The sequence below is a fragment of the Columba livia genome, chromosome 1 (genome assembly GCF_036013475.1).
Source record: "Columba livia isolate bColLiv1 breed racing homer chromosome 1, bColLiv1.pat.W.v2, whole genome shotgun sequence".
NCBI lineage: Eukaryota > Metazoa > Chordata > Aves > Columbiformes > Columbidae > Columba > Columba livia.
The window spans coordinates 186,161,763-186,233,851 of NC_088602.1; the positions used below are offsets into that span (position 1 = coordinate 186,161,763).

Sequence of the window (72,089 nt, forward strand, 5' to 3'; positions counted from 1 at the left end):
AATGTAACTTCAAAAAAAAAAATTTTTTCAGTTTCCTTCCAAGAGTTTATATTAAAAAGGACTAGGCTATCACAGAGAAACTGGATATCATAGAACAACAGAATTACAGCATAACAATTTAAGTAGAAAATCCCCTTATAAGTGCAATTAGAAACAGAAATAATTTATTTCTATATCATTCTTAAAGTGAGTGGTTTCTACAAGGGCCAAAACCAAAGCAAATTGAATTCAATGTGAGATTTTCCAATGCATTCAATGGTTCTGGAGTCTGACTCTTTTGAGAACATACAGGTTTTTCTCCTTTATGGTTATATTGGTAGAAAAATATTACTGCTTCTCTCAGCAGCTCAACAAAGAATCAAGGGAAATAATAGGCACTTGACCTAATAGTTATTTTCAAATAGCATTCATTCTTGTGCAATGTACCCAGAGCCTGGAATGCTACAAATCAAAGTTCAGTCGTGCAGTATAAATTTCGAAAGCGTAAAATATTAAAATTAAGAATGACCATTACTTAAAAAGACATTTCTCCACTTAAGAGGACATTTGCTTAAACTAGAGTGATTTTATTATTCTCTTTGTGCAAATAACACTACTCCTTCTATCACTTATACATGATAGATGCAGAGATGATACACTTAGAAAGGTAACAATAAATAAAGGATAGTCCCTGAACCACAGATATCTTACAGTTTATCAGACAAAAATGTGCACTGAGATGCACTGCTGAATAATGTAACTCTTTTCCATATTTAATACTAGCTTGGTTTCAGTGGGATCAGTAGGAGATATATTTTTATCACAAATAAAAGACTGAATTAGTTGCATAAAGTGAGTGGGAAGAAAAATGAGGAAGCAATGACATAGTTTGACATGAGTGGTTTTATTTACACTCTTATCATATCTCATTTCAACTAATTAATTATGGCTAAATGGAAGGTAAGAATCTATTTTCCTAATTTTTTAAAAAAATTTTATCATGGTTTCCCTCAGACACTTACATAGTAGTGCTAACTGTATGTGTCTCTGTTGGTCTTACGCTAATAACTTTTGAATCTGAGTTTATTCAGTCAAATCTGCCAAGGAAGGTTTTGAAAGTGTGGGTTGATTTCAGAGATAACCACATTTCCACTGATTATGTGAGTAAGTAAGGGCTGAATGTCTGTTCAAGTGTTCCAGCACTTTAAGCTACAGCATGAGTTCAGTCCCTTAGAAGACATAGTGGTCTCCACTTTGCAGAGAAATACTATAAATGATCCATCTTTGTCACTGTGAAAAAATCAGTTGGGACTCATTCCTACTTGGCCATCAAAGTCAGGTCATCATAAATCACATAGCATGGAATTTATCACCTACCTGTAAATGTCTACAGTGTGGACGTGTACATCTGAGCTAGTCGTGCTTTTTATAGTCAGTAGGGAGTAAAAGGCACTGCAAGGGCACAATTCATCTGACCTGCTTTAGACATCTATTTTTAGATGAGATAAATTGTGCCCTAGAAATGCCAACTTCTCTCCATTGACCGCAAAGGCAGTCTAAGGCAACTTATTTAAATATAGATGGCTGTTTAAATCCCAGTGAAAATGCATGGGAAAACAAGATACTTATTTCTCAGCTACCTCGTAGACTTTTAACTCTGAAAAAATGCTTCCTGTCTTCATGACTAATCTGAAAAATAATGTCACATTTTGTAATTCACTAAAGTTTTCAAAAAAAGCTGAGTCAACTGTATATTTCTCACATGGGAACAGTTACACTGCTTCCATTATCTGTTTAGATGTTTGTTATATGTGTGCATGTGTACACACATGGACAAAGCACAGTTTTCTAGGTCTCTTACTGCCTTGTGCTTAGGTTGTGTGATGGTCTCGTGGACAATCTCAGTCTAGGATTTGTGCCAGGTAATGGAGCTAAAGTGGGGTACTAAAGACAGTAGCGTGAACTTGCAGGTGAGAGTTATTGCCTTCAGCCGAAATCCTATAAGGCCTGAAAGCTTGCCAGGAGACTAGTCTTCTCTCTGACAACTAGCCTTTCTGGCAATGAGTACTCTCCTGCACAGGCTCAATAGTAGTAGATGAGTCTAGCCTGAGATCAAAGAAAATACGTGATCAACTGCCTGTAGTCAGTCAGGAAAGAATCAGAGAATCATAGAACCACAGAATGTTGGGGATTGGAAGGGACCTTGAAAGATCGTCTAGTCCAATCCCAGTTATTTATACTTGAAAACTGGTCCTTGAATGTAATCCTGATGAGTAAGTGAATGGAGTTAAATCCAGTTGGTGGCCAGTCACTAGTGGTTTTCCCTAGGGCTCAGTTTTGAGTCCAGTTCTGTTTGGTATCAGTGATCTGAATGAGGGGACTGAGAGCACTCTCAGTAAGTTTGCAGACAATATCAAGTTTGGTGGGAGTGTTGACGTGCTGGAGGGAAGGAAGGCTCTGCAGAAGGACCTGGAAAGGCTGGATTGATGGGCTGAGGCCAATTAAGTTGTAACAAGGCCAAGTGTCATGTCATTTGGGTCACAATGACCCCACACAGCACTACAGGCCTGGGGAAGAGAGTCTGGAAAGCTGCCAGGCAGAAAAGGACCTGGGGAGTGTTGATTGACAGCCAGCTGAACATGAGCCAGCAGTGTACCCAAGTGGCCAAGAAGGCCAACAGCATCCTGGCTTGTATCAGGAATAGTGTGGCCAGCAGGACTAGGGAGTCTGCCTGTACTCAACACTGGTGAGGACACACCTCAAATACTGTGTTCAGTTTTGGGACCCTCATTACAAGAAGGGCATTAAGGTGCTGGAGATAGTTCAGAGAAGGGCAACGAGGCTGGTAAAGGGTCTAGAGAACAAGTCTTATGGGCAGTGGCTGAGGGAACTGGGGCTGTTTAGCCTGGAGAAAGGGAGACTGGGGGGAGACCTTATTGCTGTCTACAACTACCGGAAAGGAGGTTGTAGGAAGACTAGTGTCAGGCTCTTCTCCCATGTAACAAGCAATAGGACAAGAGGAAATGGCCTCAAGTTGTGCCAGGGGAAGTTTAGTTTGGATATTAGGAAAAATTTCTTCACAGAAAGGATTGTCAAGTATTGGAACAGGCAGCCCAGGGAAGTGGTTAAGCCAGTATTCCTGGAGGTATTTAAAAGATGTGTAGATGTGGTGCTTAGGGACACGCTTTAGTGGTGGACTTGGCAGTGTTAGGTTAATGGTTGGACTGCATGATCTTAAAGGTCTTTTCCAACCTAAACAATTCTACTATTCTATGATTCTATGAAAGAATGGAAGTGATTTGACTTGTAAACCTATAATAATAGGCTTAGAAGAAATGCATACATAAAATGTTTGCATTTTAAAAACTTCTGCAATCCTGAATTGATCTCTTCATCTACTTTTCTTCATCCTCACCTCAGGTTTTCTTCTGCCCCACTTACCTTCTCATCCCTACCTTATTAACTTCACAATGTTTCCCGTCACATTTCTTTCTTCTTAGCTACATGAGAATTATTTTTTCAAGGATAACAGACTTCAGACTTCAAACTCAGAAGTGTTGTAACCTGACTGCTATAATTCTGTTCTATTTTTACTCATGGTGACTGTCTTGTTCATTTTGATTAGGGAGAATGTACATTATTTGGGGCTCTAACAGTACCTTCTGTAGTTGAATGAAGTTTTTTGTTTGTTTGCTTGTTTGTGGGTTTTTTTTGGTGGGATTTTAGACCCTGAAGTATGACTGATAGTACTAATGGTAATAAAGACACAAACTTCCAGGAGAAAGATGGAAACTCTTGCTCTTCAGGAAAAGAAAAGTAGTCAAAAGGATTTTAAGTGCTATGCCTGAGCAATGTTTCTTCACTGGGATTTGTCTTTATGCATGTCGAACTCCAGGCTTGGCAATTAATTACGTAGTCTCGTTTCCAGCTTTCAGAATATTTATCACCAGGAGCTAAGCAAGGAACTACAGCATTTCAAAGTCAGAAAAAGAGTTTGGGACAGACACATAAAATGTGATTGTGTTAAATGGCCAATGGACTGTTTAGGAAAGTTTCCATGACCTTAGTTAAGTTTCCTTCCTACATCCAAATAAATGTTGTTTGAACATTCACAATTTCTATATAGATTCTTGCAGCAAAATAATGTTTTTTTGATTTATCAGCAAGACAAGAAGAGATAAAATTTGAAATAAGCTGTGATAATGGTATCTGGTGAGTGTATGTTGGCTAGTTCAGGAAATTACAGATGTGAGAAATGTTACTAAGTGGTGGGTTTTGTTATTTTATTGTTTCACATTGTACATGAGAAAGGCTCCTGATTTCAAAATCTAATGGAAACTTTTAAGGACTTAAAATGTTCTGTTTAATCCACAGTGGTTTTTAAATTTAACTTTTAACATTTTTAAAAAAAATGCTTTTAAATATCAGGTAGATTTCAAGACAAAATAATTGAAATTTACCAAGAGTACTGGAAAAAAACAAAACCCAAAACATTTCAGTTACATCTGAGTGTCTTCTTTAGTTCTAAGTGCAAAATGTTGTTGAATAGTTTCAGTGTAACAAAGAGAGACAAGTTTTATGTGAAAGAAGTGGATGGGATGCAAATAATGATTAAACCATGTCACTTGTTATCCGCACGCCTTATTTCCCACATTCATTTCGAACTAAAAATACTTTTCTCGAGGTTTTTGTGAGGAAAAGAGGAGAAGGAAAAGAAATAATACAAAATTTACAAGATTAAAATAAGTTTTTTAAACAATGCTTAGATATTTTATTTACTGTAATAGCCAGTAAACAGCCTGTTTATGGCAGGGAACTGACTCTTTTACAATAAACATAGCTTCTTCTACTACTTTGCTGTACTTTGGGAACAGATGAAATTATGAATACCATTTCTATTAGGCAGAAACCGCAGGAAATTAGTAGTTACAGATTCTAGTAACTAGACTGGTGGAGTGTTAATGATTGGTTACTTTTTACAGTGTATTACTGTGATAAAAACCATTTTTTTCCGGATTAGTGGATAAGGTAATCATGTGTCCTTTTTCATTTTTAAAGTGTTATTGAAATTATAAAACCAAACTCCAGCAGAACTGCAAATTTAGTGACTTTTTGCATTGTAATTATATGTTGTATTTCTCTAGAAAATGCTTGTAGATAATTGCTGCATTCATACTTCTACAGGTGGGCTGAAAATGAAATATAGAGTACTATTGCTGAAGAAAGTATAACAAAAGATATGAGCAATAAATTACTGTGTTCCCTTCAAGCATGTAAATAGCATTGCTTTTTCCAATCATTTTGTTCATTCAGTAGTTTTTCTGTGGATAAAAGACATTTTTACACGGCCAAAAGAATAGTCATTGATCTGTTACACTCAAACTCTGTGGTTATGTGCTATCATGACCCTTACATTCCACAGAATGGAAGTGTTCATTTCATGTAGGAAAAATAGAAGTTTTTCTTATTTTCTTATTTATTTTTGCACAGTATTGTAGTTTTTGAATTTCTGTTTCAGTGCCAGATTCCTGTTTAGGGAATGAGGAATGGCTTGCCATTTCTGCAGCTCAAACTTGCTTCCTCAGCAAGTTCTCAAGCATCCAACAGCAGAATCATATTATCAGAGGTCACTGAAGAGGCTGCTCCTGACAGTATGTATTATAACAGAGAGTCATCATTGTTGCAGCCATAATTTGTATTAACATTACTCATAACCTGTAAATGCCAAGAGTAATTCAGGCCCAAACTCTTCTGTCATTCCCCTCCCCACATCTACTTCTCTAATTTTCCTGCCAGATTGCTTATCTCCAGGATTTCTTTGAAATACTGACCTGTTACAATTAGAACAGCAAATGTAAGTAGATTTATTTAATTTTGAAAGCCTTGTTGGCAGAGTCTTTTCACTTTGTTGTGAAGTAAATTCTGCGCTGGAAGAGCATCTTAATATGACATTATTCTGTTCATTCATTTTTATCACAAGCACAGCTTTCTTTCCCATAAACTCCAGAGCTTTATTTCATTAGTTGTCGATGTGATAACTTACTCTACAGTGTAATGAACATTATCTGAAATGTCTGGTGTGCTTTTCTGCTTGGTGCTCAAAATGTATTACTGTAAGTGCTGAAAAAAATATGGTTTGTATATTAGTATTTTCTTCCAAGTTGCATGAAAAAGTCTTGTTTTTCTAAGTGTATTTACACTGGTCAGGAATGGTGAGGGGAAGACTTTTTACCTCAAAGGAATACTCCCTGGGCATTTTGTTCACTGGCAGCAGCTAGCTCTGGCACCCTATTCCCAGCTCATCACTGTGTGAGAGTCCCAGTTGTCACTGGTCACACCTACATGGGTGCACTGGCTGCATTTCCCCTTCGGGGAAGTTCTGTCCTTCTGGGAAGCAGGTGCGGAACACAGCATATCAGGATGGAACAGGGTTAGGAAGCGTGCTGATACAGACAGTTTATTTACATGGGTAAAGAAGACAAACACAAGGCATTGTATGCACTATGAATTTACTGCAGAAAAATTGGAATCAGTTGGGAGGACATGCAGGTGCACTAATGCACCAGTCTCTAAAGACTTCAGTAGCTTTCATGTGGTGCTGTGAGAATGTGTGACTGAGCTGTCTTGTTCCTGGAAGATCAATCCACAGGTAAGAACAAACATATATCTCTCTGCACCTGTCTGTATAAAAATATCCAATGACATAAGTGGACTTTAAATCAATGACAGACTAAAGCTAAACCCCTCAGGTGAGACAGCAAAGTGTTCAGGATTAGTGGGCACTCAATGACCCTCACAAATGGTGAAGAACTAGATCCTAATTCAAAACGGAAAGTGTGAATAGTTAATCCAAACAAAAACCAGAAGGTTCTGTCAGTACCTTTTACTGTTAAGCTCTTACCTTAACATGACAATACGTGAATTTCAGCATTTTGTTTTCATGCCAGTAAACTTATGTTCACAAGCTCATGTCTGCACTAGAAAGCCTGAATTATCCTTGAGACAAAAGCAGACTGCTGGATTCAATTCTGATAGCTGGTTGCTAACTGAAAGCTTCTACTACAAATAATTATTACTTTAAAACGAAGATATTTTTCCTAACTAACCCGTTTACTCCTACTGCTACAGACACTTCACATGTCCTGTTTTTGGGCACAAATGATTCCACCTTTCATGATGGCACAACTTCAACCTTCATCAGGTGCGTTAAGCTTGTGATGAAGGGGTTTATAAATTACAAATTACAACATAATGCAACTTTTGACCAGAAGGGATTGTAGTAATTAAAGCCTGATCTTTTGACTGCATTATAGCATTAAATTTCCTGTGGCATAAAAATATTTATTGAGGGCATAAAAAACAAGGATAAACACTCAGCCTTTTTGTCATTATTATTTAACTACTTTAGTCACTGAACCTGTCTGGTTCCATTTCTGTAAATACTACACTATATGACCTACCTTGACCAATACCTTTTACAAGCCAGAGTCATCCATTAAACTTGTGAAATGACTTTGCCGATACAGCTTGTACAAAAAGCCAATAAGTAAAAAATGGTTCTCCTATGAGCTGTCTTAGCATTTCTTGCCATGATTAATATAAGCAATTGTCTCAGTTTGACTCTTCAGGGAACCAATAACTAAACAAAAATAATGATGCTAATTGAGGCAAAGATATACTTCTATTTTATGCTATTGCCTGCAGTTCACTTGTAAAATATATTTAATATGTGCCAGATTTACTGCCTTAAAGGACAAGGGAAGGTGATAGTGGGGATACAAATATTAATGTCACCTACTGAAAGTGCCAAATGCAGAGTATGCTTGTAGTGCATGATACAGCAATGATTAATTTTCTTTGCGAAATATAATAAATAATGTTAGCCTAGCCTTTTTAGTTTTCTATTCCAGCGGCTGTGTCTTTATATATGAGGAGTAGCTCAGACTAATAAAAAAACAACTTGTCTCCAGAATTAGCTTAACCATGACAATATTCACTAATGATACATAACAAGCCAATATGGGTATCACAAAGTCTATTGCCTAAAATTGTCCAAGCAATTGTATTCCCTTTTACTCTGCATTTTGAAAAGTCTTCCACTAGTCTTTCACAGACTCAAAACTTTTTGAAAGGAGAATTTTCGTTAGTATTCAGATGACGTGGTGTTTGTAGGATGCTGCTGGCCAGCATCTTGCTTCATTTAGGTCTGTTATTACAGAGAGATTACTTCTTTTTAAAAAAGTTGAGGATCATGGGAGAGAAAAGGAGTCTAATAATTAAAACAGTCTCCAACAGAACATCATGCCTATTCTCTGATAAAAATGGTCTTCCTATTATTAAATACAAACTATTCTGTCCTTCTAATTTAGAATTAATTTGTGCAATGTTTCTATTATTTATAATTTTCTGTGTCATAAGCTGCTCAGCAGATTAACAATACTTCTTTTCTTTCTGAGAGTAATTATAATGGGAGAGCTTTTGTATTCATCAGACTTTTTAATGAGGTTATTAATACTTACATCTCATTACGTCTGTTGAATCATAATTTAATTTTTAATTACTACATGCATTTGTGTGTTTTGTATATCTGTATATGTACATGCTGATTATTGATATTGTTTATATCACAGAGGCTAAGAATAATTCATTTTAGACAAGAAAACAGTTATTGTGCCATTGTCTTCGGTAGAAATAATATATTATAGGCATTCTGATCTTCTGGCTATTGATGAAAGAATTATTTGATTGCTGTTCCTTAAATTTAACATTTTAGAACCCAATTCAAAACCTGGTGAAGTCAATAGGGAAACACCCATTTATTTCAATGGCTGTTATGTCAGGTCGCTATCATGTTTTATTACTACATCTCTTTATTTCTTAAGAAGAAGAAAATGTGTTTTAATACTATGGGAAATGAAGGACAAAAAGGAAGACTGGACAGTAAGAAGGATCTGTAGATACTTCAAGTGACCTACTCTTAGAAGATGCAGAATGTATATTTAGTGAAGAATGTGACCTTCTCCCTCCCCCCCAAAACCTTAAAGTCCATTCAGGAAAGCTGGAATAAAGACAAAGAAGCCACCAGGAAACCTGGAGAATGCTTTGGCCTTGATCCAACAAAGCACTCAGACAAGTGCTTATCTTTAAGCATGTGAATACTCCAACTAGAGCCAATGAACAATTCCACCTCATATGTCTGGCTGTTTGCTGCCTGGGAAAATGAAGGGGGTAGGAATTTAATAGTGAGTTCATTATTACAGTCATGATTAGTGTCATGATTAAGGACAACCTCTGGTCACAGATACAGCCTAATTTATAACATATCAATTCTGTATTTCCACTGTCTAAACTTGAAGAACTTTATTTGACAGTTCACTTCTGACAACACCGTGTTTAGCCACTGAAGAAACAGAATTGAAGAAACTGAAGAGATGACTTAAGATGTGATTTATTTTCACTAACTTCAGCCTTTTGGCTTCTAGCCTATGACTCTTCTAGGGGCATCTGTATCACCTGTAATAATTTTATTTTTGAGTGGGATGAATCATCCTTTCGGATTTCCTAATTCTCTCCAGATGTTACAAAGGGGGATTAGAAGACTATCTTACTATGGTATCACCATTTTTTAGATATCTAAAATTAATGGAGATGATGATGCTGAACTTAAATGTATACCTTTAACAGGTGTTCCACTGGCCTAGCTGCACCTATACTGAACTAAAAGTGTATTAAGCAATTAATTAGCTGCTATGGGTATTTAATGAATCCCATTTATCCATATTTACATGCACATGACCTCAAATAATTGTTGAATTAAAAGCTTTCATTTGCACTACATGTACAGAACTCTTCTGTCTTCTCCCCACTAAAACCACATATCAATGAATGCACAAATACCCAATGCATTGATGTGCAAAAATGGTATTTAACTCATGTGTAAATTGGTACAATTTAAAAAACGTGGAGCTAGATAATAAATCACTTCTTCAATGGCAGGGGAAAACACATTGAAGTTGATGTTTACAGGTTTGTGATAACTTAAATGGCCATGAACGAACACAACCTGAAGACACACAAAGCCTCTTGTTGAAATCAATACCATGAGAAAGCACGAAGAAGCAGAACAATAAACAAGATAAATTTGAATAAAAATTCATCAGTTGCAAATGAATTGTAGGTAATACCAAGATAAGCTCCTTGATAAAGAATGTAAAAATGCAGTAATAAGTAATAGTACCTCTATTCAAAATACATAGCTTAAACTACATCCCAGATAGCAAAACCACATTATATATATGTGTAGTCATTAAATAAAACTTTATAAATTACTAAATTTTCCCTTTATAAACAGTTTCCTTGGTTGTAACGTAGGTTATGCCCCTTTTTTAAAGGTTATAATCTCTTACTCTAGGTTTTATAATTGATAGAATTATCAACCAACAGTCCTCCCTCCCAACCTCTTGCTCACCTCCAGCCTACTCGCTGAGGGAGCAGAGTGACAAATAGAGAAGATATTGATACTGTGCAAGCACAGATACTCTTCAGACAGAGATAAAATATTGCTGTGTTATCAACACTATTTCAGTCACAGATGCAAAACACAGCACTTCCTAAGCAGACCCAGTATAGTGTCCACATTTAAAACAAAGTTGCTTTTGACAGCTAGATGTCCTATGTTTGCTCGGCTCTCATGGTAAGTCTTATAAAAATCAAAATTGTGATTACAAAGTAAGATTATCTAATGTCTCTCTTCTGAAAATTTAATGTAGTAGGTTAGCTGTCTGAGAAGACAAGATTTAGAAGGGTATAGAAATGAGAAATTAAGTAAAAGGGAATGTCTATGAGCAGGAAATATAGAAGATATTCATATTTTAATTAGAGCAAGAGTAACCAGAAAATAAATATATTTTTTAGTGCACTGTCTTGTAAGTAATCTTATAAATTTATCTTTAAATAATGTCAGCTCAAGTTAGACCATCTCCCAGACAATATAGTCTAAAGGAAAATGGCACTTTAAAGTGAATGGAAAACAAAGTCCCAAATAATTAATCTGGTAGTACTGTAACCAATGCTAGGATCAAATAACTGTCAGATAAGCTTTTAAACTATAATGTGCATTAGTGATTGCTCTAGTTTTTAATTACAATATTATGCAAAATGGAAATAAATTAACAACCAGAGGAAAAGCCACAACCAACTTAGGAAGCAGAAGGCACTGAGGTTTCAACCCTCAACCCTTGGATGTGTCTAAGGCTAATTAAAGCTTCCTAATCCACAGTTAACTCATGTATTCATAGTATCTAGGAACGTTATTTTCCCATGGTAGTGCTTTTTAATTAGTTTAAAGATAAACCAGGTGGATAAAATTGTGTGGCTTCTATTTAGAGTGACACATTTATGAAGAATTTCAGTGCTTGCCCAGCTGGTGTTATTTTTCTGTAACTGTGTGTAAAGATCTCCTGTCTTTTCTGGGTTATGTTCTACAGCATTTATGAACACATAACTTGATTTCCCAGGTGAAGAATATGTAACATAAAATCCAAGTAAGTGTATCATAAACTCTCTGAAACCACAGTGCAGCATAGTTCCTTTTTCCCCCCTTCCCCCGCCCCCAAATGGAAAGTAATTAAAAGGGTCTTTCTTGTTTTATATTATATCTTTTGTTCTTTGAACAAGTGTTATCCCCATATTGTTTGGATCCTGATTTCTTTTGTAAATTTGTCCAAAAAGACAGATTTGGAACTATCTTCTGAGCTGCCTCAGGTTAGCTGCCTTTCTTCATCAGCTAAGACCAGTAGTATGCTTAACTCCCAGAGACAGGAACGTTTATATGGAGAGAAATATATTTTCTTCTGTGAGAAAGTTTTGGAGAGATTTAACACAGATTCTGCAAGAATTAGCAGGGGGTACCGGAAACCCCTTCATTCTGGTCTATTCTCCTTATTATATTCTGGTTTAGTATCTACAGTTGCCTATTTATGGAAGAGTTGCTCCCAAAGGTGAAATTCACCTCACCAGTCACAACAATTGAAAGATAAGGTAGGTGGGTTTTAGACACCATTTTCCAGGGTTACTCCCAAGACAGGACAGAGCGGTAGACAATACTAGATTTGCCCCCATCCCATCAGCCTTTAAATGTGATTAATTTCCTCCCATGAACTGTAGAGGGCACATAACACCACTACCTCGGAGTAAATGTAGAAGCACGTCTTTTACACAGTTAAAAGTGGAAAAGCTGATGTTCATCCAAGCTGCAACTAATATTTCAGAACATCTAATTATATAGTGCGTTAGGACCCAGCGAATTTAGTAATCTGCCCTGTAAGTGTATCTCTATGCTATTCCACTGCAAAAGGGACCTGGTTTTGACTTCCTATTGTAAATCAACCCTGCAGCTGGCAAGAGATCAAAATCAGGATTAACTGAAGTTCTTTGTGTGTGTGCAGAAACAATGAGCTCTGGTGCATTCTTTAGAAAAGAGTGTGATAAATATAGCCACAATTAGCATATGATACTCCCAGGTCAGTATCCTTAGACATGTATTGAATGAGGGAAGTTTCAGGGCAACTACTTAAAGATAGAAAGATATGATCAGTATTCTGACACTAAAAGTCCTCAGAAAGGACTAAAAAAAGGATACAGGTATGTCATCTTCTGAACACTAGCCTGAATTTTATGAAGACAAAAATTACAGTCAAGCTTTCCTTCTTCTGTGTTTAATCCAGTAAAACATTATTGCTCAAATTGGGAAGGAGTGAAAGGGAGGATAAGAAATAACATTTTCCAACATAAGACCTGTACATTTCTGTCATGTATGTTTTTCGAAGTCGAAGGACATCCTTTCAGGATACTCCTATAATGTTTTATTTTCTGAGGATAAAGTCCAAGGAAAAAATATTGAAAAATACAGCATAGTCTACACTATCTTCCAGCAAGCTTTCTGTGCAAAGTGACTACATCACTTGACTGTCTCTCGGGATCCTGAGAATTAATTAATATTTGACTGGCTCTTTGAAGAAATGAAGTATGGACTCCTTCCATAGTTAATGCTTTAGGTAAGTTTCATTTTAAAGCATATTGTGGGTTTCTGTGTCCCTTTCTAATTATGTATAATAAATGCCAGATGTTCTGTGTGCACAAAGTGGCACTGATGTGGGGACAGAAGTAACATTGTTTCAGTGACTTTAATTGTGCCTTCCTATACTGACAGCAATGCTGGGGATTTGGTAAGTGCTTTAAATTAGAACTGTTTGGCACCGGAATACTGTAGTATAAAAGTCACCATTAAGGGAATTTTCACTGAAGTTGTTGATATAATTTCCTACTTACTCATGTGTCTGGATTTGATTATGATTCAGAGCACTAGAAGTACAGCAATCAATATCCATGTGTTTTACCACTCATAGGCCCTTAACTGCAGAAAAACTTAATTGATTGCGTTTTTTATTTGTAGGGGCTTTTGCTTATTTTCTTGTTTGTTTGTTTTCAGCTCTTAGTCTCACTCTTGTTTCATCATTTGGGCTAGATAGCCTGAAAAGATTCCTTTGAGGTGACTGTCTTCATTGTTGTCACTAGGCAAAGTGCAGAAAATGAGGTGAGACCCTCTGGGCAGCAGAAACATCAGTGCCTAAAATAGTAAATCTGTTGCAGAGACCTGTGCTGAGGGACCTTTTCTCCTTGTTTCAGTTTGTACTAATGACTCTGTTGTATCACTCACTATCATGTTGTACAATACCTTTGCTCCTATTTTTGTGTCTTTTCATCTTGTTTCTTCCAGCCTGTTGAAATTCCTGTAGCAGTTTGTATTAAATGTCAGCTTCTTTGATGGTAAGGATCACCATTTCTCCCATGTGTGCTTAATATAAAGGAATCTTAAAAATAAAGAGATGCACACAGCTGTTACTGTAATGCAAGTAATAAGAGTCTACTGAGTTTTTTAGTTTTTTACTAAGCTTCATTGTCAGTAAGATATTTGAGTCTGTAGGAGATGAGTTTTTATTGTTCCTTTTTTTTTTTTTTTTCCTGATTTCCTTAGGAAGGTCATAATTGCTTTCTTTTTATGTAACAGCTGGGACAACAATTTTTTTTTCCTGAACTGCTTATCAGGTAAAGAATTTTCAGAAATTAGGTTTATACTGTAATGGATGAAGCAGAGCCACACCAAGACTAACTAAATTGCATCTGATAAAGCTGAAGATATAGATCTCCTCATTATGGTACATGAAAAGTGAAAAAGTACTTATGTAAGAATTACAAAACAATTACCATTGATTAGCCAGCAAATTTCATGGTATAATAACCTATTTTGCCTTTGATAATACATGAATTTTTTTTTTCTTTTTTTTAAGAAAGAAGTAAATATATTTCACAGAGACAGTAACAATTGCAAAGTTATTGCTTTTAGTTTATTGAAGAATGGCCTTTGTTAACTCTAGAGAACGAATGGGTATTTGTTTACAGAGCTGTTTTTCCAGTTAATATTTAGTTGGTAGTCAGTAACATAGCAATAAAATGCTTGCTTGCTTTTCAAGTAAAAGGACAGAATAAATACTCAGATTCTCCAGCAAAGCTTTAATGCATCTTTATTTTCTGAGAAGGAAGCTTAAAGAAATCAGATAGGATTATACAAAGGACAGTAATTAGGACTTACTAAATCTGTTCTGTAAAACTATTAAAGATTCCCAGCAAAATACCAGCTATTTGTTTTAAGTGGGAGAAAGCAATTGCTGCTTCTTCACGGGGACAGTTTCAGGGCTGAAGCTTACGCATTTCTTTATTGCTTTCCAAGTAAATCAAGCTGAAAACAGTGCAAATATACTGGTTGAATTTTGGTGTTTTCTGGAAAGCTGTGTTATACAAGTTCAGACCTGTCATCACTCCTATCGTGGGATAGGTACTGACACAATGGTTACAGCTCTGATAGAGAGCATTCTGAAGGCAGATACACCTCTGCAGTGTCAGGTATTCGTATTTGCTATTGTTTTGAAGCTTGAAGCTTCTTGGAAGGTCATTCATAGTACATTCATGTTCACAAGGGGTTTGCTGGTTATGTTATCAATAACCTTAGAAATAAATTGTGGGCCTGAAAGTTCAATTCACATGCATGTGTCCAGAACTGATTATACCAAGTTTAAGTATCAGAAACAAAAACTTTAAGGCTGTACATTAGTTCAAATGCTCTGCAGTAGAAAAAGAACACTTAACTACACTGTGGGGAAGATATCTCTGTGCAGAGTTCAGTCCTCCGTCCTCCTTTCTCCACACTAAGTTCTCCTTCTTCCCTAAGAATATTTATTTGAAAAGCTCATATTGTTGTAAATGTATCCTTTTAAGGAGACTTAAACTTTTTATTTCCTGCCCTGATTCCAATCACTATAACTGTTCTTAACAGTGCACAGAAAATCTAGCAGCAGTGTTTATTTCTTCTTTCCTTATATGAGTTAAGTTATGGGTTGTCTGGAAAATAATATGATCAGTGGCCAGATATGGCTGTATTAAAAGGAGAAAGGAGGGTAAAATGCACCAAGAAAACACTTCTACCACAGTGACAGATTTGATGAGATGATTCCTCAATGGCAAAAAATTACTTTAAAAAATAGCACCAGTTAAAAGCCCCAAATTGATTTAAAATCAAAACCACCTGGATTTATATCTTGGGTAAACATAATGCTTGAAGGAGGTTTCAAATAAGATTCTTAAATATTGAATGTTTTAATTTTAAACATCTCAAGTACAAAAAGTTCTGATAGAAAATACAGAAATGTGTTTGTCAGAGCAGGAAAAAAATCAGTATGTCAAGGAGCTGAGAAATTAAGATTGTCAGGCAACATAAGCTTGACAACTCTTACGCTGACCTGGCTTGTTAATGTCAGCCAGAAAACACTGTATGCACTCAGCTGACAGAAATAAGAGGAAAGGATGTCCATGAGAAAATCAACACAAACAGTAACCTGAACCTAATGTGAATCATAACGACTGTATTGTGAAGCTGATTCTCTTCAGTTGCCCAATGCCTTTACTTTCTATATGTCTGCAGACCATTTACATGTTTCTCAGATTATCTAATAAGAGAAACTTTGCATTGAAAAAACAATATTAATTTGTCACTGCACACAAAAGCAACAATTTAATGCTAATATACGTTGTATATAGGTTTCTCACTTTAAATCCACTTTCTGCACAACATGTATTCTCAGGGAAGCACTCTGTTTTAGAGTTGAGTTTTTACTTTGTGGAGAAGAACTTCCCTGTAAGCCTCTTAGAGTACTTCTGAAAGTTATTAAATGCATGCCTACCTTCAGTTTTACCAAAATTATCTCTTTGATTTAATTATTCTGCTGTACAAATTTCTGATTAAAAATATCTTTTTAAGGGAGAAAAGGATTTGAATATAAATTAGAAAGTAGAATAAGCAGAAGTACAGCTATACATTTTCTCATATCTCCTGTGAAAATGATGGGTTAGGCTTGGTGAGGGTGTGGTACTTTCATTGGGGATGTTTAACAAATTTCTTAGCAGCTAAGAGAAATAAGAGTTCTAAAGAGTAAAATGTAAATGATCTGGTGAACTGAAAGATAACAATTAGCTCTTCACTGTAAGGATATTGTTTAGCATGAACTATTTCCTAAGTCTCCAAAGCTCAAAAGAAATAATTGAAAATTCTGTATTTGAGCTATCACATGGGAAGGACTTTATTTATTTTTTTAACACAGTCTTGAAGGCTGCATAATCCTAAGACCTGCATGGTATGTTATGGCATGATAGGTAGTAGCAAAATTTAGAGTGTTACATGGGAGAATTATATGTGCAATTCATAAAGGTTCAAAGTCTGTTTGCAGTCTTATTGCCTCTAAGAATTTATCCCTGGTTTTCTAAGAAGCCTTCTCCTAGAGGATCTGCATTAGTGTTTTGAAGAGCAATAGTAAAGAACCATTATAAAGCTGAAAATGCAAGTGTTAGGAAAAGTATAAATCTATTAATTTTTTTGGAGCTAGAGAAAGTAACTTTTTAAAAAAATCCAGACAATGTTTTCGAATTTTGTTGCTGCTCTAAAACCAAATTTAAATTGAGGTAACAGCCTATGCAATATTATCTGCAATATTTGCTTGACCTTGCTTGTGTACACTGTAGAAAAACACATTTGTGTACCAGTCTGTCTTTCAGCCTCTTTTACCTTAGAAGCCATCAGAATAGTGTGGGTGAGACTGCTGATCTGAGAATGGTGCCTGCATATGTTTGTGGTATGTTTATTTTAGTTACTTTATTTGCACAGAGAGACAACGTCTACACTGGTGATCCACAGAGAATCAACATAAAACACCAAATTTGAGGAAATTTTTCTTTTTTTCTTTTTTCTTTTTTTTTTTTTTTTTTATTTTGAGTAAGGGTGTTAAAAGAAAAGAACTGCTCTTTAGTAGCTTGATAAATGGGAAATCCAGAGTTTTTATTTTGATTGCATTTTCTGTCAATAGTAGTGGAACTTATTTTGGTTAATTTTAATTAACAGTAATTGGGAGTAAAATCCAAGTCAGTCTCTTCAGTTTCCAGTGCAACTGCTGGAGGAAGATAAGCATTATCAGATGACAGTTCGTGTTACCAAAACAGTTGCTTAAAAGAGTTGGACCCATTCTACCAGTACGCTTATTTCCCTGTATTGGCAAAGATAACTGGCTTGAACAAGATATCTAACTCTTACATGACAAGCTGAGTGAGGTGTATCATGTAATATACGGTGAATGATAGTCACTTTTGCTTTATTTAGAGTGTGTATCAGCAATGACTGACACAGCTGTTGTGACAACAAAGCATGTAAATAGAGATTGGAGAAATGTAGAGTTAATATTACTGTGAGCTTCCAGATCTGGACTCTGTATAACATAGTAGCTATAACACCTAACGTAGGACTTTCAAATACACAGTTTGAAACTATTTTTATAACTAGGTTACACAATGTAGGTATCAAGCACTCAGAACTCTTGATCATCTTCTTGAACAGAAAACTACGATAAATTCATAAGAGGGAGTCAGAAAAGTGCCTTTACAATGGTTAGAGAGAGATACTAGTACCTTAAAGTCTGATGATTTCTGTTTTGTTCAGGAGCTTGTCAGTATACAATACAGCATGAAAAACGAAAAAAACCATCCAGAAGCAAACAAATAAAGGAGTCTAGTAGGATTGCTTTACAATAAAATATTAACAAGCTTTCTAATCTTGGCATGTTGCTGAGTCAGCGTGTCACAGATCTAGTAATTTTAATTCCTTGTAACTGTAAAGCCAAACTGAAACAAAATGCAAATATTCCTATTTCATATGTATCTAAGAACTTCCCTATTCTTCAGATGTAGCAATACATAATTTACAGCAGAGCTGCAGAAAAGATATCAGTATTACATGGGTTGCTTTATATCTACTGATATCTCTGTTGGCTTCAGAAGGGGAGGATCTTGTCTCTTCCACAAAACAGACATTATTGTTGTGTTACTATCTCTTTGTTCTCTGTATCCTACTACTGGCGTTCCTTCTCCAGTATGTCTTCAGCCTAATTCAGTATTATATTGACACGCTTGCATTATTATCAGGAACCAGAGAGTGTCCCTTAGAACCATAGCTGGAAGAGTTGACGTAAGTTCAGTGTTTGTTTGTTGGTTTTTGTTTGTTTATTTGTTTGTTTGTTTTCTTTCTTTTCTTCTTTGGTAAAGAGAAGCTTATTTGAAAGTTGTAACCGTGTAATATTAGATATTACTCAAGACTTTCAAATTAATTATTTTCACTCATGCCTAACCCTCGTTTTACTGAACATGTACAGCTTTGTAACTCCAAAACCACATTCTCCTTAGCCAAAATTTTGCTTTTCAAGCCCACACACTTAATATGCTTCTTAATGACTCGTTTGTTCCTGTGTTGTCAGTGTTGGTAATGGACCTGCCATCTGATTCCACATGTTAGGTGTTTGCTGCCAAATCATTCCACATGTGCTTGCTGACTTGTTCTATTCCACATGCTCTCCTCTATCCTTTCTTCCCTGCTACAGTTTTTCCCAGACTTTTGTCTATTTCCTGCGCTATTTCTCCCTGTGAGGAACTCTCCTGGACTCTGGTTTAGGCTGTGCTCTGGTGACTGTTGTGTTACACAGTTGTGAGTGATTAACATTCTCATATGAAAGAAATTGGCCTCTGTCAAACCCCTGAACTACAAGCACCCTCTAAACAGTATGAATATCACAAATGAATTTGCAAGAAGTGAATAGAATGTGGTAACTGAATGCAATATGCAACTGTAGCTAACAAGTATATCTCTTTTTTGAAAACAACTTATTTTAAGATTAATAGATATCAAAATGTATGTGTGAGAAACTGTGTTCTTTTTGATTTATTTGAAACAAATGTGATGGTTTATTTTGTTCATTATGTTGTTTTTTTAAGAAAGGCCTGAGTTTGCAAGTTGTGTATAGCAGTAAATTCCTGGCCTCATGTGGAGATACATTAACATCAGTGTGTCTCTGTCTGGCAGAAGTCTACACACTTGATTTAGTGTAGAAGGGCTCAGCATCATAAAATCTTCCAGCTAAGATTTGTGCTTTTTACTTTCTTTAATAAAGAACCAAGCATATAAATTGTCCTGAATAAACAATAATGTCAATAACTGCAGAGGATTTTCATGAAAAAATCCTGCCTTTCCATTTTTAAAAATGTCACATCTGGCACAATGTTATAGGTAGTATAGTTTTGATTGAACATGCTAATATGAGCAGACTATATTTGGGGGAATAGATTGTCTTTATGTATTGTTCTCCACTTTACCTAGCATTGTCTCTCTGTATATATTAAACAAACGTTCTCTTTTCCCTCCTTATCTCTTTAATATCACACAGATTGCTAAAATAAATCTCAAATGTTCCTCTATTACATCTCATTTACATTCTTTCTTGACAGATTTCTCACTGTTTTCAGAACCGATAGTGTAATGAAAATGATGTGAGTCATAAGAAACTGGAATAGAAGATAAAGGCAAAATTACAAGAAAAAAAGAAGGGGTGTGTGTGGAAGATTTGGTTAGAGATATTTATACATATATATAAGCACAAAAATAATCCAAATAAGATGCAATAGAGTAGATGAACTGAAAACGTCAAGGGGTAATTCCTCGTTCATTTGTACACAGAGCTGAAAGCTAAATAAATTCTCAGCAGGCAGAGATGAATGTCAGTTCATTGATGGCAGGTATCTGTGCAGCTCTGTTCACAAAGATGTGGCTGCAGACTTGCTGGTATTTGCCTGTGCTGGTGTAGAGCAAGCAGCAGGAATACCAGCAAAATGGCTTGTGCACGTGTGGGATTCATTATAGTGGTTCATGTAGCAATGAAAATCAATGCAGCTTTTCAGAAAGATATCTCACCATCTCTTCCTCTTACAGAATATTTTAAAATATCCTAAAATTTAAAAAGAAGTGTCCAAAGAGGATGACTACTATGAAGAGAACATAAAATTGCACCTTGTTCAGAATGATCATACATTTAACAGTTTTTTTTCAGCTGACAAAAAACATTTTATATTTTTGTCTTGGGAGCTGCTCTGGTTTGTGGAAACTTTCTTAAAATCATAAATTAAACACTCTGTCGCCAAAAATATCTCTCCTATTCTTCTTCCTATGGTATCTTGCAAGTTCCAACAGTCCCAGTGGAATTGTAGTTGCCTCTAGACTCAAATTAACCCAAGACTGGCCATATGAGCTCAGATCAAAAGCCTATGCAGCCAGGTATCCCACTTCTGATGGGGACTGCTAGAAGACAGCTTACATTGCAAACAATGTAAGAATGGAATAAACATAAAACACACAAAAAGCTTATTTGGGACTTTACTGAACACCAGGAATGTGGGGCTCAAGAACAGCAAAGACAGGTATCAGTTTTGTGTTTTAAATAAATTTTACTGGATTGCTTTTCCACAAATTCATCTGTGAGTAGCGTACACCTCCATTACTATGTATATCATTAGGCTGGAGTCTGTTTCAAATGATGTTAAGAGATTTCTTGATCAACCACGACTTACTTGGTAGATTAGAAGAACTTAGAGTACCGAGAAGTTTTGTATATTGGTCGGTAAAAAAAAAGCTGAGAGTTGGTCTTTTTTTCTCAGCGTAGTCTGGGGTATTTCAACCTTATCTCCATCTAGTCTTCTGAACAATGTTAATTTGTCAGTATTCTTCTGCACATAAATCTGTTAGTCACTTAAATACAGCCACCCCTTATTAGCTTCTAAATATCACACGAAGAACTGTGATTAACATACAGTGAGGAAACTGGTCTGATGCTCCTCATGTCTATTTTATTTCTATTTATTCAAAGGCCATTAAACTTATCTTCAAAACTATAATTTCAGTATTTCATATTTTTTCTTTTTGCTGACAGATATTAGCATGAAAAAGTTAATAAGCCCCAAGACATTATTCTCTGGGGTTCATTGATAATTTAAAGAGGCAATTGCCACTTTAACCTCACTCTGTGAAATCAGATCCAACAGAGCAATGGATTCCTTAAGTAGAGCTCCAGGGAACTGGATGTTGTCCAAACAAGTCTTAATCTGGGCAAGATCAATAAAAACCTTCTGCAGATACACAGGTAACAAGGGAATATACCTAGGTTTTGGGGTGTTGTATTTTAATTGTCGTGTTGTTACTGCAGATTAATAGCTATATTACCATAAAGTTTAAAAAATAATTACAGAATTTGGAGTTGTAGGCAGATATGAACTTTCAAGTATATGCTTCAAAGATATTTTATCATAGTGAAGCACCTTTATTAATGGCTGCTTCACCTGTCTACCTCCTTTTCAAATCAGATGAATCCTACTGAATGTGCCAAATGTGAAAGTTAAATTTCACTCTCTCTTCTCCATATGTGACCAACACTGATATTGCTCGCATGGTACCCTTCATCAGTGGGATCTTTATAGAAGCCACAATGCTGAAAGTGTGAAATATACGTAGTGTCATTTTGCTAGAATTACTCCCAGAATAATATTGCTGCTGACATTGACCATGGAAATAAGTCTTAACAGGAGAAGTTTACACTGTTATTGACATATTTGCAGCTGTTTGATAGAAACCAAATTAAAACAAACATAAGCTATAAAAACAGACTGGTTTGCTTTTTGCAGAGTGTCATGACACAGGAGAAAGTAGATATTCTATTTTGTTCTGAAGTTACTATTGTTACTAGAATTTTTGTTCTAGTAATACTTCATTAATAAGACACCAAAAAGTTCAGGCAATACAAATGGTAACACAGTCTCCCATTTTATTTTTAGCCTTAAAATATTGTAGTAATAAAACTTGTAATAATTAATTCCAAGACTGAATCATAGATAACAAAGAAGCCTTTAAAAGAATGACGTTTACTGTGGGAACTGCATTTGTGAGGCTAGTTGCATTTGTTGTTGTTGTTGTTTTTCTCAAGAGAGAAAGGTTTTCCTACTATACATATTTCTCTGATCTGTTGTTATTTTTTATTTCTGAGTACTATGTTCCAAACTAAAGAATTTGGTTCCAAGGAAACAAAATGAACTTGGACCAAAATTATATCAATATTTCATCCAGAACTGGGACTGTCCCTGAAATGTTTACTAACCTCTAGCTAGAACAAAACAGGAACATTTTCAGTCATAGATTAAATAAATCTGGAACTAAAGAGAGAATGTTCTAATTTAACTTATTGTTCAGTATTTTTTTCTGTTAGCTAGTGCTCAAGCTTAATTACATGAACACATTTCATACAAGAGGAATCAGAGGCAAAGCTATGGCCAAGGCCAAGGTTATAGGCTATGACCAAGGCTATATTCAAATTAATTGGAAGTCATCAGCAATGACACAACAATGGGAAGTTCTTGCAGCAGAGAAACACTGAGGTAGTTTGTTATCAAATAGGTGAGCTGTCTCGTGTTCACCATAGTGCTGGGTCGTGAGCTAACACAGCTAGATTGTGGGGTGGCATCCTTAGGTGGTACCACCCTGACCACTACTGTAGAACAACTGACATAGCACTTTTTCACAGCATAGCTCACCTGAGGGCTGTGTCGCCTACTCCCTCAAGCACCACTCCCTCAGCTTCTGGTTAGTGATGTGGTAAAGCTAGGGAAATACTATTTTGGAGTGAAAACCATTAGTTCATAGACATTTTGCTGTCTAAAATTTTTATTTCATAAAAATATTTCAGCTTCTTCTCCTATGATACATTCAATATCTAAAGTATTGTCATTGATTGCTGGGTTCTGTGTTACAGAAAAGAATCCAGCACCTCAAATTCTAATGCAATAAACTGTGATAGGACATTTTTTAGGAAAGTGGATTGTTACCTTTAAAGATAGAACTTTATTGCCTATTTTTCTAAGTAGTCTTAAATCATTATATCTCCTTAGTAGTACCCTAAATGGAGGATAAAGCAAGCTGTTTTCTTCGCAAAGTCTGTAGGAGACAAGGGTATGCTGATAAATTCCATGGCTGGGTGGAAAGGATAATGCTGACTGTGATAGGAGCTTTTTAGTTTTAAAAGCAGCTCTACAGATTGTTTTGGTTACGTCTTCCCTGTGACTTATAGTAAAAGTAGAAAGATCAATCACTTGACAGAATGACTCCCTCTACTTTCATTTTTCCTTTTCCTTATTCCATAGCATTTTGCAGATACAATACATCAGCAAATCAAAACAGCCTTTGTGATTCTCAATGCAATTTGGGGAAGAACTGCAGAAATTCAAATTGTTTTATGCTGTTCTAATTTACACTGTCTGCACTAAAGAATTTATTTCAAATAAACTTATGTGCAGAATAATTCCTGAGCACTACAAGCCACCACGAGTACTTGTAAATTAACCTGAATGAAGAAAATGTTTCATCAGTTCTGGATCCATCAAAGATAAAATTCCTAGAAATGAGGAAGATAAGTAGAACATTTCAAACAGTTCTTCATGTTAGTGATGTGGAAGATAATATGAAGGTGGTTTCATTTTTTATAACAGCATTTACAAGAACCGCTTTTCAAATAAATTTGTTTTCTTGCACACATTTGCTATTGAAATGTAAACAACCACACACTCTAGGGAAAAATGAAACTTTTGGGTTATATATTTTTAAAAAGAGAACACAAATAAACCAAACATTTTAGAAGGTTGTCGCAGAAATGTTTTCATAAATCTGAAGCCAGATTAGGAACAAAACCTTAGACTTAAAATTAACCTTGAACTAGCCTTTCATGATTGTTGTTGCTCAGCAAATTCTAACAAGCATACCACAAAGCCATAATCCATTTTGAAACAGAGCACAACTTGAAGTGTTATATAGCTTAAGATAGTCAGAGTTGCAACCACCAAAAAGTATGCGTAAGATCGAAAAAAAACCTATAGCTTTGGTCAATCTTTTCATATAATCTTTGTGGCAGAAGATAAAGGGACTGTGTACATGGGTATTGCAGCAAACATTAACACTGGAAAACATGAAAATGTAGTAAAAAGGCAAATAGGCAAAATTTGGCATTGAGGAAAATGAGCCTACCCTAAAAAAGGGAAAAAGCAAAGCAGGCATATAAATCATGAAAGTATATTCAGAAAAAGGAGTCATGAGCTGAGAAAAGGCTTGGTAGTGTCTTTCAAGAAAAACTTGTGCCAATGATGTGGCAGAATAGAAGTGGAAGACCCAATTTGTCCTGTCATCTGTGCATTTAAGCAACCTTGACTTATACGGAGGGAGAAATTAAAGGAGAATCACAACTGAGCTATGTCTTCAAGAGTTATATTGCAAGGTTTTTGGGTTTGGTCACTTTAGGAAAAGCAGAAAGGAACTATTTGTTTACATTTTAGACAATGCAATGTACGTTAATGTATGAAAATACATTTTACTAAGCAGAATGGGGAAGTGTTCTGAGATATGGTTGATGCCAAATAGTTTTTATGCTTGATTGATGATAGAGAACCCTAGACAAACAGGGAACCTATTTATAAATGCTTATACTTTGAGAGATCTCCTTAAACTTCCATCTGATCTGTGCTCACTTTGTGTTATAGAAAAATATAATTAATTTTGGTGGTAAAAATGTTACCAGAGTTTACATAAACTAACTTTTAGTCCAGTGGAAAAGGTAGATAAGCATGACCAGAAAAATGTGAATAGTGGACTGAACCATAACTGCATGTTTAAATATAGTCTAACAAAGGTAATGTCCATAAAAGGAAAATGGTGTAGCTGAAGCAGAAGACAACAAGGTAGGATGTTCGAGTGCATTTCTCTCACATGCATTGTAGTGACTTAACAGACAAGAAAGCAAAAAAAAAAAAAAAAGATTTGGCTGTAAGAAGATTCAAATAGTTGCATTTGTGTTCAATCTAAGTGATGAAATAAACAGGTTTAAAGTGCATGTCTACAAAGATCTCCAATGAGTATGAGAGATAAATATCTAAAAATAAGGAATAAGAAACTGAGGTTGTTAATTATGAAGACCCTATTCCTGAGGCAGGAAAACAGTACGTACAAAAATAAGATCACCTGTCGATGCTTACAAGAAAGATATTTCATATTTTTTCAAATAACATAAATAAATGTATCACACTTGCTAAAATAAGCTAAGTATCAGTATGCTCCAGCAGGGAAGGAAAGTTCAGCTGCAATGTGTGGATATAAAAAGATCCTTTATTTAAATATGGTGAAATGGATCAGGCACCACTTGCTACAGTTGCCAAAAGGAAGCTGGAGTATCCCCTTTACTCAAGAAAGCAGATTTTATTTTTCTGTATAGCTTGTGATTTGTAAACTGAATATAAATTTCAATGCACTTTGCTGATTGCAGCTGCCTACTTCGAAATATTTGTCAAATTTTAATGGATTACAGGCCAGATCTAGGCAATCAATGTATTGATTTGATTTTTAAAAAGTTGGCTTTTAGGCGAAATGTGGATGATGTTAGCCAGAGCAGATGATCAGGACGGCATAGAGGATTTTAAACCGCAACAGCAAGAACACATTTCCAGACCGTCTCCCAGCCAGGTAGGGAGATTTTCGAGGTAGAAATATGTTTACAAATATCAGGATAGTGATACAAACAAATGTGATAGGAAACACACTACTTCCATTTGGGACCTGAAAAATGTGAGACTGGAGTACCTTACACACCAGATTTATTTGAGTTAGCTCTGGCCTACCTTGTCGCAATATCTGTCAGAAGGGCATAATTCAGTGGGTGTGAGTTTAAATGGCTTGCAGTGAAGATTAGTTTCATGGCAACAGTCAGAGACTGGATGAAGAGTCACATTAGAGACAAGAATCAATAACGAATCAAAGCCATTAATCCTTTTTGTGTGGTTGTGTAACGTGAGTGAAAGGCTGTAAGTCTTATATGAAAGGTATGTTTTGATGTATTAAAACACCTGACTTATTTGAGCACAGTCCTTCCAGGCAGAAGACAGTGGAATTCCTCACAGTAAGCTAAGCATTGGGGAATAGTTTAGTTAAGGACTAAGTCAGTCAATAGGTGAAGACAGCTAGACCTCTAATTTTACATTGTCAAAACAAATCATCTTAACTTCTACCAGTAGTAGTTCTTGTGCTTCAACGGGCACCATAGGACAAAGAAACAGTGCAGGCCATGCTGGAGGTCAGTTAGATATTGTTTGTCAGCTCACTGAGGCTTCCGGTTTGAGTGCCTGGAGGAGTGTTGCATATAAAAGTAGTTGGAAATTTGTAACAAACTTTGCTTGGGTCAGGATATCTATCACTAACTAGATCAGTTTTAGGAGAGAAGATTCTGGAGCAGTGATGTGAAAAGATTGAGGTCCATTTAGCAGCTGACCTCTGAAGCGGGTTCTCAGTGAGACGGTGTTAGCCAAGCACCCTGGACAACGTATTTGTTACAGCATTATCTTCTCAAAACTTATTTTTTCTTTTTTTATTACTCTAGGAAGGGAAATTTTATTTTAGTTGAAGACAAATATTTTTCCAAAGGAGAGCTTGTCCATAGAGGAATTTTGTTTTCTTTGCATTTCACTAATACTCTTAAATGTGTTGTATTTCTTTATGTATTTCCTCCTTCACTGTATTTGCACCTTCTCTTAGTTAATTAACATCTGTAAGAGTGATTAGTATGCTGTCTATCCTCTTCTTTGAGAACATGAATAGAAATGTTAAATCAGACTGGACCTAATACAAATTTCAGAGGTCACCTAAACCAATGTTCTTATGTTTAAAATTATCTTACATTAACCATCTTCAAACCACAACTCATATTACAATATGCTCCTCCAGACTCATTTTGTTTAATTCGATAAGTCTATTTTTGTGACACACTGTGTAAAAAGCTCTAGCAAACTCAAGTTTTACTCGGCTCATTTAGTTCCCTTTGTTAACTGATATTATAATCTTATTCAAAGTCATCAAAATTTACTTTCCATTTTTATACTTCAAACATTTACACTGGCTATTATTCTTGACTTTGTTGTTAACCTTTGAATGCTCAAAGATCTTCTTTCCTAATATTTGTTTCAGTATTTTGTTAGGGAGAGAATTTCTCATTCTCTTCTTTGTCCTATACAGTCTCTGCCTGATGCTCTCCCACACTGATAGTGACTGTTTTATGTTTTTTGCCCTGTGATTAATTCTGCCTGAAGACACAAGAAACAAACCTCAGGGTAAACTTTGCACAGCTTTACGGAATTTAGTGAAAAATGTTATGGAATCATAGGATCATAGAATAATTTGGGTTGGAAGGGACCTTAAAGGTCAGATAGTCTAACTCCCCTGCAATGAGCAGGGACATCTTCAACTAGATCAGGTTGCTCAGAGCCCCGTACAGTCTGGCCTGAATGTCTCCAGGGACGGGGCATCTACCACCTCTATGGGCAACCTGTGCCAATGTTTTCCCACCTTGTAAAAAATTTCTTCCTCATGTCTAGCCTGAATCTCCCCTCTTGTCCTGTTGTGACACGTTCTTCTTAAAAGTCTGTCTCCATCTTTCTTACAGGCTCCTTTAGGTACTGAATGGCAACAATAAGGCTTCCTCAGAGCCTTTTCTTCTCCAGGCTGCACAAGATCAACTCTCTCAGCGTGCCCTCATAGAAGAGGTGATCCATTCCTCTGATCATTTTTGTGACCCTCCTCTGGATCCTCTCCGACAGATCCATGTCTTTTCCTGTACTGAGGGCTTCAGAGCTGACTGCAGTACTTCAGGTGAGGTCTCAAAAACTGCATCATGTGAAACCATGGAATAAAGAGTCTCAAAAGATGATACTGAAAAACAGCCCGATTTCTGACAGGGCCACCAGTATTTCTGTAACTGATCAGCAAACCAGCACAGAGGAGTATGTTTGTTCTGTCAGAGGTGCAACCTGAGAATGAGCCTTATACAACACGGGGGAGAACAAGTGGCTTAATCTCTTCCAGAGACTCAGTTTTGCTGACACGCAATTTAGCATCCTCGTTTTCAAGGGGATATGGTATGTAAACCACAGTCTGTGTTATAAGTAATCTGCGAATACAACTATCAAATTAACCTTGATTTGGGACTGTGCTGAACGGAAAAGTAAAGCCGGTGTTGTTTTCTTTCTTGTATTCACTTCAAGGTTTCTTTTCTAGCTTTGTCCCTGAGTCTAGAACACAGTCTGTGTTCTGGGACTGTTTAGAGCATGATGGAGACAAGGTAAGAATTGCATTGCCTAGTTCTGTTTTAAATATTCAACATTCCTAAAAGTTAATCTAGCTTTCTAGAAGTTGACAGCTACGTGATTGCATTGTTATGTCCTTCAAAGACCTTGAGAAACTACTGAGAATAGGGAAGTTAACAGTTTCAATTTTGTTTTAATGAGATATTGCAGTCTTGAGAAGCTGTAGAGATAAGGAGAGAAATAACTACAAAATAAATGAGAAAAAGCAGAGATGTAACAGAGAACTAGGAGATACAAGACTCTTTACAAATGAAAGGCTTGGGGAATATGCTGTGGGAAATAAAATAAGGAACAGTCAAAGGAAAAGATCTCATCTTTGTATTGCATGTTTCTCTTTTTGTAAATCAGTGACAGTCATAAAAAAAGCAGCATTTGGATCAGATTATGGTAACACAAATTGTAATGCTGTACAGCAAGTTTGAGTGGAAGATTTGAAAATATGCTGAGCTGTTGCTGCATCAGTCTTCAAAGTGAAAGCCAGATTAGAGGTAGAAAGGACACTGCAACATTTGGTTGTCCCAGGGTAACTCCAAGGAGATTTCAAAAGACTTTGTCACTAGTTTATGCTGCACCTGGTGTCCTGAAGCTCACGTTTGCAAACTAGGTGACTGATGAATGCTGTGATCTTTTAATTTGTTTTGCAACTGTTTAAAAGAAAGACTGAACAGAATGACAACAATATTAATTTTGATTTTTGGAAATGTTTGGATTTGTCTGCCTGTAAGACTACACTTTTCAAAAGTTGAAAGCTTATCCTGAGATTGATAATACTTGTGCCTTTGTCCAGCACCTGCTTCTGAGGAAACAAATACCACAAAACTTCTGAACATCTCATCTGAGAGTGCTACAATGCTGAGGAGAAAAAATGGATAAAAAGTATGAAAATAAGCAGAATTCATTATGATAGAGGAAGATGTCAGGATGATTTCTGAGTTTGTGTTTCTCAGACAGTGTAATCATTATATAATGTAAAATGCTTAAACCATTTCCTGACACAGAGAACTGTTGTCCTCCATAATTATTTATATTAATAAGTAAAATTGGTTTCAATGGAATTGTATAGTTTTTAATACAAAATTACTTTTTTTACTGTAGGCTGCAGAAGATCGTGTTTTCTCAAAAGTCAGGTTCTTCCTTGTAAAACCTTTTTTTCAAATACATTTTTTTAAGGGAAATTCTCAATAAAAATAATTTGTTCAGCGTGTGTTTGATAATGAGGGTTGATGTCCAGCCCTTGAGGGTGGATGATTTTACTCTCCATGTAAAATTGTGTTGAAAATATCCACCAGTTCATGCAGTTTCCTGTTCCAGAGGCAAAAAGTTTGGTTTTATGGGTCTGCTGTCTAAGTCAAATCTGGTGGAGATGATTTAATACAAGCAGATAGAGGGAAAAAGGGAAAGTGCTTAATTGCCTTTTCATTTTTATTGCAGCACTGTAGCAAGAGGCCCTCCAGCACACATTTTCTCTCTCTAGGCAAGCACAGCTGTGAACTGGGCTCCCAGATCCAACTGGAACTGAAATGCGAATGGGAGAAAAAGGTAAGAGTTGCTTTGCCCTGGCTTAGCGTTCTGATCTGCAGCTTCTGCCGCCAGACTCTCCATTGCTCAGGAGACACTGACTCTGTGATGCTGCCAGCCTTCCTAGGAACTGAAAATACACAGCTGAAAGACAGAGAAGCTATTTGTCAATGTGTATCCAGAAACACTTTTTGTCCATTAAAACCAGAAAGATCGTGAACTACTCATTACAAAATCTGTCTAGTTTGTAAAAGTGTAGAAAAGGTGTTAAGAAATCACACACATAATAAGTTTTGTGTTTAATATGAAAATGTATGGAAGTCTTGGGAGATTCAAAATAACGCTGGGTTTTGGAGTTTTTGTTGGCTTATTTTTTGCTGAAAAAAAATGAAGTATTATTTTTCAGGTCAACTGGGAAAACGTTTTTCTTTTGCTCAGTTTTATGTTGAAGACCCCACATAAAAGTCCATTACTCACATCACTCCAGTTGTTTTAGAAATGACTTTTCTACCATGAAAGAATATTCTCCTGTTCTTTTTTTCTGCTCCAGCTTCCTTTATGTCTGTGAATCCCTTCCTCTTTCTCTGATCATTCCCTTAGCAATCTCCTCCAGTGATCAAAGTCTCTCATCTGGTGATCTGTTGCTTAGTTATGTCCCTCTAGAATAAAACTTTGAAGACCTGGCTTGCTTTGGCAAAAGGAACAGGTATCTCACCACCAAGGCTGCTCCATTTGAATAGATGATCATCAAAGATTAATAACCCTCATTCTATGTCATTTTCACACAATTAGAGGTATTTCTTGTCACCTCCTCCGGAATTATCCCTTTGTGGAGAAAAACGTTAGTATAGAACGAGATTAAATCTTATATCAAGAATATTTTTGAAGTCTGCCTCACTTTTTACAAAGTCAGTTTCAAAGGATATGGAAGGAATAATTTCTAGATATAAACCCTCCATAAATTGTCCAATACATTTATACGAAAAGCCCTTCTATAAAGAATTAAGACAATTTGTCGTTGTTTAACCCCAGTTGACAATTAAGCACCACCCAGCCACTTGCTCATTGCCTACTCAGGTGGGGTGGAAAAGAGAATCAGAAAAGTAAAAGTGAAAAAGATCATGGGTTGAGATAAAGACAGTTTAATATGTAAAGCAAAAGCTGTGCAGGCAAGTGAAGCAAAACAGGGGATTCTTTCACTGCTTCCCATGGGCAGGCAGGTGTCCATCTCCAGAACAGCAGGCCTCCGTCATGTGTGATGGTTACTTGGGAAAACAAACGCCATCACTCTGAATGTCACCTCCTTCCTTCTTCTTCTCCCCAAATATACATTAAGCATGACATCACAAGGTATGGAAAATCCCTTTGGTCAGTTGGGGTCAGCTGTCCTGGATGTGCTCCCCCTCAGTTTTCTGTGCACCTGGCACAACATAAGAAGCTGAAAAGTTCTTGACAGCTTAGCAACAACATAAACACTGGTGCATTACCAACAATTATTGTCATTCTAAATCCAAACCACAGCACTATATCAGCTATGAGGAAGAAAATTATCTGTTTTAGCTGAAATCAGGACACACTTTCTTTTTCTTGGTGTTCTCATTTCCACTTACTAAATGAATTTGTTATTTAATACGGAAGTTTTGAAGAAATACGAAATTAAAATAGAGGGAATTAAATACTCTTTACATTATATAGAAGCACTTAATTATATATATATTTAATCTGTTTATCCTGCATAGAGGGTTTGTTACCTTCAATACAATGTATTAAGAAACTATGCTTTGATGATAAAGTGCGTCTTTCCATATCTAGCACAGATGACAACAAATCAGTGGAGATGCTTTATGACATTGCTGATGAAGGGAAAGAAAAAAAAAATAGACATTTCAAAGAGGCTATTCTATCTCATAGTAACAAATGAAATATAAGGAAATTTTTTTACAATTCTAGTACTCAGGAGATTTTTTTCCTTTAATCTGCTAGAATAGTTCCTTGCAGATTAGTTTTGTGGAAGATACTGATATTGTGGTGTTTTTTTTTTTCTTCACAGGTACCTTCTGTCATCAACATTGGCTTCTCAGTCTCTGGGTTGGTTGCTTCAGGTGCCACTCTTGATCTCCACAAGAGACTTCCAGTGGAGGAATTGGGGCTGTATCTATACTTCGCAGCAATTTTATTTGCTTCTCCGCAGTATTGGCCACTTGGTAGAACAACTGAAATGTATGTGCACTGTGGGAGAAGTATGTGAGGAAAATGCACTTGAAGGTAGTCTCATACCTATCCTTGCAACATTTTATTAGTTTAAATGTAGGATCATTCAAATTAACCTATTTGCTTAGAAAAAGGAAAATACATTATTTACATGGGCAAAGTAAGCATTAATCAATAATTCAATCTGTGAACACCTGGTGGAAATAGAAATGATCCTTAAACTTGAAGATATAGTGTTGGAGCAAATAAAGGACTCAGCACTCTGATTCAATGTGAATCACGGAAAGCCATTTATTATAGAAACAAGCCTCCTTATATATGCAGTTATTTCCCGATCACGTGTCCATGCTCCAAGCATGCAATAATTGATTGGATATTATCTATGTTCATGAGATGTCCACGCGCTGGAGTCTCACTGCTGATAGGTCTGTTGATTTACGTCATGTTGCTGCCTTGTTGTTGCAGAACTGTTTTACTCCCACAGCAGGTCCTGTTTTCAGCTTTCTGAGATGGCCTTGAAATTCCTTTGGGCCTGGCTAGTTCAATAACACATCTCCATCTAATAGAAACCCATCCACAATATAGTCCCTGCTCAACCTCAAAATTGCAGAGCAAAGGAGTTTTGAGTTTTGAGTAGAACTAATTCAAGTGTACAAATAAATTTGAACAGGTTTGCATTTACGTTGATCGCTCCAGAGTTGAGAAAATCATAGAAGATCTATAATGCATGCCCAGGTAAAACTGTACTAGGCATATGCAGACTAAGTATATGGCACTTTGCAGTAATTTTCCTTTTTTTAAAAAATGTGTATGACAGTGGTGCAACTGAAATATTATTCCAGCTTCGGTCTGTGTCATTATTTTCATGACTTACTTTTGGAAATGTATTGTGGGACATTCATCACCATGTTGATCTCTTATGAATCTTCACATTGTCATTATTGATGTTTTCAATAAACCCTGTTGGTTGTACAGGACTCGGTACAGCAGACGTCCCAGAGAAAAAGTCATTTGGCATTCAGATCTGAATACTGAGTGTGGTTTTTAGATCAGAGTTAAACTAAACTGTACCAAAATAGCTACTGCTGCCTTCTTGTTGCTTTCATGCTAAAAAAAGAAAAAAAAAATCCATTGTCTGATATCTTTTTATTTCCTGAAAGAAACGAGCTTTAATCTTGATTTTTAATGTATTTATCCTAATCAAACACAGTTGCCTTGACATTTAGATAGTAGCATCTTTGTAAACCATCTAAGATCACAACTGAGAATTCAGTACTGGAAATCACAGACATTTTTTTAGTTTAGTGGGGTCCCTTTGAGGAGCCTAATGATGCTGGGTTTGGCTAACTTTGAAGATCTAGTCAGGTGATTCCAGACAGCCTGTATGTTCTCACACATCAACTGACTGATTAAAAAAACCCCATCTAATAATTGTTTTTATTTCCTGCAGAGAGCTTTAATTCTGTTTTGAGAAACAGAAGTTACGATCAGCCAGAGACAAATAATGAAAGCAAAAACTGTGCAAGTGCCACTCTGCCTTTGTAGATAAAACCTGTATGAAGATTCAAGGACTTTGCATTTGATGATGCATTAATTTCAGTTTTCCTACTGAAAAAGTATAATTTAGTGACACTAGGGATTCTAAGGCAAATAAGTCCTTGGAACAAAGAATTTCAGTATGTGAAACCTCTTATGAACTAGGATTGTCTAGACAATAATACAGAATATTATCTACAGTGTCCAAATTAGGATTGCTGCTTAGGTGTTGTAGCTGTGTAGTTTTAGTTTAGACTAAACTACTAAACTAGATAAGAATCAGATTCTAAAAGTTCTGGATAGGAAGTAGTCTGACTAACTTACAACTTTAATTAATTTAAGCACAATTGTTGTTGTATTGCTTACAATGTATTTCACAGTCTTGATAGTCCAATCAATTTCTCTTCAAATAAAAATCCATTATGATTGCAGGAAAATTTTTACATGGTGTACTACACACTAGCTTGTTCTGGCATTTCCAAATAATGAAGAGGAAGAAATATAAGTGTGAGTTTACTATAGTTTCAGAAACCTAAACCAATTTTTATTAGGCATGAGACATTTTGTCATGTTTTTCTCCAAAGCAGATGATTTGTGCATAGATCTATTGCTCTGTCTTAATATTTTGGACAGCTGTTTATAGTCAGCACCTTGAAGTTTTGTTGCCTCTATAAAGGCAGCAAAATATAAGACAGAAAGATTGTTCGTGACCTCCTTACACTCCCTCACTGTCTTCATTTCAGGTTCGCTGTTTAGTGTCTTTCTTTAACTTTCCTTTTATTGTCCAGCTACTGACAACTTTGTTTCAAAGACCATAATTTCATTACTTTACTTAAAACATTACCAGATGAAACATTATGTTTTGACATGTCATACAGTCTGAGTCAAGTGAATAAACTTTCTAAATCAAATTCCATCTGACCTTAAAAATGTGAAAATTTAATTGTGTGAATAGCTTTACTGTGATTTCTACTATGTAGAAAGTGTTCATCCTACATTCTCTACAAGCTTGTGAGTCTCTTTTTAAACGCATAAAACATGAATTTAAATCAATAAGCTTCTTCAATTACTCCACAAACAGCAAAGCTGTAACAAAATGTTAAACATCCACTCCCACAAAGAGTGATATATTAATTTAAAGCTTTTATTTTGCATTGTAAGAGTTCCAAAATGCTAGTTTTTATACTCATCTTTTGGGGGCAGTAATATTTTGTCACATGATAAATAATGTATGTATGAAAGAGTTTAGATTCATCTAGTATTAAGAATGTTAAAGTCTATTGTACTCAGGTTCTTATACCTTTGCTAGGTTATCTGAACAGCTTCAAGACTTTCAGTTAGTGAAGTAACTTAGCATCTGTCATTTGACAATGACCTGAGTAGCACATTCAATCTTGTATTATTCTGACTTTTGTTGAAGGTATTAAATGCTGTCATAACAATATATTATATATATTTTTTGCTGATTATATTTGATATCATAAACAAGTGGATGGCATTTCTATTCAAGACTCCTTTTGCATACTAGGAATACACTCAATTTATCAAGTTAATCAAAATCTAGTACAAGTCTTTTGATGTGCACAACAACCATTTTTTCTGCCTCTGATACATTTTTCTGTGTGATTAAGCCTTACTACAACTGGTACTTCAGTATTTTACTTGGTTAATTAAATACTTTCTCAGGCTGAGAATACACAAAGCATAAATACATACACTATGTAAATATCTTATGAAAAATAAAATACAAATGATCTTGGGAAATCTTCAGCTGCTTGTTCAATGGATGTCATAAAAAAAAGATATTACTAAATAGCTAACCTGTTTTGCAAAAGGGATGAATGTTTAAGTTGTCTTTTTGTCAAATAATTTCTAGAACTGGTTCAGAAAATTTACAAACTCACTTTTCCTAAATGTATTTCTATAACCTTTCCTGTAGGGCTATTTACTCAAAGTATGTAAATGCTTAGTCTGTTAACCTCTGTTTATATCTGATATAAACTGTGATTATAGATTAAAAGGAATAATTTTCCTGTAAGGTGTTTCAGCTTTGAATATACAGACATAAATACAAGCTCAGGCACTCACAGACTGACACAGAAACAAATTATTCTTAATCACAAAGTAACATGAGCATATATAGCTCAAACTGTTAAGGCTTGTATAAAGAAACAATTCTGTTGTTACTTTTTATGTATCATGAGAAAAGCTTCTACAAGAAATATAAAAATACAAATGTTAATAAACTGGGCATAGTTGATATTTGCTGAACTTAATGGTGTTCTTTCACATGTCCTGAATGTTGAAATCACTACCTAATCAGACTAGATTAAGTAGTTGCAAGGAAAGTAAGGCAGTAGTTCTATTAAAACTGTTGCTTATCACAGAATCACAGAATGGACGGGGTTGTAGGGGACCACATTTTGTAAATGTGTGTGATGGAAACTGGAATCACTGTCTGAGGAAAGCAGGGAGTCAGCCAACCAGCTGATGATAGCTAATATGAGATGCTAAAGACACTTGGTCTTTTTAGTACACTGAAGGCTAAATTAAAGGAACCATATATATATATATATGTATACACAATAGATTTTTGAAAGTAAACTCACTGAGAAAGGTATAGAGAAGCTCAGTGACTTGAAACTGAGAAAGTACACACTGAGGACAGAGATCTAAGAGGTATGTTTTTAATTGTGTGAAGAATTAATGACTTACATTCAATTGCATGCTCCACCAAAGACTGAAATCCGGTTAAGGATTTATCTGCATAGACATAAACATGCTCTTTCTACCTGCCACCCAGGCAGATGGTTGATTCAGTAGAGAGCCATGGAACAGTATGACCTGTTGGTACAAACCTGAGCTGGTTGCAATGTGAACTAGCTTGCACTAGAAATCTTCACTCTTAGTTTTGGTACAAGTTCACGCCAAAACAGTTACAGAGCTTCAGGTTGAAAACTGGCTTTTATTTAACAGCTTCAGAAACAAGCAGAATTAATGTCCAATGTAAATGTAAATGTTTTCTTGGAGAAACACTACAGTAGAAAGGCAGATATCATTGATGGCTCACTAGAAGAAGGGGAAGAAGTTCCTTGAATAGTTCTGTTTAGTAGATAAGCCCACACTAACAGCATTCCTCTGGCCATAAAATCTATTACTCTAACTGAAAACAAATGAAAAATGGGAGATCAAATAATGAGGAATGAATGAAATATTATTCGAATGGCTGCCTCTGCTATTCGTTAGAGTATTTAAAATTATTTTCACCAGCAGAAATATCGCTATGTCTTGCCTGAGCTGCTTGTTTGTTTCTGTCTTGCCATGTTGTGATTTGTGTCTGCATGGAAATAAGGAAATCTGTTTTTGTCACGGTTTGACAGTGTGTGACAAAATGAAGTGCCATAAATTATTTATCCCTGATTCATTATTCTTGCATCCATCACATTCATGAACATTGCTCTCTATAAATTTTAATTGATTTATTCATTTAAATGCATCCCTCCAGAAATTTTTTAGGATTGAAGGAATGAAGATTACAAAAAACTGAGGTAGCTCTCTCTAGAGAAGTTGTACAAATGGGCAGAGAGTATTATAATAAAATTTAACTGTATTAAGTATAATTCTTCTTAGAATCTATGGAGGTTTGTAAATAAAATTCATACATCTATTTTTTTGCATTATTTCATCTTTGATGCTATTAAATCAATCATTATTTACCTTTATTGGAAAAGTGACTGCTATGCTTATGTTAAAGTAGTTTCAACAAGGTTTGTGGTCTCATTTTAATGATACTAGGTAGAGAATGCTATGCATGCGATTGAACAGCTGTTATAATAGTATTTCTAAGGTTTATGAAGAAACTGCTGGTTATGGCCACCAGAGGTCTTACACAGATTTTATTGAATGACTTGAAAATACACAGGAAAATTTAAAACCAAGATGAAAATTTGAACTGCTTGATTTTAACTTATACTAAAATTGACAAACATGGAAAACTTCATGTAAGCCAAAACCTATTTATAGAGGTTGTTTGTTTGTTTGTTTTTCCCCAATAAAATGGTGAAACAGTTTATATGCATTTTGTAACAAAAAGTCTTCCTGGAAGATCATCAAATTCTTTATAGCTGACGGAGTGAATAGCCAACAGCAGAAACACTGGGATAATTCTTCTTGTCATGTTGTAACCTGAAGTCCTAATTAAGATAAGTTCAGGGTAATTGAATCCCTTGAAACAAAGGCACACAGAACTAATTATTATTGAAGAATCATGCTAGTGTGTTGTACACTAGTTGCTGGGAAGTGTTTGGAGATAAGCATAATTTGCATAGATTTCCTTTTGTTTTTGTGGGTATTCTGAGATCTAAGCAGACTTCTGATTTGAGAACCAGTTGCTGTTTGTGTTGGTTTGAGAATTTGTTGCTTCACTTACCACTGTAGTCCAAAAAAGCAAATTCAGAGTTGCTGGACAACATCTGATTGCCTTCTGTAGGTGTCTCCCTGTTTATTATCTCTTGCTTTACCTCCCACACATCATGAATATAAAAGCAGGTCATGGAATGTAGAACAACTTGAGGAGGAGGGGTTAGCAGGTCTCCACTGGAGATATTTTGACCACTTTGGTGACTTAGTTGCTTATAAAGAAATTTATTTCTGAAGGTAATCAGTTCATCAGTTATGTTTTAGGAAGAACTAAATACTTCTAAATCTTGCCTATTATATTTTTTTTCTTATTAATGGCCTGATACAAAGCATACTACTTTCTTTATTGAATGAGGCCTTAAGGTGACTTATGACAACTCTGTTAATATTAATAACTTACTGTTATGCCCCGTTTATTAGCAGAGGATACATAGCTAGTCAGTGGACCAAAGAAAACAAACAAAAAAACAAATGTATTTAGTCCAGGAATCTGGGGAACTCAGCTGAGGAAAAAAAGCAGAATTGTGGTGCTTTTTTAATGGTCAAGTAATGTATGGGTACTTTGATGTCAAATACATCAATAATGATAACAAACTACTATTTTGGCTACTGCTTCAATGCTTGTACTGGGTCAAGTCTTTCTCTTTCTCCCACTCTACCCCTCCTCCACCCCAAGTAGACTGAAATGGTGGTCAGGAAATTGAGAAGTGGCACAGATGGGGCAGCTGACTTGAATCAACCAAGGGATATTCCTACCATGTAATGTCATGCTCAGCAATAAAAGGGACTGAGGGTTTTTTTTTGCTTCCAAGGTGGCTGCTACTTGGAGACTGGCTGGTCATCAGTCTGCTGGTGGGAGGTGGTATATGATTACTTTTATTAAGGAACATTATGTCTTATTGATAATTCTCAGGCTCTGTTCAGGAGACAGCAAGGGTTTAGTGGAGCTAGGAACTGACCCTTCTGTTAAATATAGATGAAGTCTCCCTGTTTTGGCGGCAGAAAAGTATCTAACTTACGTGCACAAACTATACTTACAGACATAGTTCTTTTGATGTTTTGCTTCTCTCTCTCTGGCCCAATGATCCCAATGCAAAAAGGAAGAAATTCAATCTAAGTGCTTGTAACCTTCTCTCCAGTTTAATTACTCAGTTACTGGTTGCTGTAGTTTGCCTGAAAAATAAGACAGTTACACTTGAATATATTAAGGTAAGGTAAAATTTATTCAGTTCTTTTACAACCTGTAGCAGCTGTCAGTGATGGAAGATGAAAGTTTGTAGAGTTAGATGAAAAAAAGAAAAAGGAAAAGAAGGAGGGATATAACTATCTTCTCAGAGTTTTAAAATAAGACAATGAAAGACAGAAGGGCCCATTTCAAAAACTGAAGAATATTAACTCTCAGTGGAAACAGACATTTCCAGTGGCAACAAAAAAGGTATCTTAAGTGGAAGTTTGGGCCTATTTCTGAATTCCACCTCTTATTTGCTTGTTGAATACAGTTCTTCAGTCAATATGTCGACAATTATCTGGTGGGTTATGGGATCTCTTGATTTCTGGATAGGTAGCCTAGATAGTTAGATCAAGACTCTGTATTCTGTTGCAGTGAACTCAAGCCTAGATTCTCGTCACCACCTAACTTCAGAAATGTAAGTAAAACATTTAGGTTGTAGTTTTACTAAAATCCCTACAGATTGACTAGACAGGGCACAGTCTCAGTGGGAGAAGGATTGCACTTTTGAGATCGGAATCACTCTGGATACCCATACTTCCTTTCACTGATTTTAGAGGGAACCACAGGAGCCTATTTCCCTGACAGAAATATCTTTGCTTGTAAGAAGACCCTGGGCTCAGACACCACAATCATTTTGTGGACACAAATCCTCGAGTTATTTTGTTCACCGAACAAGAAGAAATAAAGTAAATACCTAGAATGACAGGTGACAATATTCAACATTGATCAAAAGAACATATGTTATCTAATAATGTCTTTACTTCTTTCTTCTTAAACCTGATGATGCAGAAATCAATAAAACAACAACAAATTAAAAAAAAAAAACAAACAAAAAACAACCCACAAGGTACAATGACAGATATAAGAGCAGTATACAAATATATGTGATATATTTTATAAAAATATTTATTTTTAAATTAGCTTCTGGATATATTATTTTCCTTCTCCATTTGAAAACCTTGATCCTATCACCACTGAAGGACAGAGTTCATTAGTATCATTTCAGTTACTTTAAATCACAGATATAGTTAGTGAAAAAAGGTATACAATTTCTCAAAGGCATGAATTAACAATTTTTCCTTATGTTGTCTGTAAAATCTTGAAATATAGTCCTTAATTCCCCAACTTTCCAAGGCAGGTCCACAATAAAAATATAATTTTACATTATTAAGAAAACTTCTCCCTTGTAATAACAGTTTTCATTCTTTAAATGAAAATGAAGGTAGTTTAGATGCCAGTAATTTCCCTGTCTTTCTTGCCTAGTGTGAGACACTATCAAGTCCTGTAGCAATGTCTGATGCTTCCCTGCTGTTCCCTGCAGGACCAAAGAGCTTCCATAATTCATCCACTTGCACCATTTTACAGGCTTTATACCATGCTTTCTAAATAATGTTTAGCTTTTCAGAAGTGTGACTCACCTGCACCACATCCAGTGAGCAATTCTTTGTCTTCTCTCAGCTTTCAGACCCTTATAACCCGGGGTCTTCTGCACCATTGAAATTCTCACACTTGGCTTCTGAATGTCTGTTATCTTGCAACAACAAGAGTAGATGGAGTCTGGTTAACTGAGTGAAAGCAAGCTGATAATTACAGATGGTGAACCAGAGAAGGGTCAATTGGATCCTGATCCTTAAAATCAGCACCTTTTCTCCCTGAGGAATAAGGTGTGGTTAGCAGTTTGACTCAGGGATAGAGTGCACAGGCATTGCTCATGAATTTCTGCATGTGCCTTATTAGTTATCAGACTTCCAGGAAATGCGGATTAGTGAGGGTGAGAAAGAACATTTTCCATTAATTTTTACACATGAGTATGAGCAACGGAGAAAGTTTTATTTGAGGAACTCTTGAACGTGTCTTCCCTGAAGCAGAACTGAGACTTCGACTGTGGAAAATGTTGTCTATGCTATATTTTAATTCAAACCGGAATGTTATTTATACACTATTTACCCCTGATTTTCAGGGGTACACCTTAGAATGAGCGAAGACTACCTATGTCAAAAAGTATTTTTGAGAAGTGGTCCCTGACCTGTTATCTAGTGTTTGTTTTTCATTATGCTGTCATTTAAAATGCATTTATCTAATGACTAAAGAGAAAAAGTGCAGTCATTCTTCTACTAACTTCTCCACTAGTATGTTTGTTTCTTTCCCACCCAAGATAAATAATTTTAGATAACATATTCCAACTATTGTGGAAGTGTTTCTTATATCAAAGTGTCAAGATGTAATTTCCATAACACTTGTACTTTGTGTGGAGATCCAGGCTGAGGTCACCCTGTGAGACAGACAGGTTCATTTACTGCAGTGTTTGTTCCATCTCCATTATCTGCAGAACCTCAGGCAAATAGTTTACAGCGTGGATAGTACCCCAGAGCCAAGGAAAGGCTGTCATGTCTGGTGATGTTTAACAGTTAGCAGAAATTTCTCAGGGATCAGTGTCTTTTTCTTATAGCTAATAAGGCCAGCATGTTCTCAGATTACCAGATTCACACTTTCCAATGATTTCTTCTCAGTTTTGCTATGCCACAATGGCAGGCTAGAAAGTTGTTTGATGAGCACCAGTTAAACGTATGTAGCACAGCCATTTCTGACACAGGCAATTTTATTGCACACTGACTACTCAGACTGACATAATCGAAAAATGGCATCTGGTTTGGGACTTCATATTTTGGCTTTCAGTCAGGTGTGAAATGAAAGTTCTTCGATATGATGAAATATTGCTGTCTTGCGTTTACATGGAGAGCCAAAGTCTCCTTGAGTCAGCTCAGCACATCTGTTAACAGTTCTCTGTTTGCACTGTGTTTCTGTGGAAACATACACCAAAAAAGTATTGCTGACTCAGAGTGGCCTTTTACTTTCTGCTGCAGGGCCAGGCTAATGTTCTGAAACTGCCAAACCAGGGGCAAAACAGGTTTTCCTTTAGTTTCTCCCTACTTAATTATCAGTGACTCACCAATTGCCTTTCATTTTCACTGTGTCAATCCTGGCAACCCCAGTGCTCCAAATGACCAATTAGTGACATGGCAGCAAAGGCACTTTGGCTGTCATGGTTTAGAGCTGAGTGTTAAGAGCCTCATAATTAGATTTTTTTTTAAACTTAAACTGGATTCTGTAAAAGATCCCAGAGGTTTAAGACCAAGCAATCATTTTGCTAGAATTGCAGCTATGTCTTTTATCCTACCCAGCTTTTAGCTGCCATACATTTTACTGTGCTGCTTCCTCATCTTTGCTTTCATTCATGGAGTTCCAGAGACTGAGACCTGTGCTTTAACCCAGGTCATGCATCTGTTTCCAGTGTTTTACCTCCCTAGGCAGTAAAAATGGCTAAGATCATAGGATTCCAGGGAAAGGAAATTGGATAAATGGAGCACAGTATGACGAAAGGAGAAAGGAAGAGTGACAGTGAAGTGAAATACTTTTTTCCCTTCCTTGTCTCACCAGTCAGTTCTCCATTATACACTTGCTGTGCAGTTACCTCCAGCCAGTCTGTCCTGGAGCTGTGCAACAATAATCTGTAAATGAACAGTGTGCAGTTGAGGAGATGTTTCCATAAGGAATTGGTGCAATATGAGGCAAGAACACTGACATAAGTGACTTCAGCTCGTGTCCAACATTCAAGCGGAGATGCGCCCTTGGCACATGAGAGTCATGAAGTGCTGAGGCATTACACTTTGCAGCCTATCCAAGGACTAGTCAGCCCTGTGCCTGACCTATTGCATTCATGCTTAGAGCACATTGTGTAACAGCTGCTGCTGTGGCTACTGCAGCCTCAGGACTGAAGCAACTTTCATCATTCTCTTTCTTCCAGCTTGAGAGGGCTAATGGAATGAATCCATTGCCCTCCTGCAAAGAAGTGATATTCATTTCTATGCATGTGCATATTCATGCATATTCTATTCATGTCTTATGGAAATTCAGACACAGACATCCATAAGAGCTTCTGTCTACAAATTTTCACCTTTGGGAGTGTAAAGTTACTTATGTATAAAAGCTTAAGTAATCTTGAAATAATCCTCATTCATTAAAGAAAGTAAAGCAAAGAAAGTATAATAGTAAAGAAATGAAAACTGCATGTATTTTGAAATACATACAGCATTGTATCTAGCTATGAACAACCATACATCTCAATACAATTTATGTCTGAAGCATAATAATCAACCAAACAGTTTCTCTCTCAGCAGTTTTGCAAGATAGAGTGATTTGGGGACTCTTAAGTACCTGTTATTTTTTGCTAATAGTTTGTTTAATAAAGATGTTCCAAAACATTTGTTAAATTAAACAAAGCTTTATCTTAAACGTTTGAAATAAAAAAAAAAACAAAAAGAACAGGCACTAAAATTCTCTAATCTGCCAACTGGCTCCTTAGTATTTAACTGACAAACACAATTTTTTAATTCTGTAGAAATCTTGCTAAATAAAACCAAATTTGTTTTCCTGGAATTCATGTCCCTAAGGGCCACTCATTTTCTGGGAGAACAAAAAATAATGAGCGACTTCTATATCAAGAATACCTTCATTTTCTTGACATCACGCCTAGCTCCTTCCTTGTGCTTGGAGCTTCTCTGTGTGAGGTTTTTCATAATTATTTTTCTCACCACTCATAAATACTGGCAAGGATTAAATCAAGTGTTACCAAAAATTACTTTGGAATCCTAAGCAGGATTTCACAACCTAAAGTGAAACTATGTTGGAATTCATACGCTAAAATACAGAAACAAAACACTTGGTTAACAGACCAGAGGCACTTAAATAGTCCCATGAAATTACTTATACCATTAGAATCCTACCATTGTGTATACCCAGGCAGAGACACACTGACTGACAGAATGACAGGCTGATGGGAACATATCAAAAAAAAAGGAAATACCTGGTCTGCAGTGGCTGGTTACCTATTCATTTGCTACTAAATTATCGCTGGCTAATAAAGAAACAGACACTGGAAGGGGACGACTATGCAGAGCAGATTTACCCAGAAAACATACAATGGAAAGATTCTAGGAAATTCTAGATTCAAAGGAAAATCATCCTTCTAACAGACATGTCTATTTATTTATTTAAGTCTCTTGTTAAATGCTTTAGCTGATACTCCGAACTGAGAGACCATGTTTAGTTGTTTATAAACACAGTTTCACCAGATGTGTTCAGAATCATGGATTTCCAACAAGCAGTGCCCAGCCCTCAGAGTGACAGATTCGCATACTTGGTTCCCAGGTGTTTGCTTCCTTGTACTTGTGAAACTGTGTCCTGTTTAGCAAAAAATTAGTCTGCTCTGTATTCCACCTCTGTTTAGCTCTTCAATAACCTTTGTGTTGCCTGTAAGTTTTATGAACTGGTATTTTATGTTTTTCTTCTTTTTTTTTTTTTTTTCTTGATACTTAATAGTGAACTTTTACAAACATTATGAACATTTTAATTCACATATTTTCAATATAAAAATAGATTTTATAATATTAATGAATATGGAAATGACTATACATATACTTCTGCATATAATTGCTATATAGGAATATAATGGTTATTAAATGGATTTTTTTACTGCTGGACAATCAATATCGCCAGAATATATATTTATCAATTTTTATTAGAGCATTGGAGGAAATGCCTTTACAGCACTGGCCTATAAACTGAAGTCTGACTTTCTGAAACATTTCACTGTGTCATTTGAAACTATGTGACCACTTCCATCTTTAAATGTAAGAAAAGCTCTAATATGTGTGTGAAAATGAGCTCAGTTTATGACAAAATACGATTGTTTAACCTTTTAGTGTATTAGATGTGACACCAAAACATTTACATATTTTAAAAAGAAATAATTTCACATGAATAGCAATAATTAGTGGATGTCAAGAAAACAACACACAATGCTGCAGCAGTATGTGAAGTAAATATTACATTGCTTAGTAGATTTAATGAAGAGAATTCAATGTTCTGTTAGAAACACTGTAGCTGACTTGTAAGCAGTTTATTGCTATTGTATTTGCATAAAATGTCATATGTGCCAATGCACAAATTGCAAAAAGTTTCTACGGACAATTTGACAAACACAACATTGATTGCAAGCAGCACCATAGGAGGTATTGTAATTAAATTAATGACTTTTTCCCATCATGTGGTAATTTCTCAAAATGCAATAGTGAAGATGCTAACTTCCAACTCAAAAGCACTTGGGAGACTTCAGCAATTCTGATCCCGAAGTAGAGAACTTTTGTAAGAGTCTGTGAAATGTGTTGTTCCTCGTCAGCTGCTGGTGCTTTCTGTTTAAGGGTTACAGTGAAGAGGGAAATGTATGCTTGTCTCTAATAAAATTCAGTTTCTTTCACTGCTGGTTTTCTGTAGTTTAATCTCTGGGAAAAGCAGCAAGCATGGGAAGATTCAAGTAAGGAAATACAAAATTCAGCCATATGAAGTGATATCTTTGAAGCCAGTATCAGAACGGAATTAGCCATCCCTTGGTGGACTTCAAGTGTTCAGTTGTAAGGCATACCTTCAGTTCTCACATTAGTTCTTATTCTATAAACATTCATACATGATGATCTTTACTTATATCAGCTGTGATGTGATGTTAATGGGAATATTCCACATGAACACAGCAAACTGAACATGCTGTACCTGTGACTTTAGACAATCATCTATGCTTAAAATAAAAAGGTAGCCTCTTCAACGAGACCAAGCCTACCCAGTAGACATCGTGGGAATGTAAAGATCCCTGAGCTACCTTTACATTTGCCACTGTATTGAAGGACTATAGCCATGGTAACATGAACTTCTACATGGACTAAATTTCCTTCTTATTGACTGAGCAAATTAGTTTGAGTGTGCCTAGTATGTAAGATGAATAGCTTAAAGCTAGTCCCTTTTTTGTCTTTATTGCACTATGATCTTGAATATGGCTACATTCCAATTAGAGAGGCAAAATCATATTTTGGTCATGGAAAATTTCCCAAAAGCCTAAATGTGTTACAATTTCTGTGCTGTGTAAACCTGAGTTCTATTTCAAATTTGTGGACCACACAGGACAGTAGCTCTATGAATTTGGATGCACAGTTGTTGACTAAAGAACTGGCCATGATTCATCCAACACAAACAGGATTTATGCAGGCTCTTATGCCGGTTAGTTACCTGGCTATAAGTAACTTTCACTGCAACATTTCAGTATAGAAAACATAACCAGTGAAGCAGTGAAAATTGTATGGAAAGGATTTTAAATTATAGCTTCCCTACTATTACTGAGGCTGGGAGACTTTTCTTATTATGAAAAAAGATGTCTTTTTAAAATGCTTTAAAATCTCTTGGCTTGCTTGCATTGCTGTGAAATTAGAGGTACTGGATGAGGTAGAGATTTCAGTGGGATTATCAGAAGAAAAAATGTGAACCGTCCTTTCTCAACATGCACACACATTCCCACCTGCCATCATATGTATTTGAGCTCTTTCACCCTAAATTATTTTGTGCAAGTTGGCCTTCCCTGGGGTTGTGGCTACCCTCTGACTGATCCTAGTCACTCAGCATTTATCCCAGATTATCTCTTCAGGTTTTTTTTTTTGAAAAACAATATTAGAAACATTATGAAGGGAAGAGTTTAGCTTCATATATCACTAATTACTGAAACCAATGACTTGTTCACACTTCTGGTGAGAAGGGTTTTTATCTCCACAGGCTGCAGTGGCTCTGAGGGGCACATTTTGTCTACAAACCTGGCCTCCAGCTGCACACATCAGCTACCCCTTAACAGAGCTCTTTGTAGGACTTGCAGAAGTGTTGGTATCATCCTCACAAAGGAGGATGTGAAGGATGAGGAGAGTGGGAAATGGAGGGGAGCTATCACATGATATCTACAGATAAATTTAAAAGACTTCAAGCATGTTTTGAAAGACACTGATTGTTCCTTTGACAGGACAGTGGTTAAAAGGCAAGAAAATGAAGGGAATAAGGAAAGAGAGGTTTGGGTTGTAGCAAGGGAGGCAGGAAAATGAAAACAGAATGAGAGGTACATGGAGATAAATGGGAGGTGAGTGGTCAGAGGTCTGAGGGCTCAGGCCAGAAAAAAACATCTAGGAAATATCAGTGTGACAGAATGCATTGCTAAATCATACCTGATACAATAAGCAGTGTATGGTATAATAATCTTCAGAAGGACCAGGACCCGCCTGGACATGTTCCTGTGCGACCTCACCTAGGCGTTCCTGCTCCAGCAGGGGGATTGGACTAGATGATCTTTTGAGGTCCCTTCCAATCCCAAACATACTGTGATACTGTGATACTGTGAGCAGAAATGATTCAGTGTGGGTGATATAACTGTATTGGCTAGGAAATGTAGATAGATGTGTTTAAACACTCCTGGTCTCAACCACAGCGTCAAGGCATCCTAATGCCTTCCATCCTAATGCAAGTAATATCCTAAAAAAAATAATGAAACAGAAAAATAAAGTGGAAAAGGTGATCCATTCAAGCTTTACTGGTTGTTGGGAAGTAAAATGAAGCCAACTGCAGAACAAAGCAGAGAAAAAGAAGTAAGGAACTGTGGTCTCACAGTCGAGTCAAGATCAGAAGCCTTTCCAAGCTGGAAAAGGGTTACGTGGAATAATGGATCCAAAGGGAAGAAGTTAACTAATAAAACAACGGCAAGGTCTAAAATAGGTCTAAAATTAAGATGCTGAAAGATGACAGCAAATGAAAAGTCCCCACAGCACCTACTGTATTTTGAAGGTATCTGAAGTGTCATCGTATGTGTCAGGACACACGGGAGTGGAAGAAGGGTCCCCAGTCGCCAGTAATGCTTGACTGAACTTATCTTGATAATGTATACCAGAGAGGTGACTGAGGTCCACAGTCTCTCTGTCTGACTGGGTAATCTTTGCAAGGATTGCCCTCCAATTTACCATGGAAGTGATTGTCACCTGCAACTCAATGTAAAGGTTGTTTCAGGAGGATCATGGAGAAAGAAGGCTGCTCCAACTTCATATGCTCCATTTATACTGCTGTTTCTGCCATTATCTGTTATCTGGGCCATGTCATCAGGAAGAGGCCATGTGCATTCCCCACAGTGTAGGAAATGAGAAAGAGAAGTGTGTTCCTTACCCAGTGGATGGAGATGTCCAAACAAGAGACACAAAAAAGGAATTATTGAAAGTGGATGATGAGTGAAGTTCTGTTTCCCCCTTTCCTCACAAAGATATTTTTCAGCGCCTGGTTTCCAGGATGTGGAAAGAGCTTCAGGTCTTAGATGAGGATAGGATCCTTGTCTTTTACTTTTCCCCTGTTTGTTTTCCCACCATCCCTGATATTAAACAGCAAAATACAAAGAATAACTGCAAAAGAGCTTATTTCTTCAGCGATCAGGCACCTAGCAAAGTCTTCATTTGGTGTAAGTTTATTTCTTATTCTCTCTCCCTGAACACATGAGCAACCAGCCTATCTGAAGCCCAGAGAAGGTAGAAGGACTGTCCTTTTTCATAGGTATTACCAAGAGGTATAAACCTGAGCTAGAGGAACCTTCATTTTGACTCAGTATGGCTAAGTCATGACTGTCAAGTAAAAGTTAGCATAATTGGTGTTATGTTTTTCTTATAAGATACTTCATAAGCAAACTTAGCTGTTAAAGATTTCTAAATACTGGGATTGAGACATATGTCAGCATGTTACTAATACTGAGGGACACTTACACACATGAAACAGAATAATTTTGTTTAACCACACACCAGTCAGCAATCAGACGTTTGGGGACAGGGAAGGCTGCAGTTTCTCCTAGGGGAGAATGTCCTAGGACACATTGCCACAACTAAATCACTGCCACATAGGTGCTACTGATTCTTTCATTGTTGAGCTATAGTTTAATGAGAGCATCTGGGTAAAAGTAGGGTTTTTTGGGGGGATATCCCAGCTCCAAATAGACATATCTAATATGCCTTAATACATTCTTCTTTTTTATTTTTTTTTTAATTTTTTTTTCCTTTTTCCAGAACAGTTTGCTGATGCCATAAAATACTACATCTTTTTGCCAGTAAATTTTAAGTAAATTTTCAGCACTTGAGGACAGGTAATCAGCTTTCACAGAGCCACCCTAACTTTAAGAGAGTACTATAGTGATTTTTCCTTGCACTAATTAAATTTGTTGTTATACAACTCTAATAGTATTGCATGAATTTACTTGTTCTTGAGCAAAAAAACCCACCAGATACAACTGCTAGGGCAAGAGTAAGTACTATTTTCAAACATGCACTGCTTTGTAAGTAAAGCTGCAGCCCAGTATTTTGGGATTTAATCATGGCAGATTACATTAGTACCTCAAACTGAAAGCTTCTTAACGAAATATGCGTTGCTAGTAGAACTGTTATAGAAGACATTAGAAAGAGAAAATATCAGCTATGCAGTGACACAATTGCTCTAATTTAATGCAATTTCAAGTGTGGCTGTAACATATTCTGTTCAGTGTTTGCCTTTTTACAATTATATCTGGGTATAGCAGATGAATTATGGGGGAAATTCCAGATGTTCTATTAATTTACATCTCTTCCACTTTCCCTTTATGATAGATATAACTGCTTTTGATTTGATCTAAGTAAAACATAGTTAAACATTTCTAATGTTCAGCTTTTATACTGGACAGTAATTTGAAAATATTTTAGTGCAAAAAGTTGCAGAAATAAAATTTTTTAAAAGAAAACTCAGTGAAAGACAGAGCAATGTATGAAAACTTATGCTCCACTAAACTTCAATATTTATATATCTCTGGGGAGGAATAGCATGACCTGTTAGAAAAACTTAGAAACAAATTGTCCACAGAACGAATACTAAAGTAGGACACATGCTACAAAACTATAACCGTACCCTATGGCAACAAATGTTAATGATGTTCTGTAACTTTCTATATCAAATATATCACAAACATTTATAAGAAAGAGCATGAACAAGTTGTTAGACTTCTACAACAGATGGATGTACTCACTGGCAGAAATTGTTAATTGACGACATAAACTTTGAAGGTGTTAACTTAGGTAAAGGGCCCATTGCCTTGGACTGACTCAGGCAAAGAATGTTCAAGACCAAACACAGGTCATTCTGTCCTCAGCACAGCCTGATTGCAAGGGGGATCCATAACAAAAATCTCTCAATAAACCCTTGCACAGCCATAGTTTTAGATATGGAGGTTTCTCAAAATCCCCCTCAGAGACCTGATTTTTTAATTCCCATGTCTGATTTGGAGTTGATTCCTTCTACTGTTAATATCAATTTCTGATTAAGCTAATTATATAGTGGAATGCCACACATTAATATTGTGTATTACAATGCTTCAAGTAAAACCAACAGGTTTTTTGTTTGTTTTTTTGTTACCTGTATGAAGATTCCAAAGGGCCAAGTTGCCCCATTCAGCTGATCACGGTACAAGGCACAGATGGAACATAAGACAAAGTTATGAAGCAAAATCGCTGGAAGGTCAGACTTCTGACAGGTCAGATATAAACAGGAAATCAAGAGTGCTAAAGAATTTGAACAATTTTCAAAGGATGTTTGAGCTAACGGTAAAGGTTCCTTAAAAGCAATAAAAGCAGGAAGCCGGATAGGAAATTGTAGAGCTAACTAATGACAGAAATACAGGAAGAGCACTCAGGGATGATAATATTACAGCAAAGAAGCTCAGTAAATTATTTACTTTTTTTTCTCTACAGGTGAAGAAGTCTGGGGATAATCCCACACTTGATAATTTTTCTTTTGGTAATAGGTCAGAAGGGTTAGATTAGTTTGAAATAAACATGCAGAAGGTATGAGACCAAGTATATTCTTGTATAAGGTCTTAGCAGCAGTATTGGATGGTATTCACCAGGATGGCACTCACATGTGAAATTGCAGAGAAGCTGTCCAAAAGTGTAACCTGTCATCACAAGCAGCATGTCAGAGTATTGGTGAGCTGTCAGCATAACTATCAGCCACAGAAAGTAGTCTAGCTAGAATCTTCCATACTACATCCTGGTGAGTCTGACTTCTGCCTCTGGTTAGATGACATAGTCTATAACAAAGAATATGGATAAACATGGTGTCTGGGGAAAGATGCAGGATGGTTGAGTTAATAGATAAAAGGGAATCCTGCCTTACTAATCTAGTGGAGTTCTTCAAAAGTATCACAGAATGTGGACAAAGAGGAACCAGGTACACAATGTATTTGGATTTTCAAAAATCTTTGACTTTTATATGTCAAAGGTTATAAAAGACACTAAGGTGACAAAAAGTTGAAGCATTTGTGAAGCTAATGAAGCAAGGGATATAAAGTTTGGGATGGTCAGCCCAGACCTAAAATTAGGCATTTGACTAAGTGGATTGTCAGGTTAAATTGAGCACCCAAGCTAGCCCTGCAGTAAGTGTGAAGAAGTAAGCACAAAAGAATTTGCATCTGCCAGCCCCAAAAAATAGTAAGAAAAGAGGAAACTTACTGCTTTAGAGTGAGATAGAGGATCTTCATATGAAAAAAAAAAAAAAAGAGAAACAAGGAATTTGTCCCTTTTTTTTCAACTACTCATGCATTTAACAGAAGAACACATTCAGACTAGAATATTGGTGTAACATTATTGGAGAAAGGAAATATCTTCTAATTGCAGATATTTCTCATAATAAAGTGAGAGAGACCTTATATCAGCCTTCCAGTACATAGAAGGGACCTACAAGAAAGAAGGATAGGGATTTTTTGCAAGAGCAGGTAGTGGTAGAACAAAGGATAACGGTTTTAACCTAAAGAGGGTAGATTCGGATTAGATATAAGGAAGAACTTATTTACCATGAGGGTGGTGAGGCTCTGGAACAGGTTGCCCAGACAAGTTGTGGATGCTCCATTCATGGAAATGACCAAGACCAGGTTGGATGGGGCTTTGAGGAATGTGGTCTAGTGGTGACCCTTCCCATGGCAGGGGGGTTGGAACTAGATGATCTCTAATATCCCTTCCAATGCAAACCATTCTATGATTCTATGATATTGTGTCTGCTTTTAAAAATCCACCTCATCCTGCATTTTGTGATACCTTTAAATACCACTGCGACTTTAATGTCCTGCGCTGGTTCATTGCTGCTTAGTAGACTGCTGCATTTAAGTTCATTAAATTAGGCTTTTTTTTTTTTTTTTCTTCCTGTTTTCCTCAGACAATGACTGAGTTGGTTAGCAAGTGTGTACAAATCATGACAGTGACAGTATAGTCAAGGTTCATTAGCTTCTTAAACTCCTTATGGCTTCTGCTTGAGTAACTGTTTAACACAAGCATAAAAAGTTCAATAAATTACTGTTAAGACACAGATATAATTACCACTGTCAGTTATGAAACAAATTACATAAAACAGCTAAAAAACCCAAAGAATAGTTGCTTGATAGTTGATTGGCTGAATCTGTTGAGTGTAAAAAATCATCTGACCTTTCTCGTGTTACCTGTGAGTAATCAAACAACCAAGCGAGATGATGCTGTCATTAGGGCACTGTGAACATGTGACAGATAAATGCTTCATACAGCACAGACCTGCAGGACCTGACATTTTCCCAGCACAAATAATTGTCTATCATTTTTTTTCTTATGCTTTAACAGCTCCTCAAGTGTGTCAGGACTAGACATGCTTACCCTGAGTGAACATTTATCTGAATTGATAGATGTAAAACATATACAACCCACTGACACTTGAAACTGCAGATTTCCTAAAGCAACAAAGCTGTTAAAGGTAGGGCAAAGTTGATTGAGTGCGGAAGCATTAAACTTTTAATGATGTCTCATTGATACCCTGCATAATTGTTGCTATATTCAGTGACCATCTCTGTAAGTGCTCCTTCATTATTCAACAGGCCAAGGCACTTTGTGAATGCCATCAAAATCAATTACAGTTTGGCTACTTTGGGGGGCCAATGAGGCAAAGAATTAACCTCCAACTAATTTCCAAAGTCATTTACTCACTGATAGCTTAGCACATTTACTTCCACAGACACTGTATGTTATGAAGCATTTAAAAAAATAGAGTATACAATAAGGTATGGGAAGAAAATAATCTGAACAATAATAGGGAGACTGTTAGGGCAATGGTTAATACATGAGCAGTCCAAATAAATGATGCAGATTGAAGATTTTAGGGTTATACATGAGAATTAATCTGGCATATGCATCTTCATTCACTCTTTAAAAATCAGCACACTGGTTCGTTTAGCTGAAAACTTTCATAATTACTTACAAGACATGGTCATCCAGCTATCTAATTGAATCCATTACTGTTGAATATCATAACTGGACTAATTGAAGCTATAGTAGAAAAAGTGAGACTGTGAATTAGAGAATTGCTTAGAAGATGCTTTGTTTCTACCAGGCTTCAAAGGGCTTTCTTAGGCAATCATTTCATTCATCTTAATGTGAGCATCTTAGAGAAAGGGCAAGATGATAATCTGAAAAGACAATCTTCTTATTCTTCCCTGAAGAAGCTGACAATACAGTCTGTGGAACATCTATGACATTTAGACAAATGACTCTTAGAAAACCTCTTTTCATTAAGTTCTCCTATTAAAAACATAAGTGGTCTACCCTTCACTGACAGAAGCAAAGTATGGGACAAGTGCCTAGGTCTAGGCTTTGTAGATTGACTTTATACACTAGATAAATGCAACATAAAGGCACTGTATATGTAGCCTAGACTTTAAAGAAGATGCAAGTTATTTCTTCTCATACACAAGCACAATTTCTATCTTGGCTCTGGCAATAATTGTGAAGACTGCATGTCAGCACTAGTATCCAAGCTATGAAAACAGGCATTAAGTTTCTGCATAGAAAGTGAAAAAGGAACAGAGAGGGAATAGTCTCAACAAATGTCAATACAGTAAAAATACATTCACGACTGTGTGACCAATACTGACTGCAGGAGAAAGTGGCTTTTCATATTGTAGACAATATTGCCAGCACAGGCACTTACCTCAGACTCCTCAGTAGCCACTGTCTACTTAATGAAAAACCTGCAAAAGTCCCATAGGATGCTGTTACTTTCAAAATCTACTTAAAATTCTACTGAGGCGCGCTGGTGCTCCCAAAATTGTCTTGCTGGTGGAAACACCTTGACTGCTGGACATAACAGAGATCATACTTGTTTTTCAGCACAAATGTTTGTTGAAACACAAAGAAACGGCATCTCAAACATTTCTGGGTGCAAAAATAGATGGAAACTGGATGTTTCAGACTGAGCACAATTGTGTCATATGTGTAAATTCTTTGTAATGTGTCATGTACAAAATACTATGCAGTCAGGTCCCCACAAACTGGACACACTTTGCAACACCTGCAAAGCACACTGGTCTTCAGAAGGAAAGACATGCTCAAGTATTCTAGTGCTGCTTGCATACATATCAATCCGTAGTCCATTGAATAGGGTTTAGGAATATTACAGTCAGATAAAACATTATTCCATAACGTTGCAATGTTTCATTCATCACTGTGGGATCTTCATGAACACTAAGTCAGCCTGTCTATGTGTGCTGCCTGCATGTTTCAGAAATGCAGTACCTTCTCCTTGGAACAATTTGTCACCCATGTTTACCTGCATGTCACAGGCATCAGCTAGATGCTGTTGTTATCTACTCTGCTATCCTCCCCGTGCTGTGGTGACTTAGGCAGTACAGAGCCTCTGAATCCATTTTCAGCTACTGCTAGGTGTCCACTGGCTTCTTTCCACAGCCTGAGACCCCTTGTCTCTGTTTCCTTAACACTAGAGCAGCTCAACCTTGTTGGCTTGGATGTGCTAGATTTTTCTCCTCTTTTACTCATTATATTGCTTCCTTAGTGATGGTGTGTGGTACCCAAAAGTCAAAGAGGGTAACTGCCCTTCAAGCTTCCCAGTGCTTGCCCTGAGGGTTAGTTCCATGTATTCTCTTTCTTAGTTCTGCAAATTCTAGGACTATATTGAGAGCCCAGCTCCATGTTTCTCTTTCACTCTAAGCCATATGAAGAATTGTGGCTTTCTGATCCCTCTTTCTTCACCTGAGACTACATAATTTTATTGGAATGAGAAAAAAATCCCCTTCTTTCAAATGAAGTTCCCTTTTACCCACTCCCCATGTGCTATAAACACAAGTGCAGAAGAAGGAACTTTTGACCTAAAGACCTTTTCAAATAAAAGAAGGTTTAGAAACAAATTTAAGAGCAAAACTAAGGTACAAATGGCTAATGTAAATATGGTTGTCAAGTGTGAAAATGGCAGTTAGTAAAGAAGTCTTGAAAGGAAACCTACAACCAGCTCTCTGGGAATTACCTTTTCAAGGGGAATAGAAAAAGATATTTATTCTCTTTTTTTCCTGTAGTAATAGGATGTTCCTAACTTAAGGGACCTTACTGGGTTTCTGGTAGCTCATACCTGGACTGTACTTCAGAAGAAAGTTCAGGTAAGTCACAATCCTTGCACTGACGGAGGGAGACCTTTCTTCTTTTTTTAGATACGTGAATTTTTTTCATAAATAATTCAAAACCACTAATCTAGAATTTTTTCCCAGCTATGTATTTGGTGAAAGATTGAAAAAGGCAAAGAACAGTGTCAAACCTCAATTTAGGGACAACAAATTCCAAACCAGACTTCATTCTAGCTGGAAAAGTATAGCAAATAAACGAACTAGAAACAGGGTTTATTCAAATCGTTTAGCACTCCAGTGACTTAAAACACAGATTCGGATACCAATTGAGGAGATTATTGGGGTATGACCACATAAGAGTAATGAAGATCCACAGCAGGCACGCATTCCCTCACAAAACACAAAACTAGATGCCTCTTTCACTCGAGGGTACCCAGAAGAGAAATGACCACTTACCTGGATTAGGCAAGGGCTTGGTCAAGGATATATCCAGAAGAAGAAAACAACCACTCACCAAGCAAGAATATCAAAACATATACTTATGTCTAGAAATAGGGTTAGATTGCAACAGAAAACACAAATCTACTTAGTTGAATACCTAGGTGCAGCACCATTTTCTTCCACCCCTGCTGGATAATCTTGTCCTGGATGAAGTTGTTGTACGTATATCTGGCCCTGCAGAGGACCTCCTCAAATGGCTTTTGCTGCCATGTTTGTTTGGCTGGCTTTGCAGCTAAATCAAGGAATTTGGAGGCAAATCAGTGGGCTCAATGCTAAAAACTATTCCCTATGGAAATTTGGAACTATTACTGGTGGAAATAGAGACTCCAAGTGGAGGTGTTCGTAATGCGGCTCATTCCAAGCTTCAGCGCTGTTCCAGCAATGCACTGTAAAGCTTTACAGACTCAAAGTTAGGCCTTCTCTTGATGTCCCAAGTCCCTAGCTGTCATTTGTCAGTGTGGGAAATCAGGAAATCTGACATTTCAATGGAAAACATTTATTGGAAACAGTCTCTTGATTGAAATCAACATGTAGCCAAAAAGAATCTTAAACATTTAGTTTAAATTAGCTACTTCACAGATTACATCCCTAACAAAATTTCTTGTCCACAGTTATAATCTTAAAGGAAGAGTGATGTGAAGTACACATTTGACAATGTTTCACTTATACAATATGCAGAGATGGCAAAATGAATAAAAATGCTTGTTAGAAGCAGTAAATATTTAATGTAAAAGGAATTTGGAAAACCGAACCATTTTTAATAAATAAATATTTAATATTTTTTGTCTTTGAAAAAAAGACATGTCCACGCTTCGCAGAATCATAAAATAATTTGGGTGTGAAGTGACTTTCAAAGGTCAGCTAGTCCAACCTGTCTGCAATGAGCAGGGACATCTTCAGCTAGATCAGGTTGCTCTGAGCCCTGTCCAGCCTGACTTTGAATATTTCCATGGATGGGGCATCTACCACCTCTCTGAGCAACCTCTTCCAGTATTTTACCACCCTCACTGTAAAAAATGTCTTCCTCATGTCTAGCTTGAATCTAGAGAGGTGGTCAATCCCTCTGATTATTTTTGTGGCCTCCTCTATACCCTCTCCAGCAGCTCCATGTCTTTCCTGTACTGAGGGCTCCAGAGCTGGATGCAGGACTGCAGGTGGGGTCTCACCAGAGCAGAGTAGAGGGGCAGAATCACCTCCCTCAACCTGCTGGCCACGCTCCTTTTGATGCAGCCCAAGATAGGATTGACCTTTTGGGCTACAAGCGCACATTACTGGCTCATGTCCAATCTTTCATCCACTGGTATCCCCAAGTCCTTCTTGGCAGCGCTGCTCTCAATCTTTTCATCTCCCAGTCTGTATTGATACTGGGAGTTGCCTTGACTTGCTTGCACTTGGTCAGAGAGATTTAGTCCAAGAGGCTATGCTTATATAAAGAAGTAGAACAAAGGACAGAAGAATAATTATGGTCTATCTGGCATTACTTGAATCTCCAGATGTATCATTATGTGAAGAACTTGATTCAGAAGACAGAAAAGTATTGTCTAGCCATAGTAGAATCTTTGATTTCAGTTTCAGCTGAAGACTTATGGAACTGCAGCCTTTTCAGGAAAAAAAACCACAAAAAGCCTTCATTGTTAAATAGAAAAGCTTTGTAAAATTTAGAATTTGATTATTCGTGCTTTGCTTTGTACAGCTGTGACAGAAATTTTGATAGTGCTTCTACCAGGAACTAAGCATCCTTATGGTCTCCAGAGGCATTTGAAGGGGATAGCATGCATCATATATGGTTTGTAAAGGTTGTAGAGCTTCTCTGGGCAAATATATGCCTCAAAAGAATGAAATAGAGTTGTTAACAAGACTTTCAGCTAGGAGATGAGCCACCTTCATTTGTATTGCATTCACTCATAGGTAAAGGCACTGACTTCTTGAATTAATGAACAAAAGTTCAATACTGCAAGAAAATAAACTAGAGATGGTGGAAATATGTCTTACTTTGGCTTTAAATCACATGGTCCAGATGCACTGAAGCATTTGATGTGCTTAAAGTAGGACATGGTGGAGTTTACATTGATATATATAAAATATGTAATTTTTACTCTTTATATTTAATAACATATTTTATAATTATACATTATACAATTATATTTTATAATACTATATATAAAATGTGTCATCAGTAGGAAAACATGAGATTAGAGAAAGACTGTATAATTTCTTAATAAGGGCAGTCAGTTCTGAAAAGAGTCCCTGTTTCTAGGACTGCTAAGGTATTTTGTATTAAGCCTTTATTGAACAGCATTCATAAACAAGGCAATGACTGTTCTCTCCCAGATGAGTGCCCTCATCATTCATGTACAGACTCAATTTCATTTTCTTTGCCTCTGTGAAGCCTGAATGTTTATCTTCATCATTCTTAGAGGAGAATGGATGATATCTTTGTCTCTAGCATGGTAGATTGTTTTTTTTTTTTCTTTTTGCAAGACGGGATTGGATTTTATATACTTCAAAGTCTTCCCCTAACGTATGACTTACATGTCTAAACCCAGAAGATGCTTTAGGCTAAGAATCCAAATTGCAGATAGGTTTGTAAACTTTGGAGAAGCAGATCTGTAGAAACATGTGTCTCTTTTTTTGGCTACCTTCCTACTCAGATTGCTTGTGTCTGTGAGTCCCAGTTCTACATATCCAGCTCTCCCCTTGAATAACATCATGATTCCAGGAGCCCGACTTGCAATGACAATCAAATTCTGCTCCTGAAGATGTCTGACTAGAAGTTATTTTTGGGAAGAACCAGCATTACCACACTTAAGTACTTTTGTGGAGCTGAGCTTGTGCCACTATAAGCTAAAAAATGAGAAATTCTATTGTTATTTCTGATGGAAGTCAATAACTGAAAGAAAATAATGCACAGCCATACAAAATGCATTTGGAAAAAAAATAATCTCATGAATTAATGCTGTATATTTTGTGAAAGCCTGCCAAAGAGTATCACTGCTCTTTTTCATGAAGGCAGGATGGAGACACATTAACTGAACTGAATTTATTTAGTTTATCTAAGAGAAGGATAAAAGGTGACTTCATTATTATATTTAAGTAGCTCTATGGGAAAGACACTTCTGATAGTAGATGCCTTTTTAATCTAATAGAGAAAGGTGTAATGAGATCCAGTGGTTAGTAGATGAGGTCGGACAAATTTGAATTAGGAATAAAGCAGAAATTTTAATAGTGAGAATAATTAATCAGTGGAAAGAATCAGCAAAGGATGAGGTTGGTTCTTTGTCATTTGGAGATCTAAGAATGGATATTTTTCTTAAAAATATGGTGTAAATCAAAAAGAGATTATTAATATAGAAGTTGCCCAGTGCCATTCATCGTCCTGTGTCATTTAAGAGGCCAGATTAGATCATCATTGTGATACCTCTTATTCTTAAAACATATGAATCAATAGATCAGGAGGGTAAGAAGTAAAATTAAAGGTTCCTTACTTACCTGGAATTAGCCCAACTGTTTCTTCAAGTAACTTGATTTGGTGACTGAACCTGATTTTCCTTAACAGTCTTTCAACAGCTGCTGCCTCACTACCTGGCAGACTGAAAGCCCCAGGCTCCTTTCTGCATATCTATTACTTCAAACCTCTCACTCCATATACTCACTATTTGCATGATCAGGAGACAGCAGGCAAGAGAGAAAGTATTGCCCAAACTCAAAATATTAATATCTGACAGAACACTAGGCTTTTTGTAAGTACAGGTGTAAAGGTACTGAACCTTGTCCATATACAGGCTTTGGGAAATATTTTGACAGGCACTTACACTCTCTGAATATTCCAAATTAGATAAAAATATTTAGGCTTACATTGTTTCTAAATATAAGCCGAAGTATCTGCCCACTTCAATTTTTCCCCACTCCCAATGAAAACAAAATGTACATGGAATGATGACAATCCATACGGGGGCTAGAACAAAAGCACAGGCTACCTTATCAGTACATCTCCAAAAATGCAGAGAAAATTCTATCAGCACATCTTTTTCATTTAGATGATCTACAGGGAAGCTGAAAATACCCTGAGCTCTGGAGAAGATGTAGCTGTTGCTGTATTAACCAGAAAGGGATATTACTGACAAGATACATTAATATTAGGTGGTGTGATATGGCTTCTGGAAATAACTGTTTCTTATTTCATTAGTCCAGAAAAAGGCAGATGAATTCTTCCAGCCACTCTTCAAACTTGATAAAAGGGGCATATTTAAATATGTTAATCCTTTTCCATTTGCAAATAATGAGTCCAAGGATTTACGTGAAGAGAAATTTAAGGGGATAAAGGACAGATGAATAAAGAGAAACAATAAAGTTGGAAAAAGACAGCAATTTCTACATTAGCGGTGTATATAATATAAGATCCTTCTAGGTGTCTTGGTGAGAATCTAACCTTAATTCTTGTGGCTGTCAGCAGCTATTAAATAGTCCATCCTAGGGCAACCACTTCCTTTTCTAGTTTTCTGAGCTGAGCCACCCTTAGAGCTGTGCTGTTTTAGGAACAAGAACAGATGAGAATTGCACACATTCAGCTCTAGCATTTCAGGTCTCTTCACCAGGGCTTCACTTGCTCATCCATACAACCCATCACCTGCCTCTGTACCATTCATCCCTCCCCATTGCCTTCTTGCTGCTGGCGCTTTCAGAAGGGCATCAGCAGTACATAAAATGTACAAAAGGGAATAAATGGGCTGCTCAGAACAACAGACAAAATATTTTATCTCTCACAAATTCAAAACTTAACCACTATTTAACACAGAGCTTCAGGCTTTGGTATAACTGAAATGCCCATGAGGCCCTAAGCTCTCTCTGCTTTTCACCAGAACGTGATGGCCAGTCTGGTCCGTTATGGCATCTGGCCATTTAGGATTCTCATGCTGTCCAGAGCTAATCCCGTTCTTCTTCATGAGCACAGGTTCCCTGGGAGTTTTTCTAGGCTACAGGACTTACACTCAAATATGTTATTTCATTAAAAGGGTCAAATAACTGTAGAAGTGTACATTGCAGTGTATCACTGAGCAGTTTTACAGTGCCATATGGGCAGGGGGGATTTTTAAAGTAAGGTGCCTTACTGCTACAAGAAAAGCACTACAGTCTTACTGCCTGCACAGAAACAACACAATTTAGTTCTAAATTGTAATTTCACTTTTTCTGTAGAAGCGTGATACCCTCATGATTATACTTCCTGTGTGCTTATAGTCAAGCTATTTACTTTGCTGACAAGCAGGTAGTTAGCTCTTGTGGTTTCTGATAAGGAAATAACCAGGATGTGAAATAGATTTCACTCCTTGCAAATCATCTATACCAGAATTATTTATTACAATACAGTTAAAAAAGAAATCGTCAATATTAGCACACATTTAGGACTCAACCTAATTCTCATATCCCAAGGTGAGTGACATGACTGATTATTTGACAAACAAGTACATGTCTTCTGGTTTTCATTTTTACAAAGTTTATTTGATATGGAGTGTACGTACATCAGTGAAACACAAAAAACCCACAGAATCCCACAAGGCTGCTTCAACAGAGGATGTCTCTAATATAACAAACTGCAGAGACATCAGTTTTATGTGAAAACTCCCTGCTGCATTTTTAAACTCTTATTTGAGGAATACCAGGATCTGCAGCCTGACTTTTATGTCATCAAACCATTTTCTACAGTTGGGATACTTTTCTTGGATAGTAGATGTGCATCAAACAATTTGCAGACAGCCCTGGGTGCCTTGAATATAGTCAATGATGATGATGATGAATTTCCCCTGTAACAGAGCTTTTTAGGGTACTGATTGGACCATTTTTCTGAAATAGTCCTTTCTACAAGATAAATGATACATTAATACAGCCCTAAAATTACATTCGGCCCTTTGAAGGAAACTGCAAGGCTGATGCGGCCCCTGGTGAAAATGAGTTTGACACCCTGTACTAGATAATCTGAGAAATGTCCTTTTTTTTTTTCCTTTTTTTGACTAAAGTTAGCTATTTTGCACCTAAAATGTGAAGACCTTTTCTCAAACATCCTTGAATACTCTTACTGATGAATAAAATTGTTTGCTGCCAGAAGATATTGAATGGATCCATTCATTATTCCTGGTATTTTGTCAGATTTATAATGGCAGGAGTCAAGAACAGGATCTAACATTTATCATCCTTTCAATGTTTTTCTAGTTTCTTCTTTTCCAATTAAAAACAATCACAAATGAAAAAGTGTGATTTGTGATTTAGCCAAAGCATCACAGAGTGATATTTTCAGCACAGAAGTACCTGTTTTTGAAACTTTAAATGTGAAAATAGCTTTCACTGAATAAGGGGAAATAAGAAGACATTAAAATATTTATACAGATAATAGAAAAACATGTTATGGAAAGTGAGTCAAAACTCAGAACATTTGTATTATAATGAAGCAGTTAACTTCTACATGATTACAGTTGCTTAAGTAAAGGTATGAAGATAAACTTAAAATGTTCAGTTTCTCACCTTATAACTTTCTTTTCCACTTTTAAGTCAATCTGCCAAGTGTTGGTGTAATTTTGTTATTAGCCATCGTTCAGAGTATGGCAGACAGCCAGAAAAGCACTCAGTAGTATTTCCTGTTCACCTGTTCATCCCCTTGCAAAGTGAAGAGCTGATACACATAAAGCTAGAAAATTAATCATCCACATAGTCTGCTTGCTCTGAATTTGCATGTCACTCTACAGCTCCAAATAGTAAACAAAAATATTGTCAGGACTGTTCTGTTTTGGATGCTGTCCATCTGTAGCTTTGAAATTGGCAATCTCTCTTTTTCTGCCTTTGCATCCACTGCCTTCTTAAGGCATTATCTTTCTTTCTTAAGGATAATTTACTTAACAAAAATATTTTACTCTGAGCAACACAGTATTCTTACCTTCAATTAGTAGTATTTCTAAAGTGCTGTTGTTTCAAAAACATTATTTATAATGCCTGGGGTTATATGTAAATGGCAGTAATAACACTAGAAAGTACTGATACATAGTGTCTGCTGGATCGTTAAAACTACAGAATGATAAATAATCATTTTGGATATTTATTACAGTAACACATAAGGTGACTGAAACAAAGCTTGATATACAGTGAACACTAAAAATTTTGCAGAAAAAGATTTATGTAGATTTTTTTGGGGATTAAACTATTTACTATTTGAAGGAATTAATTTTTCATCTAGTTTTTCTGTTTATGCTGATTAATGTTTCATATACAGCTGATAAAAACTCACTTTTTTACATTATCACTATTGAGCTAGCAAAAGGTGCAGTTCTAACAAAAAATTCATGAAACACCTAGAAATGTGTAGTCAGCTGACTGTGTTTCATCACTGCAGTGATTTCAGCAGGCCTTGACCAAGGCACTTCGTTTCTCCATATCTCAGTATCCTTTCTGTAAAGTACTCACGGTAGTACTTATTTTCTTTAGTCTGCTGGAACTCTTTGTGACAACATTTGCATTCACAGTATTTACTACTATCATGCCCAGCATGAGCAGGGCTTGGTTTTGACAGAGGTCTCAAAAGATTGCTACAATAAATGAACAATAATATCAGTAGCATGTATATAAGTATGGACAGGTAGCATAAAAAATATATAGCTGTTCAATTGTAAAATACATCCCGGGGTGGATCCAGGACATCAGTAAGGAAAACTACTTCTACTCAGGGGTTCCTACCTCCTTTGTATTTGTCCCACCTTCTGTACTTGTCTATTAGCCCTGGTCAGCAGGTGGAAACATCTCCATGGGGTGCCATATCTGCTCTGCAGATCCTGTCAGTCATCCTCAGTGGACTCTATGCCAACACCACCACTTCACAGATTAAAGGAAGCATAGTACATGCATTAGAAGAAAGGGAAAGTGTTAAGAAGAGAAAAAGAATGTTCATGTAGCTGAATAGGGCTGTTGGATGGGAAAGGTTGTCCAGGGCAAGGCAGAAGAGAGGCTTAAATGAGTTTATTTCACTGGGAAGTTTCTGAGACTGGTTCTTCACTTGGGTGATTCATCTACTAGAGGTTTATGTCTTGGAGATAGGTAGGTGCACAATACTCTGAATTGTGGAGGATGAATAGGCATTTGTTTAAGACTAGGGTTAAACCTTTCACTTTGTTTCCAATTTCGGTTTTTCAATTTCAGCTCTTTCAGAGACAGGCTATCATACTAGTGAACATTGAATTAAAGATATGATTTCTATTTACAGCATGCTCCCTCTGGATATTGGCTTGATAATTTACCTTGCTGTCAGATTTTGTACGTGCACTCCAATTCCCAGAATATATAATTCTTTCCCTTGAATGATGATAACATTGCTTGAATATAAACTGTCTGCTTTAACTAGAAGTTATCACTGCCTTAAATGGACCCCAGAGAATTTTTCACAAAAGATTACAGGTAGAGATGTCCATTTAACTTTTTCACACCACATATTATTAAATTGGTTTAGTTTCACTTCATTCATTTATGTGGCAAAACACAATGTACTGTAACTCTATAACCTAAGTGGATGCAAATTTTTTTGTGATTAAAGAATTCTAGATATTTACAGGACATAATTTTGTATTTTCTTGTTTGTGTTTAAACAGGCAGTACAATTGTTGATGGAAAGAAATAGGATATGAAGGTTCAAGATCCCCTCTCAGTCCTCTTTGCGTATCAGGTAAATAAGTACTTGTATTTTCTGAGAAAATGTCTCTGATTTCTGATTGTAATTAGTGTTTGGTGTGTTGTTTTTTTTTGGTGTTTTTGTTTTTGTTTTTGTTTTGTTTTGTTGTGTTTTAAGACTTAAAGCCAATACAAAAACAATTAAAAGGAAATGTTCATCTCTTCCCGTAGAAAGGTAAGTCTAGTTGACATTTTGAATAGCTTCCGGACAAAAAATGTTATTTCATTTAACCTTTCAGGCACTACAATTCTTGAATTACAGAGTTCAAGTTGGTTGCTCTTTACAAGTACTGTACATTTTTTATATAAAATGCTTCTTTAAAAATAAAATGAAAGCCTTTTAAGTAGAATTCTGGTATTCTGAGGGACAAGAAACATTTGGAGTGAGGGAATGTACTTGCTTAAGACAGTAACAGATGGCAAGAGTTCATTACTTCCTGCAGATATTGTATCTGGTGTTCCAGTTCAATCAAAAAATTATTCAGAATGGTAGAGATAATAATAGTCAAAGAATTGGGCTCTCTCTCCCTCTTTTCTTCTTTTTTTTTTTTTTTTTTTTTCCTAGAAAAGTAAGGAAGAAGGAAGAAAAACAAAATAGTAAATGTTAATCCAAGCAAATAAACCCAAAATTAATTGGGTGAAAATTACTTGGGTGAAAATTACCTGGGTGAAAATTACTTGGAGTGACCTTCACTTTAGCACACAACTAATGTATCGTCAAAGTTTGAGCCTTTTTCTCAATTGTCCTATGAATAAGCAGAAAAAATGTCTTCACCTGCATGCATCAAGTTACCATAGTAGGGCCTACAAAATTCATGGATACATTAACAAATTACCTTAATATTTTTATTTTTTTCTCAGTCTGTTTTAACATAGCACAAGAGCACATGTGTAATGCCAAATACATAGATGTATCAATTATGTCTCTATGGACAGTTCACTGTATAGGCAGTGAAAACTGTTGCGTTGTTTGTTGGAAGCTGAGCTACTGCATATTTCTTTCCAGTCTGGAAAGCCATCTGCTTCTGGAAAACAAAGAAGCCATCCAAACAGCTGAATAGATTGGGTGCTGAGGTGGAATATCAAGGAAAGAAATGATAAGAACATTTCCGGCACTGTGCAGACAATCATATATCTTTTCCATTTTCCTCTTGTTCTGGATCAGATCTGTCGACCTTTCTGAAAGCCTACATTGATAGTTTCCTGGGTGGAAATCAGGTCATGTAACTTTCTATGTCTAAAATTAGGTACCTACTCGAAGGTGGTCCTGCAGAAGACAGAGGATGTGCTTGACTTCCAGTAACTTACATTTATCCCAAGTCCCATTGTCTTTTAAACATGCAATTAACTGCCATTCAAGAGCTGGACTCCCAAGTATATGACATGGTTCCACATCCCCCTTTCAGCTTTTTCTGTCACTACTGCTTAATATTCAGGTTGATTTGAGTCACAAATTTTTCCTTCTCTTTACTAGTTTGCTTTATGCAGCTGAAAAGCTCCCCAGAAACTGTTTTTGGTGAAAACACAGACTTTTTGGGGAAAATACCTCCAATAGAAATACTAACATGCAACCAAAAACTATAAGTAGAAACTTACCTAGTTTTTTAGGTGTAGTATGAGCTTATTCCTAACCTCCAGTAACTGCCTTATTTATTTACTGTCAGTCCTTTAAGTTGTGTTAGATGCCCTTTCAAAAGGTCCTCATGCAATTCCAATTTAAATGTAGGACCAGGTATAATAAATACTAGTGTCAAATAATAAATTGTGAAGATCAGGAAGAAGGAAGGAGATTATTATTGCTGGAGGTGGCTGGGCATCTATCTGGTTTGTTAAAACAGGTTGTTGCAGCTGAAGTCACTAGATGGCAATGTTACATGTGCTCTTACAGGCTCTTCCATTAGTATGCAAGCAAGTGTTCAGTCTCTGAAGAAATGCTATAGGGTTGTTACTGTTGTTGTGAAGTTGTATTTGAAAACTACCCAATTTTGTTTTTTTCTGCTTTAATCTCTGTATTTGGAAATGAGAAACAAACATGATTTGTCAGCTCAGATTTCTGGAGAGAGACAGGTTTTTAGAGACTGCTTCATTCTATATAGGTGGAGGGCATGAGGGAAGCAAGCACACTTTGAACATATCCAGGCAAATTTCTGCTCAGCTGGATTAACTGACCTATAACAATTCTGCTATTGCATTGCAGGGGACCAGTGAGGGTATTAGAAGCACTGAAAGTATTGAAAAACAAAACAAAACAAAAAAACCCCAGCACTATGTATCTCTTTATTTCCCAATCTGTCATTTACCTATAAATGAGATCAGATTCCTCCCAGCTGGCTAAGGCACTGCCAGAAGCACTATGTTACAATACAAGCACCCTCACCATTCTCCCTATGGTAAACAGAAAGTGATATAGTTCCAGCGAGTGAAGCACGTAATTGATGGACTTTCAAAGTGCCTCTCTTTGCTCTTTTGCTATACAGAGATGTTCTGAAGAGGCAGCTCCTGGTTGAAGCATGTCATGCAGGTGCACAAGGGTAGTTCTGGGCTACAATACCTGCCTTTGTGCAGAAGTGTATGCATTTGAAAATGATTTCATTTTCAGTTCAGTTTTGATAATAGAACCACCTCTTTAGGGATAAACAGAACAAAGGCTGGAAGATCAGGTGGAGAAGAGAGAATGCAAGACCATCTCTGCAGAAAAGAAAAGACAGAAGATTAGTGAGAAAGCAAAAAGCAGAAGTAGACTGAAGCCTATGAAGAAACATGAGAAGCAGAAAGTAAATTACTACAGTGAGCCTTCCAGTGTTCTGTGTTTGAGCTTTTCCTTTGCTTTAAGCAGTAATGATTATCTCTTTACTTTAGTCTGTGAATTTTTCAAAGGCCACCAGAGAACAGACAGGAAAAGAAGTTAAAAATGATAAGCATATGCATGTGAGAGCTCAAACGGAAGGACAGATCACTGAAGCACTAATAAAAGAAAAATTATTGTATTCTGAATATAAAACAATAAATAGAAACAAATTCCAGAATACGATAACCCAACTCTCAGCTTCCTCCTAGAGGGAAGATGGATGATTGTATCTTTTGGCTTCTCTAACTACAAGTCTTCCAGAGCCAATACACTTTCAGGGCCATGCTGACCAGGTGTTGGCGCCTTGGAGAACATCTTTTACATCTATTAGACATCTATAGCTTGCCAGTAGTTTTTCCACTGCCAAGGGACTGGATCTGGGTCTTGTGGCAGCAGAAACTAGACCAGTGAAAGCCTGAGTGAATTTGAGGTCCTTGGAAATGAAAATGTAGAGAATGTTGTTAGCTAGATATAATAAAATAGGTAAGCAACAAGGACACCTGAATCTAGTTGCTTCTTTTGCGGCTGTGCTGATCAATAATCCTGTGTGGGTCATTTCACTGCTCCCTTTGCTTTGTAGTTAACCTTCACTTAAGTTGTAAAATTAAACAATTAATCTATTGCTTAGTCCTGCCTGATGTTAAGCCCATGTGACCTGATGGGAAATGCTCAGTTCCCATCAGCTTGGGAATTTAGGATGTTAATGACCTTACAAGTTCAAGCTGTAAATTACTGTTTGTCTATTAGAGTGTCCACTTAGTGAGATATTAAAGCAGTAAAGTCTTTCCATAATGGACTAAAGTACGTATTGCCTCCAAAAGAGACATAAGAACTTCTCTTTATTTTGAACAACTTAAGGTTGTGTTTACTTCCTGTAGACCAATGCAGTGACTTCAGTAGCACATTATTTACAAGATGTGTTTCTGTAATTATAATGAAATGGAGCTAGGAAGTGAGCGGAGATGTTTAAAGGACTGATGCAAGGTTGTAGCTTAGAGACGTTCCACTGGGTGATAATTTTCACATCATGTCTCAAAGCCTATATATTTCTACACAACAGATGAGTTTCTTTATTTATATTTAAAGTGGCTATGTTTCCAAGTGGTGGGTAACTTTTATTCTTGCTAGTGGAATATGAAAAGAGTAAGACAAGATAGCCTGTTTAGTTTTGGTCAGTTGACACCTAAGAAAAAACACAGGTAGAGGCATTACAAACACTACGGACATGGTTTAGAGGTGGACTTGACAGTGTTAGGTTAACCATATTTCTAAAGTGTTAATCAAATGACTATTACAAGCATTTTGTCTTCTTTTAGAAATACATTAATTTAGGGTATATGATAGTTTGTATTTTATATAAGCAGTCCTGTGAAAAATGCTGTGCCTATACATTAAATTAATGAGAAAACACTGTAACATTTCTACTTAGTGCTATAATTTAGTAGGTGTTTGAAATTATTTCAGCTGGTCAGAAAATGTCCAGTCTGCTTTCTGAGTTTTGAAATAATGGTTTCACATCTGGACTATTTTGAATGCCGCATCATACAAATTAGCTTAAGAAGATTCCAGTATAATTGATGTTTTCGTTGTTTCTATTTTGCATGTTAGATCTCCACTTAATGACGACAAGCGGCAAAGTTCAGATTCTGTTGCAGCTTCCATTTGTTCCCTGGCTGCCATTGCTCTAGTACTCTTAAAAGCTCACTGTAGAAGCTGTAGTTTTCTGTGGTGTGCTGCTTTTTTTTTTTCTCTTTTATTTTTTTTTTCCCTCTCTCCTCTGTGATCCATTTGGAAGGTTATAGAAAAAAAAAAAGTTTAAAAAATAAAGACAGTAAAGTTTTAAACTTGAAAGTTGCTTTTACTTGAAAATTTCCATGTAACTTGTCTCATGATGTGCTAGTTCCTTAAGCAGTATGCATGGGAACAACAAAAAAAACACCAAGACTGAAAACTGGGAGATTCACTGCAGATATTTCAGTTATTTCAGAAAAACTGTGGGTGGTATCCATGTGTCTGAATGCATGGACAAACACTATCAAATCTATCAATAAATATATGTATTATCCATGCTGTTCTAAAACTGCACTTCTTACAGATAACAAGAATCATCGTTATTTTGAGTGACAACCTTACAATGTTAAAAGCAGCAAACTTGACTGTGGCAGCTACACAGTTGAGGATGATGATACTTCTAATTATATGTACCCACAGCTAATTACACTGTTGTTGCAAACTGGTAAAGAAATATATTATTTAAGCAGCAAATCTTACTTTTCAGGCATTCCACCTGTTCTCTTGGAGACTTCCAAGCTCCAGTTCTACTGTACAGTCCCATTGCTTATGTTTGGCTTGCTGCCAAACACAAATAGTTCTTCTGACTACAAGAACAAAAGCTTAAACTAAAGGGCTAAATTCTTATTTGTCTCACGCTGTGTGCAAATACCATTGGCTGCACATATTAAGTCAACATATCCTTTCTTCTATTAAAGTGATATTAGACATTGGTAATTTTTTTTAATGTAAACTTTTAAGTTAAAATGTAGATTCAGCAGTACTAAAATAATAGTTGCAAATAACTTATTGGCTTAAAAATGTTATCTGATTTTATTTAATAACAAATGGAAATATCTTGTTTCATTTTTAATTTTTAATTTTGACAAAAAGTATTTGAGAAGAGCTGAAAAAGTGATAATAATGTTAGTGATAATAATGATAATAAGGAGGAGAATCTTAGAATCACAGTATCATTTTGGTTGGAAAAGACCCTCAAGATCAGCAAGTCCAACCATAAATTAATTCTGGAACTAAACCATATCCAAGAAGAAGAAGTAGAAGTCTTGCTTACGGAAGAAGCTGTTGACATCAAGCACTTTTTTTTTCATAGGATAAATTATTGGGGAAAGTGTAATGTTGTCCTCCATGCACATGTGTTTTAGCGGATGCCTAGTCAATTAGGTCAGCATTCAAGCAGCTGTAACACCACTACATTTGCAATAGGAGCTTTAGTGGAACATGATGTGATCTGGTGATATCCAATGTAGCAAGAAAAATGGCAGTTCAGGACCTGAATGTACTATGATAAAATTCATCATTTTACCCTGTTCTTCACTATTCATACAGTGGACAGTTTAGACTCTGGCTACAGTAAAGTGACATCTGGTCTGTTTCTTTGGCCGTTGACAACTGTACTGCCATGGTGAAGACAGCTTTGAAATCACAGTGGAAGAAATGTATCCAGGCAATAATGTACTTGAATCAAAGTGTGTATAAGGTGAAGTGATCTATCTAAATAGAAAAAAGTAAAGTAAAAATTGTCACAGAGAGAGATGAGTCCTTTTTCTAGGATAAGTCAGAGATTTCATTGAAAATTAAAGATGTCAGAGTTCATGAAAATTTTGTCTAATTTTCTGGACAAAGACCATAAACTTACTAAGTAGTATGTTGTGCTGAGTGTCATGAAGTTTACAGGCTCAGCCGAGGAAGACACATTTTATTGATGGTTTTTACATTTAGATGTTCTTACAGTTGATAAATGTTAATAACTATGGAGAAGAAACAAACAAATGAACAAAAAACCTAGCAAAAAAAGGAACTGCAATGGCTGACAAACCAGTAAAAAAATATACTCTACCCCAAGAAGCTGGGTCCCATATGATTAGGTAAGTAATCAAGATCTTCATGTGAATGCCTCCAAATCAGAACACAAAGTTCATTTCGTAGAGGCAAGTATAACTAAATGTGTTTCTCTTCAGGGTTTCCTGCTTGAAGCCAAGGTCATGTGTATTTTCCGTTACTGTTGTTCTTCCATTATTTTATGTTTGTCTTTTTGTGGGAACTCATTTTCAAAAATATGATCTATAGTAATCATTGCCATCTGATTTGACATTGTTTCTTACAATGTCAGTTAGTTAATGTTATTGTGAAGCTTAGAATGAATTGGAAACTACTTGGATGACTGGAAGCTACTTTAAATTCTATTGGAGTTAAATAGGCTGTTAATCAGCACTTGGTGATTACTAGGCCTGAATTTCTCCTTAGTGATTAGTTTTGAAAAATGTTGTGCTGGTACAAATAGAAGAGATCTAACTATTAAAATATCCTTGATAACATTG

The 72,089-nt window shown here is 36.3% G+C and overlaps 2 long non-coding RNA genes across 4 annotated transcripts; one reads left to right on the forward strand and one right to left on the reverse strand.

Moving 5' to 3' along the window:
- The first annotated feature begins 12,310 nt into the window (after positions 1-12,310).
- On the forward strand, positions 12,311-35,703 carry LOC135578218 (uncharacterized). Of its 3 annotated transcripts, none has more exons than XR_010469568.1 (5): positions 12,311-13,034; positions 27,975-28,180; positions 28,586-28,649; positions 30,106-30,213; positions 32,243-35,703. It is a non-coding gene; the product is annotated as an uncharacterized LOC135578218 (long non-coding RNA). The 3 variants fall into 3 exon arrangements; XR_010469570.1 differs by lacking the exon at positions 12,311-13,034 and adding an exon at positions 18,092-18,601; XR_010469569.1 differs by lacking the exon at positions 28,586-28,649 and having other exon boundaries at positions 12,312-13,034.
- Positions 33,351-45,890, reverse strand: LOC135578219 (uncharacterized). Its single transcript, XR_010469571.1, has 3 exons — positions 41,008-45,890; positions 39,397-39,531; positions 33,351-33,510 (listed from the first exon to the last, which is right to left on the reverse strand). It is a non-coding gene; the product is annotated as an uncharacterized LOC135578219 (long non-coding RNA).
- Positions 45,891-72,089: the final 26,199 nt, after the last annotated feature.